Here is a 72,089-nt window from a genome sequence, read left to right as displayed (position 1 = left end):
TGAATCAAAAAACTTATAGTGCAACCAGTGCAATCTTATTTACAGACAACTGACTCTTTTGGGCTAGTGACTAGTGTAGTCTGATTCCCAAACTAATGACTCATATGAGCCGGTTCTTTTTAGTGAATCCCAAATATACAGCTCAACCAGTGTAGTCTGATTCAAAAACAAGTGACTCTTAAGAGCCAGTTAAGCAAAAAACATACAGTGTGGCCTAAATGGATGACTCTCACAAGAGTGTACTTTTAAATGAATCAAAATATATATATCGTGACTACCATACCCTGAATGAGGAACAAATTAATCTTATTTTTAGTGAATCAAAAATCATACAGCACGACTATAGTAAAGGAATGACTCAAGTTATGAGCCGGTTCTTTTTACTGAATCAGAAAACATATGGTGCAAACAGTGTAATCAGATTTACAGACAAGTGGCTGTTTTGAGCCAGTTCTTTTGAGCAAATAAAAAACCATACAGCATATCTAGTGTAGTGTGATTTCCAAAAAAAAAAAAGACTCTTATGAGCAGATTTTTTTTTTCATGAAAAACTCAAATGAATGAGTTACCAGTTTGAATCAGTCTAAGAAATCCTTCACTGAACTCATCAGTTACTCACACGTATCAAATGACTTTCTTTGTGAATAGCAAATTTTCATAAAACTCAAAATAAAAAGAACATTTGTCTCATACTTATGTCAACATATAGTTTTTGTAATAAATAAAACAACATTACAGAAGTCCTACGGTTTACTTTTCACATACTTTTTAAATTCCCCACCTAAATATTGATTTAAACATTAAGTAACAAAATTTTTAATCTATTAGCTGTTTTTAAACATTTAGTGTTTTTACTGTAAATACATTTTTCATTCATTTACACACTGACGAATCTAAACTTTTGTCTGGTAATCGACAGAACGCCGCAGATTCTGTCCATAAAAACAAACCAGATTATTCCCTATAACAGTATGACTCATTATATACTCATTCTATACTCATTTTAGCAGTACATCTGTTATTGAGTTGATATAAGTTGATCAAACCAGACAGTTGGTCATGAGGTATGATGGCTGTGTGTGTGTGTGTGTGTGTGTGTGTGTGTGTGTGTGTGTGTGTATGTGTGTGTGTGTGTGTGTGTGTGTGTGTTTTTGTTTTTCTCATGAATGAGGAATGTTTGTGAGGGAAGACAGTTCAGATCTAAATCCCCTGAGTTTAGACAGGACCCCAGACCAGACAGACTAACCCACTCACACACACACACACACACACACACACACACACACACACACACACACACACACACACACACACACACACACTCCCTCAGGACACACAGCATTCAAACCACCTGTGGTCACTGCTCCTTTCACCCTGCAGCCACCTTTTAATGAAGCCCCGCTGAGGTGCATTCTGGGAGAATTCAGAAGACACATACTCTGTGCCAGCCAATCACGAGCATATTAAAGCCAACGCTGTAATCTGATTGGATATAAATATGTAATCATATGAATGAATGGATGACTGAATGTATGTATCTCTTTCTGAAAAGAGAAAGTCAATGTATGTGTGGGTTTGTGTATTGTTATTGATGTGAAATGTATTTTACTCTTACTCTTAACATTAATAAGATTGTTAAATACTGTTGTTCATTGTAAGTTAATGCATTAATGGCACTAACGCATTTTTGTAAAATGGTATGACAATATTATAGTTAACTAATACTAAATTAAAACAATTTTTTTATTAAAACCATTAAGCATATTTAAAAAGTTCTTTATATAAATATATATATATTATATATATATATATATATATATATGTGTGTCTGTGAGTGTGTGTGTGTGTGTGTGTGTGTGTGTGTGTGCAACAATCTATCTATCTCTCTATCTCTCTCTCTGTCTAACTATCTATCTATCTAAGACCATCTGACCTTTTATTTTTTTACTAGCATAAAATAATAAATCAAAATTTCCACTGGCTGCCAAGGTATAGTTTTTAATTTTCTTTTAGTGTAAATTTAAATACTAAAATAACAAACTCAAACTGGAATAAAAAAATAAATAATCTAAGAGCTATATCTTACATAAAAATATATATATATATTTTTTTAAAAAAAAAATACTAATAAAAATGGGAAAAAAGTAGTAAAACTTAAAACTTAAAATGAAAAAAGAAAATATAAAAAATATAATATTATAGATATATTATTGATATATAATAGTATATCAATGATGCTAAATTATACTAAATCAAATGGCTGAAGAAGTGCATGTGATCCGAGATCAATTTCTGATTGACTTTATCTAAAACTATTTTAAACACTCTCTAATTCTTTTATAATTAGAGTATATACAGTGAAATTTGTGAAAAAAAAGGAGATGGTAAAAACAGTAGAAACTGGCTTTTGTGGGCTATATCGGTACAAAAAAATGGTCTCATTTTCTAAAAGAATAATTCTAAAATAATTATTTTTTTCTTTCTACCATTAAAAAACTATGTGGATGCCATCAGAGATTTCAGTCCTAAGAAACATCTGCATGAGAAATTATTTTGAGTTCATCAGCTATACACAGCTAGACTTCAACGACAGAAGAGTGCAAGAGAACGAAGAGGAGAGGGAATACAGCAAAATAAACCCTGCGCTGGAACGAAAACCGTCCCAGTTCTCATTCTGGAGTGGCAAAACTGCAGGAACGCTGACCGCCGTTCTTGTTTCACACAGCGACAAACTAGTGTTGACATCTATCGCTTTAAGAAAACAGGAAGAGAAATAAAAAAGACTTTAGCAGCAAAAACTAATAATTGCAAAGCAGCCAATTAAATGGAGAGAAGGAGATGAAACCGTCTTATTTCCCCTGGTGAAACGCGCTTCTGCGAGCACATGAAAAGAAAAGAGGAAAATATAATTCCAGAAGCTGACAGAACTCATTGTTCGTGGGGAATTTTAAATTCAAAAAAGTTAATAAAGCAGCGGAGGAAGATGAAGAGAATTTGCATTTCTCAGATTAACAGCCTGTACAGCAGCAAAGGAGATCCACGTCGCCCCGGGTCATCATTTAAGAAACCTTTGCATATTTTATTTAAAAGTGGGCTTGGGTTGGCGGGGTAATAAGACAGACAGATAATGATTGGAAGGTCGGCCCTGCAGGGCACGTGAGAACACACACACACACACACACACACAGAGGCGAGGAAAGTAGCAAATAGTTCTCCATAAGGAGGCTGCATCATAGATTACACTAATTATACACTGATCATTTATGAAACGTTTTCCAAAGGTTTTATTATTGTTATTGTTGTTTGTTGCTGTTATTGCATTCCTTATTGCGTGTGTGTGTGTGTGTGTGTGTGTGTGTGTGTATGTGTGTGTGTGTTTGTGTGTGTGGTGTTAATGTGTAGCTTGGAGGTTTCTCCATTGCTCATATCGCGTGTTGCTCGTCTTGTAATGAGAAGAAAAATAATCTCGCACTTGTAATCAGATTTTCGTTGTTTACGTGTTTGTTTGGAATGACCACAAATGTGTAATTAGAACAGCATTAATTTGTTTGTGCCGCAAATTATTAAAGCTGGAAGTTTTTGAAGCAATAAGTGCAAAAGAAAAAAGTGTTTACTGTGTTGTGTTAAAATGAGAAAAAAACTTGGACGGTTTAGAGGAAAAAGTGACCGAAAGAAATATGGAACTGCTGATCTTAAACAGTCTAAGTTGGTTTAAACTGGTCCTAATCAGTTGAGAAAAAGTGCACAAAATCCCACTAAAACCCATAAAACCCTCAATGCTGAAACCATCAAACTATCTTAGGTTGTTTTAAATCAGGTTGTGTGTCCTCGGTTAATCAATAAATGTTGTGTCTGTGTGTCTGTGTGCTATATTTTGACTAGCCCAACAAATCATCCATTAACAGGAAATTAAACACAACATTCTCATTACACCCATAGATTGAGCTGGAAATTGAATTTACTATCATTATTTACATTTATACATTAACACACAGCTGTATTTTAATTACATTTTACAAAGAAATTGTGAGCTATTCTTTCCTTCACATAAAAATGTAATTGTGTGTTTTTTAGCTTGTTGCTAAGCAGTTGTTAGGGTGTTGTTGGTGGCTGCTGGCGCGTTCCTTTTTGTTACTAAGGGATTCAGTGTGGTTGCTAGGGTGTTGTTGGTGGTTGCTAGGGAATTGCTTTTGTAGTTGCTAAGGTCCTCTGTGTGGCTATCTCATTGCTATGCAGTTGGTTGCTAGGGAGTTGCTTTGTTGTTGCTAAAGTGTTTGATCTATGTAGTCTTTAACTCACTGCTATGCAGTTGTTAGAGTGTTCTTGCAGTTACTTAGTAGTTACTTTGTAGTTGATAAGGAGTTCTAAGTGTTTTTTAGCTCATTACCATGCAGTTGCCAGGGTGTTGGCTTGTAGTTGCCAAGGTGTTTTGATATGTGTTATAATTTCCTATGCAAAACTCCATTTCCATGACGATAATGTTATTGGCTGTTGCTAAGTGGTGGCGTTGAAGTTGCTAAGGTGGTCTTTGTGGTTTTTGCTTGTTGCTATGAAGTTGCTTGATTGTTGTTGGTGGTTGCTAGGGTGTTCCTAGATAGTTGCTAAGGTGTTCTGTGTGGTATTTTGCTTGTTGCTATGCAGTTGCTTAATTGTTGTTGGTGGTTGCTAGGGAGTTTCTATATAGTTGCTAAGGTGTTCTGTGTGATTTTTAGCTTTGTTGCTTTGTAGTTGCTGATGTCTTCTGCAACGCTTCAAATTGCGCAAATTGAGTTTGCAAATTGAAAATATACCCAATGGAAACACATCAATTTTACAAAAACTCCCATATATTATAAAAAAGTTTTTGCACTCGCATGAGGTGGTTTTTCAGGCATTTTGAAAAATGAATATTTTGCAAAATGGAAACAGCTTTTTCACATTTACAGGTCACCTGACGTACGTAAAAGCCACATAATCATTCTTTAATGTACTATGACCTCAAAACAACACCTCATATGTGTCATTGTGTAGTCAATGCTTGTATAAGGAGCTTTCTTTGCTATTAATACATAACCCCTTATTTACACTGCACACTAGAGGTCTTCACGGGTCCACTTGGATCTGAACACCCGAGGTCCCACCCGAGAGGCATATCCTGAATGCATAGGCTACTTTCACTTTCGTGTTGAGGAACGCACATAGAAAAGGAGCATAGTAAGGAGTTTGTAACCTCGCACACAGAAATCATCTTATAGGAAAACCCACTCGCTTCATTATGCTGCATGTTCTAATTTCATTGGTTCTGTCTCGGGTCGGGTTTTTCTTTAAAAAAAATTAATTTATGCATGTCAGGGTTGGGTAAGAAGTGATTCGGGTCGATTCAGGTTGGGTACAGATTTTAGGACCCAAGAAGGCCTCTACTGCACATGTCTGCAGCGCATCTTGGAGCTGATATTGGCCACTCTACTCAATGCTTGTGTTTATACCAGCCACACCGCTGCACATGTCAGAAGTGCCCCCAGAAGCGGCTCTCCACACTGCTCTGCTAAAGATACATGCCTGCGTCTCCTTCGATTAAAAATAATGGCTAGTGCAGTGGCTGCGATATACATAAACATACCAACATCCGTCGTCAAGACTTATCCCGAGAGGAAAAAATATGTTTTAGTTTAAAGGAAACGCAGTCAGTTTTTTAGCAACATTTATAGAACATTGCAAAAGTTTTACGCAAATCTGTAATGGAAACCCAGTTTATGTGGCTTTTAACCCTGCTATGCAGGTACAAACATTTTTGGTGGTTGCCAAGGTGTTGCTAGGATATTCTGGGTAGATGCCTACTGTCAAAAAGGCCACACTTAATTCTATGTGATTTTTTATGGCATATAGATATGAATTCTGTCCCTTATTCAAGGTAAATCTATCAGACTTTTTGCCCATTTAATCATATGTAGAGTCATATGATATGATATACTCATATGAAGAGGGGTTTGTTTAAATCTGTAAACCCAACATATGAGAAACAGTAACTATTAGCACAAGAGTTTAAAATCTACCTCAGGTTGCAGGTTGAAATCTTTGCAGTGCCATACGAGGTGGCTAAAATATTGTGTTGTACATTACAGTTCTGAATTATTCCATTTGGCTTTGTAGAATCTAAAGCTCATACTCATCTCTCTCACACACACACACACACACACACACACACACACACACACTGTAGCCATCCTTGACCTTAACCAGGCCTGCAGGGTTCGGACGGAACATTACAACGTTTTATGAATTATTCATTGATTCACTCTGTCCTAGCTCTCTCTTTCTTTTTCTTTCTTTCTTGCTGTCTCCCACACTCTCTCTTTCTCACTCGCTCTGGGCTAGTAGAGTTTGAGTGTGTTTTGACCGGTGCTCTGATACGGTGATACTCGCACCCGCAGCAGGTAGTTTGTCCTCCTCTGTGTGCCACAATTCCCTTTAGACCTTGATTAGGGCTCTTAATAGCTGCTTTCATGACAAAAAAAAAATATAAATAAAGGTTAATTATAACTCTGCCACACTCCAGTTTGTGTTAGCGAGAGAATGGTTGTGTTGGAATAGCATATACTACACTTGCATCATGTACGTACGCATCAACACCCTATTAAAACTGACAAAATGTACCGCATACAGTAGAGCACACAGGGTAACATATCCTAGAAATGCAATGCACGCGAGTTGATTTTCAGGTGTGTCAGACGAAATATATAGCATACTATTTACTAAATAATAATGAAAAAGGGTTATTTTGCATATATATTTTCCTTAATTTAATATATATATATATATATTAAATTAAGGAAAATATATATGCAAAATAACCCTTTTTCATTATTATTTAGTAAATAGTATGCTAGTTTTCCATTTCAACAACATTTTTGAAGTAGCTGCTCAGCATCTTAGTTTTGAAGGAGACAGAGTTGTTAAAAAACTTACAATATTATAAAGTTTAAATATCAACCAAATGCCAGAAAAAAATACAAAATTATTACAGTCTCAAAACAGAATCATTATCAGAGAGCAGCATTGCATTATGGGAGATAATCAGCACTGACCAGAGGGCAGAACCGCCAATCCAAGGATTAAACTCTGCCAGAACCTGACCTTCCTCGCAGCTAAACACACACTTTAACACATGCAGACGGGCTGCACACACACACACACACATGCAGTTTGAATCACTGTCAGAATTTCCTCCTTTTTCACTCTTTTCCTTTATCTGTTCTCTTTCTCTCTCCTGTTTCTCTTACTTTACATATTTTGTGTTGTCTTTCTTCTCTTCTCGCTTAATTTAAAAGACAATATATTCTCATGAAATCTGCCAAAAAGATATCCAGGTCATAGTTCACCACAAAATCAAAAGAAAGAGTAGTTTGCATTGGGACGTTATATTAACAATTTAAGGGATATTCTTGATCATCGCTGATGTATACTCAATCCCATGCTGTTCCAAACCTACATGGATTTTAAGAAAACATTTATGAAAATGTCCACTAAATTGGATGAAGAACAGGGGCTGTCAAGATCCAAAAAATAAAAAAAGCCTAAGGAAAGTTACTAAAATGTAAGCTATTTTACAGAAAAGAGCAGCTCAGACATTTTCCTAAAATCTCCTTTTGCATTCTACGGAAGAAAGAAAGTCATAAAAATTGGGAAAGACATTGTGGGTGAGTAAATAATAACAGAATTTTCATTTTTGCTTGAATTATTCCCACTCCAATTTGCATTACCTAAATGCAAAAAATAAATCTTTCTCATTACTTCAATGAAAAAAAAAATGTATTTAAATTGCAAATTATTTATGCATCACGGTAATATTTGTAGTATTGCCTTTAATTTATGCTGATTTAAATATATAATTTAAAATATTGTTTTACTGTAATGAGAATCTAATGAGAATCCTCACTGAGAATAATAGGAATTCTAAACATTATAGCTCAAAAATAAAACATTCAGACACATTACAGAAATGAAAATTTAGGCAAAAAATGTCACATTGCCAAAACATTCATTTTTCCTTATGCAAATTTCTTGAGGGTGAAATGTGACCTGGACGTGTTTTCACCCATAAACATTTGTCTTTCATTTCACTGTGTCCTGCGTTCTCTTCAGATCTTACCAACAGCACCAACTTGACCAACAGAAACACATCCAAATGTGCCTAGGGCTGCGAGTCCTTCAGAAGATACACACACACACACACAGGAGGTGCTCTGACAGATGGATTCCTGCTGTCAGAGAGTAACGTGACCTTATGAAGGATTCAAGCATCATGTATCAGCAGTGGATGAATATTACATAAAGCATTTGGAAAGCTTTCTAGTTATGAATTTGAGGTTGTGTTCTTAAGCTTGTTTGTGGCCATGTGCTTGTCTATTTTTGTGTGTATGTGTTATTTTTTTGTATTCTATATGTGACTCTGTACTTGCATGCTGTGTGTGTGTGTGTGAGGCCAAGGCCTCCTAAACACAGCCATATTCTGCAGATAACCGGATTAGGAACGAGGCGTATAATAAGTCTGTGAATGTGGCCCCTGGCGCTGCTGTAATCCTCTGCTTTGATGTCTCTCGGCTCCATCAGGTGCGAGCGGGCTCTCGGGCCCCGGGCTGAAGCTCCGCTCCGCAGCTCAAAGTGCCTCATTAGTTTTGCCTGTTTACTAAACTTGGCCCCTTGTGATGGAAAATAGTCAGATGCACAGCCAAATCCTGTCAACGATGCACATTTCTCTCTTTTCAGAAAGCGGGAGGGGGGGGGAAGGAAGCCGGAGACATCTTGCAGTGTCCGAATTTACCTCAACACCACCATGGGTTCATTATCTGCTGCTTTCTGCGTCTTATATCAGCACTGGGTTAAATAATTACAGGATCATTTAAACAAACAAACAAAAAAATGGAAGAACTAGAAGAGCTTTAATACACAGGACTGCATTTTCATGATGATGTGTTGCATAAAGTGCATGCATTTTGAGCATCTTAGGGGTGTTTGAATGTGTTTTTTATTTGTATATACGTTTTTTTGTGTATTTTTTTCTGTACTTTATTTATATAGGTGTTAATTTGTGATAAATGGGCTGATTTTCCCAGTCCTCCCAATGGCAAAAAGTGTCCAAATTTTCCTGAATTCACCCTTTTATTTGCCTTTTTCAGACACTGATGTTCCTGATCAAAAATGACCGGCCTTTTAAAAATTGTTCGCAAATCTCGCATTATGCTATATTATCACCAAATATTAAATTAAATCTTTTTACCAACTTGTTTTCTTTCAATTAGCACAGGTTTTGTATTTCTTTTTGGAACTGATTGATAGGCCTCATTCATCTGAGCTTGTTTTTGAATGAAAAGGCATTATTTCTGGACCATTCTGGCTCAAAAACTGATGCGTATAAACTCAAAACAATAAGGTTTACAAACAATCAGTTCCAAAAATAGATTTTCAATTCCAAAAGTTATACATTCAACAATTTAACCCATGTGTTGCAAGCAAAACCCAAGACCTTGCTCTCTCCTTGAGCTACAGGAATCTGCTTATTTCTGAGCATATGCTTGTTTGTTGTTTGTATTATTATATTATTTGTGTAAAAGTGTGTGTTTTCGTGTATGTGTGTGTGCCTTTTGAGTGTGTATGTGTGCCTCACTCAGCTGCAGATTCTAATTAAAAATATCACAATAATTAAAGTCTTCAGCCTGACAAGCACAGACTGCGCTACGCCTTCAGACATTCCCAGCTAATTAGTTAATTAATCCAAACGCAAATTATAAGCAATAATTAGTCAGTCAAGCTTAACGTGAAGTCTGGTGACTCGTAGCGTTCCTTCACCTCCTTCTGTTCACTGTCTCTGCGTCTTCTCACACGGGCTCCTTCTTTTGGACGGATTCCTGCTCTGGTGAGGTAATTAATTTTCGGCTCTTAACGGATTTAACAGCAGAATTGACTGCGGCTCTCGTAACGCTCCGGATTCAGATCGGACTCTCACCCTGAGCGGAGCGAGACAATTACACATCACAAACAACAGAGAGCAGCGTGAAAGAGCTCTTATTAAGACATTAGACACACCTACTCCTATCCACACACTAGTCTGATCATACACACATTCGATGCTCCTCTTAGACGCACACTTGGTAGTGTTTGCTTGCTAAGGTAGGTTTTCATTATCATTATTACTCATACTTCGGGTTAGGGATTTGACAAACCCCTAATCTTCAGCATTAAACTTAAATTCATAACTTTTCAAAGTGATTAGATTACGATTTTGGGCTGATAGATGATCAAACGGGTGGGAAAAAAAACTGACAGATTTAAGTTACAGTAAAAGAGGGACCTATGTCCTAGCAACCACTAAAAACACCTTAGCAACGGCATAGCAACGCCCTGGCGACTGAATAGTAATCACAGTTGCCAAGTCCTGCGGTTTGGGTACTTTTACACAGTTTATGGTTTTGAAGAACTGGATTTCCAACGGAGGGGAAAACTGCGAAAAACTGCGAATGGGCTGGTTTTGTTTCGCAGGCCTGTCAACCCTGATAGAAATTTGCTAATACAAACAAACAAACAAAAACCCCTCAAAGTAACGTTACCTCAGCAACCGCATAGCAACGCCATGGCATGGATCCATCACCAGAGCAAAAAACGCCTCAAAAGTCATTGTTTAAAGAGGAAGATTACCATTTACTTACCTGAGAATCTTATTTTTTCCTTACGATATTTCATCAGTCGTGTCTTGTCTTCTATTTTCTGTCGTGTGTGTAGAATCGGAGCTAATCGTGAGTAATGAATCTTCGTCATGGGTTCGTCAAACGGGTTAGGAAACCGGTCTGAATCGGTTCGTGATTCATATGAATCATTTGGGCAGTTCACTCACGCAATGAATCGCTTGGAGCAGTTTCTCAATCAGTAAACGGATACTTTACAACTCAAAGAGCAAAAAGAAAGCTGAGTGAGTTGAATATTTAAACTACCTAATATCCACTAAAATCACTTTGTAACAAACCTGCAAAAGCGTCCTATTGTTTGCCAGTGATAAGAAGGTGCAACAGCTAACAGCTTGTTTTTTTTTGTTTGTTTTTTTTTTTTTTTTTTTTTTTTTTTTTTTTTTTTTTTTTGTTTGTTTTTTTTACTTTTGTAATAATAATACATGTTTATTGAGCAGCATATTAGAATGATTTCTGAAGGATCATGTGACACTGAAGACTGGAGTAATAATGCTGAAAATTCAGCTTTGACCACATGGATAGGCCTAAATGACATTTTAAAATGGATTCAAATAAAAACTGTTATTTTACATCGTAATAATATTTCACAAATAGGTCTATTATGTTTTTAGTGTATTTTTATCATATAAATGCGGTCTTAATAAGGGCATAAGAGACTTGAATAATGTAATAAACCCCAAACATAATTAAAACATTAGCACAAACCAGTCATAAGGGTAAATGTTTTGAAATTGAGGTTTATACATCATCTGAAAGCTGAATAAATAAGATTTCTATTGACATATGGTTTGTTTGGATATGACAATATTTGGCCGGGATACAACTATCTGAAAATCTGGAATCTGATGGTACAAGAAAATCAAAGTATTGAAAAAATCGTCTTTAAAGTTGTCCAAATGAAGTTCTTGCCAATGCAATTTTGACCCATACAATGTTTACATTTTTTGGCTATTGCTAAAAATATACCCAAGCGACTTAAGACTGGTTTTGTGCTCCAGGGTCACATATGTCATGCAACTTCCCAGCATTGATGTTGACAAGAGACCCTTTCTGTTATTACTTTGATATTTTATTTATTTTCGGGGCTCCAAAGATTGTAATTTATATTCTTTATTTTGCAGAAATATAATTTAATTACCATTGCATTTGATAAAATTTTATTTGATATCTAAATATAATTAGCTTGCTTTACAAGCCCCTTCTATGAGTCCTTAAAGGGTTAGTTCACACAAAAATGAAAATTTGCAAAGAAAACTGTCGAAGGATTTTGATATAAACCAAAAGGAGACTGGTTTAATGCTTTATTTTACGACTTGTGACTGCAATGATAGAGCTTGGAATAGCCAGGACGATTCTTAATACAACTCCGACTGGATTTGTCTGAAAGAAGAAAGTCATATACACCTACACTCTCAGAAAAAAAAGGTACAAAAGTTGTCACTGGGGCGGTACCTTTTTAAAAGGTACACTTTTGTACCTTTTAGGTACTAATATGTACACTTTAAGTACTTATATGTATCTTTAAGGTACCATTATGGACTCTTTAGGTACAAAAGTGTACCTTTCGAAAAGGTACCGCCCCAGTGACAGCTTTTGTACCTTTTTTTTTTTTTTCTGAGAGTGTAGGATGCTTCAAGGGTAAGTAAAACAGTCTAATTTTCATTTTTGGGTGAACTAACCCTTTAATCATGATGGTGAATTTCCCCAGTGGGACTGAGACTTTGACTAGAAATGTTTAAGCTTGTGTGTTTTATGATGGCTGATTGTTGTAAATGCAGGATCATATCAATCACTGTCTGACATGAGAAACTGAGTTTATGTGCTGGAGAGACGGAGAGGAAGTGAGAGAAAGAGGAAAATGAGGAAAGGATGGACTGAGAGAGAGAGAGAGAGATACATGCATGAACAAGCAAGCAAGCCATTCCCCGAGGGAGCATGACTGCAGCTGTCAATCAGAGTTCAGACAGAGACTGACAGAGAATGACCTGAATGTGCAAATCACATGCACACACACATAAAGAAAAGGGAAAAAAGACATCACACTCCAGTTAACTGGAGACTCGCATTCTGATACACACTAGGTCTGAATTGGATGAAAACTGTATTTTACACTCTATAAACCCTGCAAGAATGCTTAAAGTTTCACTCCACACTGATGTGATAATACTGCTCATCTCATATGATGGTCCTTTCATTGTTTTTAGCTTCCTAATTGAGACAAAGGCCAGAAATAACATGCTCTGATGTAATAATGTTACATCAAAGTAAATTCTTGATTGTTCTGTTTGGATTGACTTTGCTGTCTTTATGTTTTGGGTCCCACTCAGTATTTATTTTGTTATCATGTTCTTGTTATCAAATTCCACTGATCTGACCAATAGCAGATATTACTGAAACTCTATAACATTTTTCATGGAGGATGTTTGATACACTCAATATACTTTAAGCTCAAGCTGTAGCATAATGTTGATGACCACAAAAATGGCTTTCGACTTTTTCGTTTCTATTAAAAAATAGTTTTTATTACCTTACAATGGAAGTGATAATGGACCATTTTTTGGAGGATTTTAAAAGCAGAAATATAAAACATGATTTTATAAAAGCAGGTATTTTCATTCTTCTGTGAAAACATGTAAACAGTTGTAAAGTTGAATATAACTTCATGTAGAAAAGGTTAGTAATCTTATTTTATTTTTTTTGTGAATCAAAAAAGAGGTAAACAAGCTTATTAATTATTATTAATATAGCATACACATTTGTGCTTTAAAATATTTAAATTATAGACATTATAAAAAATGTTCATAAGATATATAATAAAAACATAAGTAACATTTAAAATAAAAATTGAAAAAAAAAAACCAAACGAGTTAAAATAAAATACGTTTCTATTCCCCGGGCGCCGCAGCATAAATGGCTGCCCACTGCTCCGGGTGTGTGTTCACGGTGTGTGTGTGTTCACTGCTGTGTGTGTGCACTTTGGGTGGGTTACACAAATTCTGAGTATGGGTCACCATACTTGACTGTATGTCACATCACTTTCACTTTTTTCACTAAAATTAATATGAACATCTATTGAGGCATTAACTAGCATCCCAGTGTTGATTACACACATCTTTGATCAGTTTCATTGAATAGGAAGCTGAATTTGTTGGCAGTCGAATGTTTCAATTGGAAATCAAAATTCTGTTCATTTAGCAGACGGTTTTATCCAAGGTGACTTAAAATAATTAACAGTACAAACTGATTTACACAATGATATAGCTCTGTTAAAACTAGAAAGTCTTTTTAATAGCTACAAATTGATTATGTGATGATTTATTTTTTTAAGTAGAAATTATTCTAAAAACCGAATATCACTGAAGAGGTAAAAAGACACAGCGCATCAACGAATTGCACGCGCAGGCTGTCACATGCGAGAGCGGTGCCAGTGTTGTTTATGCTGGGTGGCACTCTGCACTCTAGGGGTCCTTGTCACAGAGAGTTTAGGCGTCCGCAGCAGTGCCTGCTCTGACAGTATGACTGGTGGGCAGACACCAGGGCAGATGGGCCTTTCACAAGACATCCTCATCTCACACACACAGAGGGGGAGAGAGAGTTTCTCACAAACACTTACATACACACATACATGCTGTCCACACTGCTGAGCATCTTGTTCCATGAAGCAATGTCACAACCAATCAGTGTTCTGGACCGCCGTCGCCAAAGATATACATCTGCTGGACATCAGCACTGCTGAGAACCAAACACACACACACACACACACATTACAGTACATTTACAGTTCTACTTCCTCACTACCCATTAAAAATCACAATTCCAGTGACAATATTTTATTCACATGTTAAATACATAGATATTGAAATGAGCACTTTTCAAAAAGAAGTTTCTTCTGCTCAGCGAGGCTGCATTTATTTGATTAAAAATACAGTAAAAATAGCAATATTGTGAAATATTACAATTCAAAATAACTTTTATATTTGAATATATGTTAAAATGTAATTTATGCCTGTGGTGCAAAGTCTTCAGTGTCACATGATCCTTCAGAAATCATTACTGCTCTAGAAACATTTCTGATTATTATTATCTATGAAAACCATTGAGCTGCTTCATTTCTTGAAATTTTTTTTATTTGTTGAGTAGGAAGTTCAAAAGAAATATTAAAAAAAAACTTTTGATCAATTTAATGCATCCTTGCTGAACAAAAGTATGAAGTAATTTTTATATATATATATATATATATATATATATATATATATATATATATATATATATATATATATATATATAAACATCTATACATTATAAATGTTAATGCATTATAATGAGTAAATCCTTTTATTTATTTATTTATTTATTTTTAAAGATGTCCACAGATGTCCAGAAGGATTTTTGTCAGATTTAACTCATTTTGGGAGACAGTTTGGCTAAGTTTATTAGTAAACAATAAACTAACAGACTAATCCAAACTCAAAAAATGTATATGTCATTTGTATATATACATTTGTGTGTGGGTGTGTGTGTGTATATATATATATATATATATATATATATGTGTGTCAAATGGCCATTATATATATATATATATATATATGTATATATGTATATAATATATGTATATGTTTGTGTGTCAAATGGCCATTCTAGCTGCACATGTGCATTCACACATACAGCACATATTCAACCAGCCAGACTTCCAAACAGTGACTTGGTTTGTGTGTGTGTTCGTCCATGTGTAAATAACAGTAGCCAAGGGCATGGATTTAGTCAGCATACAAGGTCACAGCAGCAAAGCCAAAAGTAAGAGAGAGAGGTTTGCTCTTCTCATCAGAGTTTATAATTATAATTGTATGTTCAACAGACTGTTCCAGACAAAAACTATAAAGCTCATCATAAGCACAAGGATAATATTTTACTTATTCAAACAGTGGCCTATATTATATTGTGAGCGTTTTTATCAACCCCCACCACTACCACCCACAGAGGCCATTAAATCCTGAGCAGAAAGTGTGTGTGTGGGACATTATAGAGAGAGATCACCAATGCATTAGCTAGTTAGACCTGGAGGCACTCACACACAATACAATACAACACAACACACACACACACACACACACAGCAGTCTATGTTTCAGAGGATGGAGAAAGTCTGGTGGTGCACTGTGGGAAATGAAGTGAAGCAAACTCAGAGAGAGCGGTAACACAGGTGAGACATGAAAACACGCTGGTGCATTTTCTGCACACAAATGTTTCTCTTTTGGTTTCAAGATTAAGAGAATAATTCACCTGACACTGTAAAAGTTATCTTAATTTTACCAATAAAAGGCTGTAAAAATCCTACTGTAAAAAAAGTTAGTAAAAGTCTTTCTTGTATGACACATTTGATGGACTTTCATTGAAATGATTGTTTCTTATCACAATTATATTTTTTTATCACATTATATTTTTTTTTGTTTGTTTGTTTATTGCATTTTTAATTTAAAATCAATCTGGAAAACTTATTGCTACCAGTATTTTATGGTAAAGTTTTTTTTTTTTTTTTTTTTTTTTTAACCATAAATTTCACAGAATTTCAGTCTACCAACAGTAAATTCAGTAAACTTATTCAGTAAATTCATAATGTTTCATTATTGTGCTATTTTGCTCTGAATGAAAGCTTAAAGTGACCAAACAAATTGCAGAAGAGGGAAAATAAATATATAACACTATAAAAATAGTTCTTATGACTTATGCACTATACTGTCTTCCAAGTCTTCTGGAGTCATATGATAGTTATGCATGACAAGCAGACAGAAAAGTCATTATTCACTGATGATCTTGTAGTGTTTTGTCCTTTTGAAAGCTTGACAGCCCCTGGTGGCACATTTCTCTCTGTATTTTTGTATGGTATTATATTTGCTGTGTAATTTATGTGCTCTGTAATGCCTCAGTTTATCTTCAGGGATTAAATAAAGTACCATTCTATCTGATCATATATGCCTTCTTTGTATGGAAAAGAGCAGGAGTTGTTCCCAAACTAATCCTTTAAAATGTGATGCGGTAGATTGTTTCTGTGTGTTACTGAAGAATGGATTCATAACCTTGACCTGTTTTTCTCTTGTCTCAGCAGCAGCACCAGCAGCTGCTAACTCACAAACTTACACTTCAGTACACACACAGACCTGATTTACTGATTCACTGTACATTTAGTCAGTTCATCAGCACCCTTTATGGTCATTTAATTACTATTAAAGATGTTAGTATTGCAGAAGTTCATTTGAGAAATAAAATCAAGTGGATTTGTGTTTTTCTCTCAATTATTCTTTGTGCACAATATTTCAGAATAATTCAAAGGCCTATATTAGAAAGCCAATGCTATATGTGTTTCAGGATCCATAACTGCAAAAAAAAAGAAAAAAAGTACACATTAAAAGTTCTTTATTGGCATCAATGGTTCAATGAAGAATCTAGTACCTTTCTATTACACAAAAAGTTCCTTATAGTAGAAAAAGTTCTTTAGATTAAAATGTTCTTCACACTTAAAGAAAAAAATTGTTCTTTTCAGAACTGTTCACTAAAATGTTCTTTGAGAAACCAAAAATGGTTCTATGGCATTCACTGCGAAATCCCCCTTTTGGAACCTTTATTTTTAAAAGTATAGAATTTGGAATTTTGGTGGAATTAATTAATTTTTTCTAATAAATCCACAAAGTTATGACAATAAAGAGAGGAACAGTTGTTGACTTTGTGTGTATTTTTCAGTTGAGATGCTGAATAGGATGACAAGTGAAAGAAAGAGTCTGAGCAAGTTCGAGGTGAAAAAGACTGGAAGCTTGCTTTTGTGTGTGTGTGTTAGAGGAAACATCAAAGCCAAATATAATCAATCATTTACTCACACAAACCCAATGAGCCAAAACCACAAACACACATCAAATAAAACCAGTCCTGCCTTGGTAGGCATTATACCGTGTGTGTATTTATGAGTGTTTGCTACCTGGAAAGGAGCTGAAATCTTGTACATTTATAGCCTGTTCTCTCTTTCTGCTTAAAGACAAACTTCAATGCAAAACAAAGAAAAGCAAAGGCAAGTAACCCTTGAAGAATCTAAAATCAAATACATTACCTGGAGTGATCACCTCAGTGTGTTCATGTTCTTTGTTTTGAAACTCTCAGTGAACCTCAGTGTGGACGGAAGAGCTCCAGTGCAGAGCTAAAGGAGGTAAAAGCAGCGGTGAATGAGGAGGTCACGGCAGGTGTTTTGATTCAGTGAAGCATTAAACAGAACTGAAGTTATGCAAACATAGACTGTGCGCTACCACCAGTAATGACAGCATGCTCAGTTAATGAAAGATGGCAATGATTAACCATTCACTACTGTAAGAGTCCTTCATTTACATTTAATCATTTAGTAGATGCTGTTATCCAAAGCGACTTACAAATGAGGAAACTCACAAGCAATTTATCATACAGGAGCCACTGCAATAGTTTCAAAAGTAAATCAGAGCAGTGCAAAATCTAGAAAGTGCTGGCAAGGAGACAAAAAAATAATGTTATTGTTTTATTGTTATGGATATTATTATTAAGTGCTTGCAAATGAAGTATGTTTTCAACCATTTCTTAGGGTCTGTTTGTCTTTGGGCATTATTTACTAGCTAACGCTTTGACATTTTCTAAAAAAAATTATAAATACTTTTATAAATTTGTAGTTTAGTTAAGTTTATTTTAGCCTATATTGTATTATGCTATGAACATTTAAATTTAAATAAATTACTATTAAATTGTATTTTGGTTATGTTAACAATAAGCACTAACTTATATAAATAAACTAACTGTATTGATGATCAGAACAAATTTACTCACATTTATTTATTTATATATTTTACTTATTTTCTTTAATTTTGACACTTTAAGTATTTAAACGGCCAGGCCAAAGAAAAAGAGTTGGAAAGTGAATAGTAACTGAAAGAGGTTTTCAGTTTAAGCCTATATTTCTAGCTCATTTGTGTCGCATTAGACACTAAAGAGAAAATTTTAGCAAAAAGAAAGAACCTAAAAGCATAACATTGCTGTGTTGTATTAGCCTATTTAAATTGCTGTAAAATTATGTTTTGATAACTTAGACCAGAAATCAACCAAACTCCCTCTCGTTAAATAACTACGTTCTCCAGATCAACTGAAGCAAACGGAGAACAAAAAATGATTGACAGACAGATCACATTTATGATTGATTATTTCGGTGCTATCTGTCAGATAGCTGGGGCATGTGTTTGGTATTCCAAAAAAATCGCTTACACAACCTTTAAACTGTCTGATGAGACACTTCTGCATTTGATGTCCTTTCGTCCACGTACTGCGGACGCGTGTCATTGCTGTAGTAATCGCATATTTCCGTTTGTTTATCGGCGTGTTGTTTTGTCTTTTCCAAATAGTGACTGAAGTGAGGGGGTTATATTAAAATCGCCTCGATTTTTCCACGGGCTGTGTCACGCTCAACGGGCTTTGACAAGCTCGCGCGCTGCTTATTATTCATGACGATCTCGAGCTGTATGTTATATAGCCTATAATAATAATGCACACAGAGAAAGAGAGAGAAAAAACAGCTCAGGATCAAATAGGACAATTCTCCACGCCTGACACCAACCACCGCCGAGCGGTCGGATCCTGCCAGCCGCTCCCGCGATAATGAGCGGGATTTGTTAAACAGTAAATTAATGAATAATGAAATATCCAGGTTGATCAGTTAGGCTCGCGCTGCCTGCGGTCATCCCGCCTCGAGCAAGAATTACGCGCGCCTGGCGCGTGTCTGGATAAACCATTTTTACAGTCCATTGCGTGACAGCGAGCAGAGGGGTCCTGCGCTCAGACAAAGCTCTTCTCCGTCCTCTCATCCCCGAAAAAAATAAGATGATGGAAAAGAGACTTTGCACCACAAGGGTTTAAACCTTTAGTCTTAGTACGACTGTTCCACCTCAAACCATTCAGCTGAAAGTCAGACATGAAGCCGATAAAATGATTTTTATTATATATTTTAGCCTGTATGTCTTATTGTTTTAAAGCCTTTGTGTTTTACTCCTCCCTCATTTGATCATAAATTGAGAGAATAAAATGGATTTTTAATGACCGATAATTAAACTTTTAGCTAGGCCTATGTCCAGCTCCCAACAAATCATGGATGTTTGGTTACACCTTTGGATAAAAGAACTCAAAATGGTACCAGTTTGATAAAATCAGGGAGTTGGAGCTAATTAGCAGTAGGCCTAACAGCCCATAGGGCATTTTTGTTGGTGCACATTTTATATTTATGTTTGGAAAAAAATAAAAACTTGTCTACTTATTTTAGATATTTATGATTTTTTAAAGAAAAAAAAAACAGTCAATAATTATCGAGTAGGCCTATAAAAGCATACGATATTATTGGTTTGGTCTTATGGGTTTTTGTTGTGTCGTTTTTTCTTCTTTTAGAGGTAATGAGAACCGAGTTGGAGGGAAGGATGAAAGATCTCGGCTTGTGTTGTTTCAGGTCCCGTGGGTGAGAGCGAGGCTAGTCTTTTTTTCCTGCTGAAGAGAAATCTCTGAATCTCGTAGAGATCCACGTCGCTCGCGGACATGAGGGTGCTGCACCTGGGTCACAATACTTCACGCATGACGAGTCACGCGACGGAACCCGCGGGCCACGCGCTCCTCCGCATTAAATACACCAGCGCGAGCTGATGCGCGCGGGGACTCGCGGGGGTCTGACCTGCGGCCGGGATATGAGCTCACTTTACTGCCGCGACCGCGAACACACGCCTTCAAGGGATTGTTTTCGATCAATTTTGGCATTTTTTTGCTTGCCTTAAAACCAGACAGGAAGATGCGGAATCACAATTCTCATTTCCGTTTTTCATTTCCGAGTTTTGTTGATTTCCGTTCTGCTGATTGCATTGTAAGTCAGTGTGATAATGAAAACATTAGAGATGTTTATACAGGCTAACACTGATACTATTCAGAACAATGTTAGATAGGCAATGACAGATTTTTACATTTTGACATTAGCTGAAATCCTGCTAATAAACGGCGCTTTAATGCCTTGATGGTCTATAAGTCTATATTGTTGTAATATATTTTTAATACTAAGTCCATTGACGTATTTGACTGAAGTTGATTTATTTTTTCATATTATTTATTGCCTCTTTTGGTTCTGTTACAGCTGGATTAACGTTAAAAAGAAATAGGCTATCAAAGGAACAAGATAGTCGTATCTTTCTTTATAAATAGAAATGTTATTTAGGGTAAAAGCATGTATTTGGAGTTTATATATAAATGTATTTTCTAAAGCCAGTAATTATTATTGATTATTCAAAAACTAATTATATTAGACTACTATTGTCTATTTTTTCCCTTAAGTTAAAGAGGTTATCTTTAGCAATTCCAATGTTGATGCCGCCTATCATACTTCTGTCAAAAAATGAACTTTTAATGCAAATGAAATAATTACATGGACTAATGGTAGTATATGATTACGTAAAGATTTTACTTATCTGTTAATTAATTTTAGGTATTCGGAATTTAGGCATTTATTAATCAAAACTGCTTCTTGAAACGTTTTTGAAATGTTTCGTGCGTAGACCACGTTAATATGACACAGCAACAACTACAATAAAACACACGATTTATTCTTATTTCGAGGTAAATGAAAATCACCAGACAAGAACCAACTTCTAGCCTTCACCACACAACACTGTATCTATGAAACAAAAAATACAGGATGCTATCTAAAACAAGCGTTCACCCACGCAAAGAGACAGTCACAGATAGACGACCCAGTCTATTCCTATTTACAAACGCCCATTAAATTAAGCATAAATAAATATGTACAAACATAAATAAAAGAAGCTTCCTCACACAGTTAACAAAATATTAACTTTGACAGACAGGCTATAATCCAGCTTGCGGAACTGAAAGAAGGGCGCACTCAGGAGCGCGCAAAGGCTGCGCGTGGCCGTGTTCCAGCACACGCGGGCACCTCAGTTCTATGCAGCCTATAAGAAAGCGCACAAATCCGGTACCCTTTTTATGTGTTTTTTTTTTTTTCTAGGTCAAAGCAAGCTTCCTTTCAGCTGATGTAGGGTTGTAAAACAAATAAACCATTAGGTCATAAAATGTGTTTCTTTGTTGATTTAGCTCTGTGTAAATGTTAGCATATATTTAAAAAAAAATGCATAAACAACAGATTAATTATCAGTGAAATAGTTGATTCGATTGGTCAGCTAAGATGATTGACATGTCAAAAGTATAACTCAACTGAAAATGTCCTCACATTTTCACAACCAAATGGCCAAGACAGCACAAGCAATAGCAGTTTCAAATACAAAGAAATACAACCAAAAATACAAAATCCCCGTTCATTTAGTAGACAAGCTCTTCTGAATATTGCCAGAGGTGTTTTAAAGAATGTATTAAATCTCAGTGCTTTAAATCTTGGCTTGTAATCTTTATATGAATAATCAGACTGAGAACTTAATTTCTAATGAATTGCTGTTTATGTAAAGTATATGTATATTTTATGGATTGTCAGATGGTGAATCTTTTATAAATCATACTGGATGTAACATCTGTGATGGACTGTAATGTAAGCATGATGCTTGTTGCAGCACAAATAGTTGCACATTTACAGCCTCTTTTTGGCAAACACTCAATTTCATTGTACCGCGTGTATTACTAAATGCAATAAAATCTCTTTCAGTCTCTTTCAAATCTATGTGCAGCCAATTTTTTACTTGACAGCCACTTTTATGGACAGAAGATTGTTTTACTGTAGGTGTAGTTGGCGAAAGTTGTGTGGAATGTACTTAACATTGCAGAACTGTGCACTTATATTTTAATAAGTATAATTAAATAGTAGTTAAAAATGTCTCCACTAGTATCCCAAGCAAACCTGTCCTCCTGTGTGCTGGCCATTACACTGATGAACACTCAAATGTTAGGTATTAGATTCATGAGCATGTGTAAAGGACAGCCTGCATCTAACATCATGTAAAATTTCATACTTTGATACACAAAAACACACTCACAAACACTCCTCGAATATTTTCACACTCGCGCACGAATGAGATGAAGATGGTGAACGTGTCACAGCAGACTCGTGTCCTCCAGTCTCTTTTTTCGTATCGTTCCTTTCATTTTCCCGTGATCTGTTGTCCACTCGCCACCTTCAACCCAGAATGTAAAACGCAATGTCATAAAACTAGAGTTTATAGAATCTCTGAACATCTCCAATGACTCGACCTTCTTGATATCATATTTCCACAGTTCATTTCCTGTGTTTTTCCTCTTTCTCTCCAGCTCCTTTGGAGCCGTCTGCAGGTGTGTGTCGGTTGGGGGTGGGGTTGTTCAGGAACATCTTGTCGAGGCCTTTAAGGGCTTCAGTCAGGTAATTCTGCAAAGCCGTGAGGGCGGCGCAGATGGCTGGAGAACCAAAACCGTGTGTGATGAAGCTGAAGTGTGACAGGCAGCTCTGGATTCCTGGCTCCAGGATGGGCGTAGGCCGAGAGTTTCCTAATGGAGTGCGATCTTGAGCCAACAGGTCCATGAACTCCTTACACAATTGCCTGAGAAGAGAGACAGAGATGAAGCCCAGAATTTTCCATTATCAATCCAAAAATTACAAAATTGTTCTTTACTGGCATTGATGGTTCCACAAAGAAATGTTTAAATCCATGGATCCTTTCCACTGCACAAAATGCTCTACACGCTAAGAAAAAATGGTTCTTTAAAGAACTGTTCACCAAAAAGCTCTTTGGGGAACCAAAATGGTTGATATTTGGTTAGCTTCCATAATCACACATCAATCCACAATTTCTAATTAATAACAACAAACTTGCCAGAAGTGGCAGCCATGGCTAACAATGTGGGCCTACAGATATTAAAGCAAATGTGTGTAAACGTTTTTAAAATCATTCTGATGGTACTGCGACTTTTAATGGGGTGAATGGCTTCTTCTTCTGTTCCAAACATTTATTCTAGTAGCAGGCAAGTTTTGTTGACCAGCTGCAAAATTCCATGAATGGCGCGGATTGCTTTATGGCAACAACAAATGCGTGCGTACACTGTAAAAAATTATTGTGATTTTAACAGTAAAAGACTGTAAAATGCTACAGTAAAAACCTGTTAATTGGTTATCAGTAGCTTTTCATACCATAAACGGTCAATAACTGTAATTACATTTAATTAAAAATTATGGTTTTTGGAAGTGAAAAAGAAAAAGTCATTGTATAATTTACAGTGAAAAAACGTAAATTGACACTCCCAGAATATTCTGCATGACAGTTCATATTTTGTATTTTTTTTTTTATTGAAAAATAATACAAAATAATACTTTTATCTTACATCTAATTAAATGAATTTTTACTGCAGTTCTGTATCATGTGTTACCACAATGGTGTTTAGTGTTTGTGTGAATGACACTGTGCACCTTCTCTCTCTCTCTCTCTCTCTCTCTCTCTCTCACTCTCTCTCTCTCTCTCTCTCTCTCTCTCTCTCTCTCTCTATATATATATATTAGTATTTCCCTTCTCAGCTTGTGGAAGAGCTGTTTGTGATGAGCTTGGATTTATCATGTGACTTTCTCAACACCACCTGTTTTTGGTGATTATCAGTGTTACAATGGTTCAAAACAGATGTTAGTACTTCGATATGCTCGTTTATTAACATTACATCAGTTAATAAAATACGTTTTTTTTATTGTGAATTTAAGTTTGTAAAACCTAAAATGTTGCTACCATATTTTTAATGGTGAAGTTCTGGCAACCACAGCTGCTGGGATTTTACCGTAAATTTCACAGATGTTTTTTTTACAGTGTACAGCTATGCACTGTAATTACGACAGTTATATATGGCTCCAAAGGCACAAAACTACATACAGTTGCTTTAAAGTCCGTGTGAACCAGAAGTTGCTGCCGACTTTATTTTAGTGTAGTGACTTATTTCCAACTGAAATGGAATACTGAACAGAGGGCGGGGCTTTATTTTTGTGCTCCTCCTCTCATCTTTCACTCACAGCAATCAAATGGTTGGAGGGGTGTGGTTAAGGATTCTCTGCCCAAGCCATGGCCCAAGCGGTCAAACTGACATCATCAGAGAATTAATGGCATTCCAGAGCAGAAGCAAATGATCAGATTTTGATTAAAGATTACCAAAACAAACTATTTTTTTCAGTGGATTAACTTGCATGGATTAATTGTTTACATTAAGACTAGCAATGTGCGCTAACAAAATAAATATTGTAAATTTTTATTTCATGCAGACTTTAAATGAATTAGTGGTTAACCAGCAGGCACAGGATGTCAATATAATGTTGGGTTGAGAATATAATTTCGGTTAAGAATGAAAATCGAGTTGACGTCAGTATTTGACACCAATTTGATGTTGACTTAACATTGGATTTTGCTTGCACAACCTAAAAACAACAGATATCAACATCAGCTAATGTCGGTACTGGACATTATATTATCATTGACATTAGACATTGAATTGACATTGAATTTTGGTCACTTGACGTTGCAACCGAGATTTAACTAAATATAAACCTCTTATGATTTTGTGTGCCTGCTGGGTAATTTGAAGTTAAATGTATATTCCTAACATTCAGGAACAAAAATTACTTATGTCTCACAATTAATAGTAATGTAAAAGTTAATGCTCTTTTCAACAATGTAATTTTGCGCTAAATTTAATCCATGCTGACTGATAAAATTGTTTGTATACTGTTTATTTTTTCTGTATGTATTGTGGATATTGTTGTGTTTATTGCTGCTGGTCTCAAGCTGAGTGTTTGCACAAGGTGAATGGAGGAACTATATTTTATTACTTATTCTGTAGGAAAACAACTTCGACTTAACATGCCAATAAATGCACAACATTCTGCTAATGGGACAGTGTGGGGTCTAGACATGCTCTGCCTACAGCAAGACTAGTCAGTTGGGTTTTAGGATCAATCCCACTAACTGTGTCCTATCCAATTTCTTTACCATCTACACAACTGTGATCCAATCAGAGAATGTCATGACATTTTTTCATGGCACATCAAGCATGACAAATTCTTCATTCAAATTTATCAGAACATATATCAGAAGGGACGTGCTTGATCTTCTGTATCAGTTAAAGAAACGCGACCTGCTCGCTCATGGATAACAGCATACATTTTTCAAGAAATGAATTTAAGTCATAAGTTGAATTAAACAATCAAATGGAAAAGATATCAACCATGATTCCATTAAAAAAGCCTTTCTGCCTCCAAAAGAAGCTGAAAAGAACTGTCATCTTACTGCCATGGATATTCCTACTTATTTCTTTGTATATAAATCTACATATTCTTTTAACTGAGTGTGAAATATTGATTATAAAGGAGAACTCATACATAATATCAAAGCCACTACATAGCAACTCTGAAAACCCTCATCCATAAAATACAAACACTGTGACTTCAGCATTTGGACATTTATGATGAAATTGATCAAATGAAAAAAATATTAAATAAAAACTTTGGATATGTTAGGCTCACAGAGATCAAACAGTAAAACAATTACAAAATATTACAAAATCCTTAGGTCATATCAGACCCATGTTGGCCGATCTCAATATCTCACATAATGGTGATGTGATTGCTTGATGCTTATAATTATTTTGAGTAATAGAAAACACTTAGATAACAGGTGCTCAGACAGGTTCAAGCTTTGTGGTGTCCCTGAGAATCATGGGTAAAAGGCATCCCCCAATCACACTGCGAGCAAATGGTCACCAAATATATTTTTAAAAAAGGTTGACATCTACTTTAAATGAAACTCTCCAGTGTTCACTGTCCATAAATGTGAAGAAAAGAGAGAACTTGAAATCCTCAGAGCAAAGCCTGCATATTTCTGCTTCTGAGAGCAAAGCTCATCAATTAGAATAAAGCCATCAGTTTAACTTTCAGTCTACTGGGAGAGTGTCTTTATCTGTCATTACTGGGGAATATTCTGTTCTCAGCATATTTCACTTGCTGAAAGAGGCAGTGCTCTCAATATTCATGCTTTTCTTGCTTTGGGGAATCATATAGAAAAATACAGGCAGATATTTTAGCCATGTGCCCAGATGGCCTAATACTAATGTCCTCTCAACATCTGACCTCCATGCTTCTCTGAAACTGCCTACTTGAGTATACAGTAAACATCCAATAATGATATGATCAGCAATGTAATTCATATAATTATGATGCCTGAAACTTGTAAAGTTAATTTAAAAGCAATTAAGTTGATCATTTTCCAAATGAAGAAAAAAAAAATCGTTGGCCTTATTTATACAGTATTAAATTCTTGTCTTTTTAAGAGCATGCATCCAGAACTACTTGTGTCGTGTTTACAATAACAATGCTTTGAGGTGCAATGTAATCTCAAATAAGAATCTGAGCAAACGATCACACTTCTATCTTTAAAAGGTCATTTGTGACAAACAGTTCAAATGCCTCCAACTGGCAGCGTTGCAGAGCCCTGCTGCGGCATCTGCAGTTGTCTGGACTTGTCAGATTTTGACCCACATTCGCTTTCGCGTCTCAGAACCACAAACAGTCTTGTTGTCCAGTCGGGAGAGCGCAGCGCGCCTCTGTCTCATTCCAGAGCGACAGAACGCGAGTGCCCGAGGCGCGTGCAGGGGCGGGGGCGCGGGCTGACTGACGGGACTTTGACAGACAGACTGTGAAAGGAGAGGCGAGGGAGCAGGGAGGAGGGATGACCTTAGGCAAAACTTCAAGGGGAAAGCTGGCACTTTAAGACTTGAAACATTTCACTTAAATATAATGAGTTTCTAGCTCGGTGCCAGGCTGAGATGGATAAGAGACACGTTTCTCTGCTGGACCTGAACTGGCTCATTAGAAACCAGCTAAACGTGTCAAAACGCACCAGGCACTAAGCGGACAGCTATCAAAATGACAATCCGTGATGGATTCAACATTCACCTCGAAATGTGGCTACACATTTGTTCAGATGAGGGTGGTTATAGCCTACCAGCTTCCAAAGAAAGCAACGAATGCATAACATATGCACATAACATATGCACAGTTAAACAATACACTGTGACACATTATGTAGTCTACGTACTTTGTGGCGAGAAGCATGTTCTTTCGCGAGTGGAGTTCGTTTGGATCTGTGTGCTGTCTGTTTAGATATTCAGACACGGCCTTTGTGGGAAATTCCGTTTCACAAATGTAGCCAAAGTCCCGAGCCAAATGAACAGCTTCTCCTGGAAATGAAAAATAAACACAATATGGTGAAATGGAATTACTCCACATCTTTGCTTAAAATATTTTTATAGCCTACTAAATTACAGCTGAACTGGAGGGAGAGACAGCCTATTAAGCGAATGAAAGATTGCGGTGCAGAAACAATCAGACAGTCACAACAATAATTATATGAAATTAGCTGTACTGGCTAAAATGTCGTTTTACTGCTTCTGCATCTGTTAACTATTCCCACCGCCTGAGGAAAATAAATCAGATTAGAGAAACTCCCAAGGCAATAAAATTTAATTTAGCAATTTAACATGTTCGTGGTTCGTTCGTAAATTCAAATTTCATTTTAGGCTTAAATTGTAAAATTATTCGAGATCCACGATTAAACTGAAACTAAGTGCGTTAAAAAAATATCGGGCATGTTTTCCATTATCGGCCATTGTTTTCTTCATTTGAAGGGCCTGAATTCCCAAACACGGTGGAAAAAACAATCTCAATGAGAAACAAGAATCAGATGTCCTGTTTTACCTTCTACTAGAGACGTCAGTAAAGTGACATTCGCTGCTTTGCGTCTCCCCGCGGGCAAATTCAAGCCGATTTTCTCCAGCTTTTCCCTCAGTGATCTGCCGCCATTTTTCGACTTCGCTCTGAGGATAGCAAAGGCATAATTAGAGACGTGTTTTATGAAGGATCAAAATCAGACATGTCTAGATAGGAGTGATTTAAAAATCTCTCTCTCTCTCAAAAAACAAACAAACATTTTGTTCAGCGTCCAACGCTGCCTATTCAACGTCTCGTCAGTAACTGCAGATGTGGTCATAACCCAGGTGTTTGGAGTTCAAATTGAATATAAGATTTTTGTCTTTGATCCATTGACCTCTGCTCAGCGAATAATGTGGATTTTGGCTGATTTATCGATGCTCTCACCTCCGTAGAACCCCGCCAAGCAGAGAGGCGTTCAGGCACTCTGGCGGAGAGAGGCGCCGCTGGACCTCGCCGACCGTCACTTTATATTTGGATGTGGAGCTAAGAAGCGACAGGCGGCCGGGAACCGAGCAGAAGACCTCATTGACGTTCACGGTGATCCCGCCGATTAGACCGTCTTTGTTCATCATCAGAGAAGCGACGCTCTTGTGTGGAACTGGAACTGTGCGAGAGAAACAGACAGAAAACTGAGCTACGTCGTTTAATAGAGACCTAGACTCACTGGAATATGAACACTACTTGCTTCTCAAAATCACTCTATAGCGAGAGGTGTTATTATTTTAAGATAATGTCTAAGAATAGTTACAGACAGCCTAGGCTTGTGGGAATATTATGCAATGTGAAATCTTGGCACATAAAAGCGCCGTGAGCTCGAGCCCTCGGGTGGCCCGGGTCACCCCGCACGCGCCCGGAGCTGCCAGCGCGTGCTTCTGCTTTCTTACGTTAATTCCTCGTACAGCAGAAAGAAAGCCAGAATTGTCCACAAATGCAAACATTGTGGAAAGCCTGTCGTATTATTTTTTTTATATAAAATGTATTATGCTGTTTTATCTAAACATGTTACCAACCAACAACAACGGCGTTAAAAAAATAAAGACCAATGCATGGTTTGGTTTGTGCTGTAATGTTTTGCAGTTTCCAACGTGATTGAAATGCTAGCAATAGCTACACTTGTAAATGTTGCAAGGCACTGAGATTTAGTCCTTGCGTTTATTCAATTCAGTTACACTTGTTCAGTTCAGTTCCACAGTGACATTTCAACACTATTTACTGCGCTCATTTATTATATTATCGATTGGCGATGGACACGTGCTAATAACACTAACCATTTATTTTTCAAATCACCCCTCCCCTCCACACACAAACTCACAAGCTGACCGTCAAACTACGTCTACTAACTTAAGCGCTAATGGGGTAACGAGCGCTCGAGCCCGCGGAGATCTCTACAGGGGATAATAGAGAAAACGAGCTCTAAACGAGCTCACGAGAACCGGGCTCAGAAAACCATCCATCACAGCGGCCACTTAAAGGCCGTCTCTTCTGGGAGGCCAGTGTTCCGTTAACTAAATTACCTGCAAACGTCCCTCATAACGGACAAATATTAACACGAGCCCAGGGAGTTTTGCTTGAGCTCTTACTGACTGCAGGAGGGCCTTATCTTGGAGTAAATATGTCAAAACCTCCGTGGAGAAATTATAACAACAAAGTGGTGCTCAAATGTCGATTTTAAACAGTCATGTTCCCAAAGAAAATAGATAGGCATGCATAAATCTGGAATTTGCGCTACCATTGTAATGAATAAAAAAACAAGAGACAGCTGATAAAAACTTAAGTCTATAATATACTATATAGATTGGTCGATTATTAGCTATAATGACACTAAATTCTTTGTAGTGACGCAAATAACAGTTCGATTATATCGGTGATGATATGATTCTAAAAATAGCTATTCATTGGCTTCCAATTCCACTTGCTTTGGCTGGGCGTCCAAGGTTAAAAAAAAAAATAGGCAGGTGACATCATTTAAATACCAGATGTGGTTCAGCGCATGCGTGAAAAAGGTGTGTCAAGGTGTATTCTCCTGAAATTACTTTTTGCCCTAAATCCATAGAACGGTAATTCCTTTTATCAGCATTTTTTTTTCAAAACCCAGTGATCGTTGAAAAATATGAAATTATCAAATAATTAAATACAACAATGGCATTTTCTAATTTACCTTTTTTAATGACAGACTGATCCAGGATGTTCATCCCGTTGTTTGCGTCCTCCATAGCCTAAAAAGGCAGCATAATGAGAAAACATTTAACTTTTGAACAAACGCTTCAGCAATTATAAAAAATCAGATAACTTCAGAACAATGACCTTCTGTTTAGTAATGAAAATACCAGCAGATTCATCCGGGGACATTGACAAAAACCAATCAATCAATAAAACTAATTTTTAGTCCAGGATGTTTTTTTTTTTTGTTTTTTTTTTTTTATCCAAATAGTGAACACTAGCAATTGAAAATGTATTTTTAATTAAGTTTAGTACTCATATCATTGTTTTCACTAACAATTCGTCCAAAAATACAAATTTCCATGTAAGTTTTCTGAATGAATTTTTAATGGTATTGTCTAGTCAGGAAACGTAAACTAATCTGCATTGAATTAAAAAAAAAAAAAAAATTTATTTTTTATTTAGAAATGAAGACAAACCCAATGTCAGTTAGGCTATCTTTTATAATCGTTTTAGAGAGGCAGACAATCATTGTCCAGTCAGCTGAACGCATAAACATGTCAACTGACGAAAATTAGATATGATGTGTGCAGAGATATATTAATCAAAAACCAGATGGTTAGAAATGTGAACCGAGCATTGCTTAACAGATTTAAGGTCGGTGAAGTTTACATTTTTAGCCACTGCAACAATAATTTTAATTTAGTTTTCCGCAACAGAGGCCTAACGTTAGCTATTGCTTTTAAATACGTACAAATATAGTTTCAAAACCCAAAATGTGATTTCAACCACAACAGAATATTGTTTCCGATAACAAGCAAGCCTTATTATATATAGCTCTACTACTATTAGCTTACTTAATACTAAAGATAGTTTGAATTCAGTTAACTGATAAATATTCATTTGATAAAAATGTTTGTAACTTGTTTCAGAAAATGTCAACAGGTCAGAAAACACCCTGAAAATATACAGAATTATGTCACAGAGAGCTACTGCAATTATTTAGAATACAAGATAAAAATAATCTTAACGTTTGTTAAATATTACACTAAAAATGTTGGGTTGTTTTACCCCAATGTTGGGTCAAATATAGACTAACCAAACTGTTTTTACATTAAAATTTTAACCCAAAAGTTGGGTTAATCCATATTTGACCCAAAGTTGTGTTGAAACAAACCAGTATTTTTTAAAATAGACATTCTAATGATTTAACCTACACGTCTTTGTGCAATTTCTATCCCGACAAAAGAGGTAACCGTGCAAGCCAAAAAACTATAACCAACCTGCACATCCTCCATGCCGTGCGCCAGGCCATGAAGGGACAGACCATCTCCCATCCCCGCCTCGAGCCCGTGATGCGTGGAGTGGAGCAGCACGTCCGGTCGGCGCATGGTGGAGTAGTCCCGCCGGGGGTCCAGACCCGAGAGCTGCGGTAAAGAGGCTCGAGGCTGCGGCAGTAAAGCTCCGCTCTCCGTGCCCATGTCCTGCCTCTGCCGGGAGCCCCACGGGTGCTGCTGGGACTGGTGAAGAGCGTTCAGAGAGTACGGGTCACTGACGTGTGAGTACGGGTCCTGACTCTGGTGATACGGCAGCGGCTGGTACGGCGGCGGAAAGTACGGCGGCTGGAAGTCCGAGGAAGGTGTGTGAGAGAGCGGCGGAGCGCTGGAGTACGGACCCTGAGAGACCGAACCCAGCTGGGACAGTCTGGAACTGTGGCTCGGTACCCCGTCATGGCGGTCTTCAAACGAGAAAAGCATATAAATCCGATTACAAACAAACCATTTGTTTAAATGTTCGAATTTTTAAAAACAAATAAACTTTTTGGATGTTTTGAATGGCTCCTGGAACGAATCCAACGACATCGAAAGAATATTAAATAGAAGCTTATAGGCTAGCCCTATATCGGCGCCCGCGGTGATCCGAGAAAGTAGAAAAGCTTTCAAAATATTTGCACTTTCGGACTGATTCATGTGTAGTAACTTAACAAAACAATTCTAAAACGAGGCATAAACGCAGGTTTTAAATGACTACCCTTACGAAAATTAACCATGGTTTTACCACAAATAAAGCCAACAACGATGGTTTACTAATTAAACAATGGTAACCACAAAGAAACCACGGTTTTGCCACACTAACCATAGTTTAAAGATAGTATTTGTTGTAAAACTGTGGTTAGCTATACAAATAGTAATTAATACGCCCCCCAAAAAAACTATGGTTAGGCAACCACACTTTAACTACAATAAAACCATGGTTAATTTTCGTAAGGGTAAGCTCGTAACATAATAAGCAATGCCATCTTCTTACCACGCAGCTACAAGAAAGTGTTTTTCTTGGTGTTTCAGACTCACCGTGGAGGAATACGTGTGCACTAACATCTGGACGAAAAACAGCGAGCCCGTTCAGAGCAGAAGGACACGCGACAACGCGACACACGCTCGCCTGAAGAAAAACGCGTTCCTTTCTCAACTCCTCATGACCGCACGGAGCAAAAACTTGATTTTTTTTTCTTTCAGCTCAAATGGCTTCTCCTACACAGCCCTGTTCCTCCAGATCTCGGTTCCGTTCTTCCCGATCCGGTGCTCTGATCCAGAGTGCGGTGCTCCGTCCGTTCGACTCGCTACACCTCCTCAGAATAATTGTTATTCATGACTCCTCTAATATTGCGGGAATACTTAAAGCAGCGGGGAGCAGCGGAGCGTGAAGGCGCTGCTGCTGTAAGTGACGTTCATTCAGGAGGAGGAAACACTCGTGCTCTGTTTTATTCCCCTCACTGTTTGAGGTCCGGCATGCACGGGTCTGGACCTCTTTCTTTTGCTATTGTTGTCTTTTATGTTATTGTTGTGTGTGCACAGTCCATTTATCTCCAGCCAGAACAAACGAATCTCCGGAATCAGCTGCTTTGAGCAGGCAGATGGACAGAGGCCTCATTCACAAGCACTATACTTTAATATGCATTATAACCACTTAATCATACTCACCTTATAGCTATTCAGACTCACAATAGCAAAACTGGATTTCACCATATAGGGAAGGCTACTAATGTTAGATAGGCTACTTCATTATGGCTAAACTATAAAAAGAAGCTCTACTTCTACAGCCAATATATCTGATATTTATTTGGAGCTTATGTACCACAACTATGCCCTTCCTATTCCAAATTCACCATAGGTTCACATGCATAGGTGTATTTAACCAGGCCCAGGTCTCTGATAAACAAAAATATGAACTTTAACACTCATCGTGGTTTAAACCTTCCCTAATAAATGTCTGAAACAAGATGAAGGTTTAAAAATAAGCATAATCAGTTTTTTTATTATTATTATTATTTTCTGCACCGGGTGACAGTTTAGAGTCCTCCACTAATGGTGCCCCATTAAACAGCTCGTATAATGGTCGATTTCACGGACTGGGGTCGAAGTGTTTAATTACACGCGTGACGGTGACTGTGAGAGAAAAGCCATGTGTGACTCTCCGGGTCGGCATCCCGCGAGGCTTTTCCAAAAACCACCATGAGTCTCTCCCACGAGCTCGAGCTCATTCAGGGGAATCCACGGGACTCCCACGCGTGACACTGCGTCCTCTCCTTCTGTAGATGCGATTCTCTTATTAATAAATCGATGGCAGGCTCTCAAGAAAATAATGCGAGAAGTTTTTCAGTGCATATAAACATTGACATTTTCTTTTTTACCCCCTTCTTTTTATATGCTCTTTTAGACTTTTTTTTAAATATCACCTTACATAAATACAAACAATATTAACGTGTAAAAAATGCCTCTTTTTTGACAAAGCAATTACATATTTTTTTTTCAAATTCCAAAATTTGTAAAGTTATAGCCTAATACTAAAAACTCTTGTGTAAACAAAGTAAAAATAGCTACTTTTAAAGGAAATAAAGTAACATGCTAAAATCACTACATTGTTAATACAAAAATAACAGAAGCAATTGGGTAAAAAATGAATTAGTGTGAATAGGCCTATGACAAAATTCTTCTAAATCAAACGTTTATCATTTGGTATTTTTTTCCTTCATTATTTAAATAACCAGAATAAACCTCCTATATCAACAAGAGACAAAACATATTAGAAAAAAATAAATAAAAACACGACCAAATGCAAGGTAATTTTTTGTCGTTATATAAATCATACAGTGAAAAAACAGATGCGGATGCAGTTTGTCTTCTCGTTACCTCGTATATATCTTCATACTTGACATTTTCCACCAGTTTCCACAGCATGTTCGCGCGCTGATCCCTGTATAACGAGTGCATTCATGTGAAGAGTGAAGATCTCAACTCTCTCTCCCTCTCTCTCTCTCTCTCTCTCACTCACTCACCGAAAACGTAAAGCTCATAGAAACATTCCCGATTCCCCTTTACGGTGTTTGTCTGCGTGTGTGCTGTAACGGCGTTGATACAATGAACGTCTAATGCTCGGTGTGTTGACTTTGAGCTGTATGTAAAGCTGCTGCGGGGGTTTTCGCTGAGACTCCAGCTCCATCATCAACTGCAGATGAAGTGAACGTCTAACAAACGAGGTCTGCCATTTTACACGACTGAGTCAACGTGTGAGCACGGAATTTAGAGTAAACAGAATACAAGTATTAAACCAAAACCACATAACGTAAAATAATCAATAGCTTTGTTATATGATGTCAAAAGTCATTCTTGCAAAGTCAGTAAATAGTTGGAAAGGCGATGATAGGTGCAACTGTTAATTCACGAGAGGGTTTTGTTTGCTACAAATCTGTCATTGCTGTAAGCAAACATTACCTCGAAGACCCTTGCAAGAAAGCGAGGTCAGATAGTCCACCGCTGCCTCTTAAACCCGACCTTTACAGTTGTAGCGATGAGAGACAGTCCAGTGCGCCCCCTGCTGGTCAGTCAAACATATACTTAAACACTAAAAAGAGAACAGAAAGCTCGTTTCAGGTTGACTGGAAATAGAATAACAAAACGTTTCAGCTTGTTTTGAGACGAGGTCAACCAGTAGGCTACTTACTTCATGTTACCTGACATCCTCAAGAACCGCGGTGCTCAGTCCAGCTCCTGCAGAGTTCAGCCCCAGCCCTGCTCTAACACACCTGTCTGTAACTGACCCTTCGCTAAGCCCCGCCCCTTGGTGACTACTGCTGTCTCAGAGAAGCGGAAAAGAAATTCCAAAGAAACAAACTGTTTTCGAATTTAAATTATTTTATTCAATTTAATGTAATTCATTTCAGTGCTATAATTATTAAGTAATAAATTTAACACAAGCACTTAAAATTTAATTTATAATCTCACATCTTAAAACTGGAGACTAGTACATTTAAATAGATACTAACATACTAAGTTGTTGCAGTATGACAGACACATGCAGCCAGTGATCCAGTGTTTCTGTTTCTGTCACTGCAGTGACCTGAATCAAAATGAAAACAAACAAACAAACATGAATTTACCTTAAAGCAAATAAAGGATATTTTTTAAACTTATTTTGAAGATGTATTTGGGATTGGGACCTGACACATAGATTAAAACGCAAGTTTATCAATAATTTAGCTACACAAAATTGCGTTTAAAACTGTGCAAAAACACAAATCCTCCAAAGACTGACATTAGGCAACAGAAAAAAAGCCTACCTAGAAATGGTGGACAAAAAGTCCCTAAACTAAAAGTCATTGCAAAAAAATAAAATAAAAATACAATTAAATAAATAAATGGAAACAATAAACTGGCTGATGTTAAATTATAAGCAGGGGATAATTATTACAGTTTTTACTGCAGCAAATATATATTTCTTGAGCCTACGTTTATTTCAATATCAGTTTGAAGACAAAAATCTTTAAAAAGGCTACTGAACATTATTATTGCTCAGGAAAAATAGGCTACAGGTCAATGAGAACAAGTAGTTCTGTTGTGACAACATGCCCCAGTTTCAGACACGTATAGTGGGGAAAAGTTGTCACAAAGGGAGCCTGCCATTAAACATGTAAACAATAAAACAATTATGAACGCTAACAAACAAACAATCTATCTATCTGTCTGTCTCATCCATCTCTTTCTCTATAGTAATTAATTGTCATTAATAAATCAAATAAAATGTAAATATAAAACATAAAATTAAGGCAGAATAATTATTTAAATTAAATTTAAATGATTTTATTCAATTTAATGTAATTAATTTCAGTGCTATAATTATTAGTTAAGTAAGAAATTCAACACTAGCACTTACAATTTAACTTATAATCTCACATCTTAAAACTGGAGACTACTAGATACTATAATACTAAGTTGTTGCAGTATGACAGACACGTGCTGCCAGTGATCCAGTGTTTCTGTTCATGTAGAGTAGTAACAATATCCCCTTCCTGCACAAGAGGTCACTAGGTCACTAGAAATACAGTTTTCCAGTTTTGTTACTGAAATATGATTTGCATTGTCAACATTTTGCTACATGTCCTAATATTTTCCAGAATGATTTAAATCAACTAAATGTGTACTGTGGGACATTTTTGTTTGAGACTAACTGAGCTCACTGATCATGACCCAGTTTCATGCCAGTTTCTCAGATCTGTTTCATTGGCCATTATGATACTGCCTGACGTATGGAGGAGTGAAAATAATCTGTGATTAATGTTTCAGCAGCCCCGCTGCCATAGAGAAAGTGCCAGAGCCACACACACACACTCTGGGCATGTCTAGAGGCCATGACAGATGTCCAAACAGTTTGAGAGAAAGTAGGCTCATTCTGCACAGACTTTGATTAGAATTCAACATTATCACACATTAAAATACTCACAGAACACAAAAAACACACAGAGATTCTCATGCATACACACATGCATGTGTGCACAAACACATTCCTGGCATTGCAAAAACGTTTTGCCACATTTTCAAATCATAAATGCTTAGAATATTAAAAAAAGAAGAAAGAAAATAATTATAACATTTTATATTTTTATAGGTGTGCACATTTTTTTTTTTACTAAAATTAAAATGTGCATCATAAAAAAATGTGAAAACTTATATGCGCACTACATTTATTATATAATTTTAACGTTTGTGTGTGCATGTGTGTGTGAGCTCAACCATTGGCTGCCATTACACAAGCTGGCCACAGGATGGCGCGCGAGTAACGTGATAAATATCAATTTAGTTCATGTCGAAGACTTTCAGAAGAGGGAAGAAGTCTTCAGCTATGATAAACCAAGTCCAGATGCTTAATAATAACAATGTTTACAAACACGTTTCCCACTGGACCTTCAAAGTACCCAGTAAAATCTGAGTAACCTAAACCAAAAAAAAAGTCCTTACTTCACTGTTCATGAAGTAGAGTTTATTATTATTATTATTATTACTTTAATGTGAATAGCTTTGCTAATTATCATTGTTTAAATGCAGTGAAAGAACGATGGTATGGTTACTAGATAGGGAGCTAAGTAAATGTGCTTGGACTCATTTTGGTACACTAATTCAAAAGCAATATTACAGCCTATAGATTAATATTAACATCTAGTGTAACCTATGCGTGTAAGAATATATTTAGACCTTCGTTTTATCTGAATAAAGTTGTTGTGTCTATTATTTATGATAATTTAACTCAGACCCGCTGGGTTGATCGGTTGAGAAATATGTTTGTTTACATAGAATAAGTGTCAATTGTTTGGTTGTGAGTAGCCTGGTTTCTCTGTATTTTCCTCATGAGGACATTTCATTTGCATTTTACTTTTTAAACTTGCAGTTAATTACTCACCGCGTAAACTAGGTCGAGTCCACGTCGTAGCGTATTAAATGAAAGCGTAACTTTATGTATTGAACGTCACACATGCATTAAAACTGACCAAACTGATAAAACACACTCGTGATCAATAAATGCGCTAATTATGCGTCAAGGCTGTTTGGGTTTTCCTAAGATGGTGTTATTGGGATAAGCTATTTAGGCTACGTTCGTTAACGTTGACTAGTCGCTGATTATTGAAAGTACTGAGATCAGACAGCGTTTTCCTCTGAAATTTTTTTTTTAATATGAATGCGAATCGCTTTTATCTTGTGCAAAGCTTCGCATCGATCTGTCAGCCGGTTATTGACTTTGTAAAGCCTTCCGGTGCAACATCGTGTTGGTCTTTCTGTGCAGTTAATGATCTTTTCTGCTTGGGTGCTTATTTATTCTACATCAACCATTTTTTTTCGTAATGTATTCAATAATAGTCCAAACAATCAAGTTTAGCTGCATTGTGCTTGTTTTTAGAATTAATAAAATGCAATAATTGTATAAATAAAGCTGCTTCTGCTCTCTTTTCGGTGTCATTTTCTCTCAGTATTTCCTCAGTGTTTTGTTGAATGAGTTCAATGGGTATTTTCATTCTTTGTGAATGAAATAAGTGCGTAAATGAGTGAGGTGAAGCACATACTTTCCTGCAGCATTTATTTACTAATCTATTAAACCTAAACCAGCTAATGAAGGTCTTCAGGCTCATTGAAAAGCTGCTCTAGGAAGGTAGACTACTCTAGATCTCCTGAAGTAGGGTGATGAAAAGTCAGAGAGGCAGGTCAGCCAAAGACTTGTCTGGGTAAAAACCACTTCTTTAACATGTAGGACAGACCCAGGTGAGTGAGATTTGTTTGGCTGCAGTAGGTTGTTAGGTGGAAGTATGTCTGATTAATCAATAAGGAGTGGTCTGTGTCGAATCCATTTCAAATGCACATAAAGATTTGTATTCAAGAAGCACAAGAATTCAAGTCCAGTCAGGTTAGTTAATATAAGACTTTGAGCAATATGCTTTATTGAACACCAGTAGTTTGCATGTAGGGTTATTTCATATATGTAGTTCAAAGCCTACAAGAAAAGATTGAATTTATATATTTATATATAACTTTTTTACAAATGCAGTCAAGAGTTCGTGTTCTGGAACAACAGTGGGCAATGTCAGTTTCAGATGGTGTACAAAGTTTAACATGCACAATATACAGTATCTAACAGGGAAAGTTACCTGTAATCATTTACAGTCTCAAACTGACCTCAAATTAGGTCTTGCCAGGAATGGAATGTGAGTCTTTTAATAAAAGATATTGCATTTTTAAAATCATTATTTAAACTAATTACATACAGACAAACTTTAAGCAAAATAACTTCTTCGATAACTTAGAAAATAATGAAAATGGTTCGCGTTCGTCGGGCAGTGAGAATGACGTGACTGGTTTGTACATACAGACAGACTCTCGTACAGGGAAAGCTGAGGTCATAGGAAGTTATGCCAGTTATATAAATAAAACGCATATGGAATAAAAACCCTGTAACCCCGCCCCCAGTAGCCACGCCCTGAACGAGGCCCGCCCATCAGTGGGAAAGCGGCCACTCCTGTGTCAGAGTCATTCCGTTTTCTCGATTTTACCGTCTTTCGTCTGTGGCTCGGTGGTTTTGCGCAGTGTTTTGTCCGAGTTGGAGTTGATCTGGTTGGTGTCCGGCGTTCCTGTGCTTTTATTGGCTGAGTGTTTCTCCAGGTAATTAAGCATTTCGCTGAGAATCGTTTGAAAGGTGCTAAGAGCCGCACAAATCGCCGGCGTACCGAATCCATGCGTGATCAGACTAAAAAAGATAATAAAAATGGTGATTAATAACAATACTTGCATAGCATATTCACCTTATTAATAACTTGAATGTGCAAGACTTTTTTTCAGTTTTCAGTTTTGCTGCTTGATATTGCAAACTTATCATATTATTTTAGTTTATAATTGTAATTATAAATGCAAATAGTTTTACAATTTACTGCACTTTTGTTACCTGTATCTGCTCATGAATCTGAAGTCTTATGGTTTTTTTTGCATAAGGTGGATGGATGTTTGCTCTATTTTCACATGCAGGGTTTCGGCTTTATACCTGAAGTGTGTTAGATGTCTCTGAATGTCCAAGTCCAGAATAGGTGTTGGTCTAGAGGAACCGAGCGGAGATCGATCCTGACTTAACAAATCCTGAAATTCCTTACAGATCTGCCTGCAGAGACACACAACCAATTCGAACAGTTACAAGGACACGTCTCCAAAATGCAAACCAAAGCAGCATTCCTCATAATTAATGCATAGAGAAGATTTAATGAGATCTTAGTTTTCATATGTTACACGCATGCAAACACGTATCCTTTTCTCCAGTCCTCAATAATAAAACCTCATTCTCTAAGGTGCATCTGATTTTAAGATAAGTTCTTATGTAGACATGCACTAGATCATGCAAATTTGATGCATATGAAGGTTTCATTTAGAAATGTATTATTTCAAGTTCAAATGTCTATCCAATTAAGTGGTATGCATAAACACATCTGGCTAAATGTAGTAAAGAACTGCTGTCTTACTTGGTGGCCAGCACCATTTTCTTGCGCGCGTTCTGTTCCTTTGGTTCCGTATGCTGGCGGGCGAGATGCTCCCCGACCGCTTTGGTGGGAAACTCTGTCTCACAGGTATAACCAAAGTCCCGAGCCAGATGGAGCGCTTCCCCTACACACACAGAGGAGGAAGATGAGGGATGAATGGAGCAGGGAAATGAGTTCAATCTCTAAATGCTGCCTAAAAAATTGCATAGATGTTGCATCAATCTGTCTCACACCATTCTAATTCTTAAACTCTTCCCTTGAGTAATAGAGATTTTGTCTGTAGACTAAAAATATTTCAGACTTTTTCTTTTATGCCAGAATAAATTTGTTTCAATCTTAATAAGAGCTCATCCACAACAAATATATAGAAACTAAACCAGATGCATCAATATCGACCTGTTGAATTGCAAAAATGCATTCAACAGGTCCTAAAAACTAGATATTAGATAAAATAGAACGAAAATATAAACAAGTTGCTCACATTTTGCATCATATTCTATCTCTGCTTCCTTTAAACAACTTCAACAAACCAAATTCATTAAACAAGTCATTGTACAATCATCCAGGATCAAATCAAGACCGTATTCAATGTCAGAAACAAAAGTACGCATATGAAAACAACCATGAACTTGATAAACAAGAGTCTGTATTATTTTAAAAAAGCACAAATGACTCCATACCTTCCACTAAAGAGGTCAACAGCGTGACGTTCGCCGCTTTCCTGCGGCCTGCTGGGAGATTAAGTCCCAACCGGTCCAGTTTCTCCCTGAGGCACCGACCGCCGTTCTTCGACTTGGCCCTGACCCACACAGATGGAGAAAGTCCATCAGCAACACACTTACATGCAACTGACATGTCACATTTCATATCCACTGTAGAGCCTTTGCTGCCGTCTTTTTTCCCCAAAAATGCTTTTAAATTATTAAACCTAAACTAACTAAAATGAGTCCTTACATTTTTTTTCAAAGGTGCAATTTAAAAAATATTTAGGACTAAGCATCACAATGCTTGTTTTGCCCATGCATCGGCTTCATTCATGCTATAATGTATATAAAGAGTAATCAAATATTTATTCAACAACCAATATTAAATTTTTCCTTTATACAGACTAAATTTCTGAATGTTTCTCTGTCGATTCTTTTGTTTTTGCAGGCGTTAATGAACCTGAGCTTTACCAGCATGTGTTGTCCTGTGATTAAAATGAGTGTGTGAGTGAATGTGTGTGTGTTTCTCCTCTCTTCTTGTCACTGTCCTCATTTCTGCTCTCCAGTCTGTGTCCCTCATCAATAATGGAACCTCAGCTTCACTGTTCTCATTCCCTCTCCATCTCTCTCTCTCACACATCCAGCCACATTCTCTTCTTTATCTCTGGATTAAGTGTCCAGGACTCCATGTCCCGTTTCATTTATCTCTTTCTGTCTTGCGTTTTGTTTTGCCAATGTACTAAATTTAAAAATGTAATTTATTTATATTAATACTCATATTTCAATGCCTTGAGAAATTATTTCGGTTTACTAAGTGTAAAACTGTGCTTCTCTTAGAAGTGGTTTTCTAAAGCCTTATTTGGTTCAGAACTGCATGTTTCCAGGTGCATTTCAAAATTTCAAACATGTGCATGAGTTTCATGTGTCTAAAGTTCATCTCTTACCTTCTTAAAATCCCACCGAGTAGTGAGGCATTGAGACACTCTGGAGGAGACAGACGACGTTTGACTTCAGCGATGGTGACTTTGTACTTTGAGGTAGAGCTGAGTAGAGAAAGTCTTCCTGGTACAGAGCAGAACAGGTCTGTAGGGTTCACTACACACGTGCCACCTGCATGTGCACAACAACAAACCACAACACGTCAAACCTTTGGAAATGACCGGCAACGGTGTTTGCATGTTCTGTTGGGGGCCGCAAATGAGAAAATCATCCATATGCAAGCTTTGGTAACTGAATAAAACTGCAAAGAAATCAGTTTAATATGATGCAAAATCATTCATAATGCTTTTTTATTCTGCAACTATTTTTAAAACCATGCATGCATTGAAGCTGCGCAGTTGTATATGAGTGGTCGACAACACACAACATGTCCGCGAGCTTGAAATGTATATGAATCTACAAACAAGCTTATGTATTGTAGGTAGTTTAAATTTTAAAACATTTTTTGCTTTCTATAATTCATTTCAATTGATCATGTGGTGTGACAAACGAGTGCAAATATTCCATGTAGTGCATACAACTTATTAAAAATGGCACTAAAATTTAAATAATTTTAAGTAGCTGTTTGATGTCAACCACCTGTGTGAATAATTCTGTTTTGTACATTAGTTTTTTGCACATCTAACTGCATATTAAATAGTATGCGTTTATTAATTAAGCACTGTATATGTCAGATCCATACCACACCTAGATCCATTGTAATGATCACAAGTTCAGATCGAGCTGCAATCAATGGCTCAGCTACCTTATTTAGCCAGGTGTGTGTATTTGTGTTTGAGTGTGTGAACGTGTGTGTTTCCTGAAGGAGTTTTCTGGCTAGCGGGCCTCTAACCTGCTCCTCATCAGTCACCCTAAAGCGCTCTGACAAACCCAAGATCTCTGCTAGCATGCAAGTTCACTTCACATTAATTCCACCCAAAATGTTTTGATTCAAAGTAGTTTGTATTTTATGTTGCCAAGGGCAATTGAAAAAGAGCTATTGCCGGTAGTCTGGTCGCGCGCGCCGGGCCCAGAGGCGATAGCGGGTATTTAAGCGCGAGGGAGAGTAGCCCGAGGCAGCGCGCGAGCGATCACAAAGCGAATCAAGCGCTTTTTGCGAGTTTGCCACGAAAATTAAAGAAAAAAAGACATAGGCCAAATGTCATTCTGTTTCTATTTCAACTGTAGCGGTGGTGTGTGTTTACGGCGCGCGCCTCACGCTCATCACCAAAAACACACACATAGGCGCGCGCGCCCGGCACAGCGAGACAACGGTGCGGTGTGCGCGTGCGCGCGCGTGTAAAGGCGGGGTGAAGCTTGATAAAATTCCTGAAAGCTAAGAGAGGGATAATCATGATTAAAACACAGACGACATTTCTAAGTAGGATCCTCGTTTCTTGACTGATTTCTTTTGAAAAAGGTTATCTGAATATTCAACGAAGCCAAAGCTACAGTCAGTGTGAACAACATTAATATGATCTCCACTGAATTTGGAGCCGCGCGGCATTAACATATCAAAGCGTGCGCCCGAGGCGCGAGAAGCTATCGATACCGGAGCGCGAGGTAAAGCAATGATTATTGGTTGTGATGGTTGGAGCGGCGGAGCTCGCGGCTAAATCCTGCACACCATTAACTGGAAGTGATGGCGAGCCCAACACCTAGACAGAGTTTATTAAAAATTAAGCGCCCGAGACACAGCTCGCTTTATGGCAAACTCCACACGTGCGTCGATCCGCTGCTGCTTTGAAGAGACAGACAAAGATGCGACTGATATTAAGAAAATATTAAGAAACGCGGAACACGATTCGATTCATCCGCGCAAGACTCGCGGTTTTACAAAATACTGAAATTCTTCTGAGATTATCTTGAACGACTCTCAGTGGAGAATGACCTAGAGAAACGTAGGCTATGTTTTATCGGGGTTTGAACTTCTGAAAAATATATAGTCCCCAATTATGCAGTCTCTGAATAAGTAATCCATTTTCTCTGAATTGCGACGTCAGATAGTAAACATGCTTTGAGACAAAAGATAACATTAATTTCAACACATTTTAAAAGAAATATGAACGTCTAGGACAACATAAATAAGCATTTTGAAAATCCGAGATTTGCCTTTTCAGATACGTTAAAATGAATTTGCACCTTTTTACTTGAGGGAAAAAAATGTTGCATCAAATATGTAAATACAATATGTATTTAATGAAGCTAATTTCATTGAATTTTTTTTTCTCCAAACGATAGGCTACTGAAATGTTTATTATTTCTTTGTTGCATTTATTTTTTTATGTCTCTTTCAGCAACAGTAATAATTTAACAGTCTAACAATGAAAGCATTAGGCCTGCTGATTGACATTCACATTAATGCACATTAATTAAGGAAAGACACAAATTTTAAAATATTCCAAAGAAATTATTTCCCTATAATTTTTATTAAAATATTACTGTTAGTTTTCGGTTTTAAAACAATATTTTTGGATTCATAAATTAATAAAACCAACGCTGATTTATAGTATCTTTAAATGACAAAGGCTAAAATGCTTATGCTAAAATATAAAACTTTGTGCTTGTCACTGGAAAGCAGTACGTGTAGGCTATTAAATATACCCCCCCCCCCCAAAAAAATAGTCTCCTGTAATTCTACAGTAAGAATTCAAATCATAGTGAAAATATAATTAGAAATAAATAAAAAATAAAAACACCTTATAAAATAAATTAAATGAGTGTGTTTCTGTTGCTCTCTGTTTATAATATGGGTGTGTTGTGACCTTACCTCTCCGAATCACTCCACCTTGTCCATTTAACACGAGTCCGCACTGCGCGTCTACAGATCCCTAGACACATATACAAACATATATGAACTTCATTATCAATAATAAACTAATCTTATATATGGTGATGATCAGTATTTAGGTTTTGACGAGGCATGTGACATATTAAACAGACCACGTGGTTACAGGTAGCTAAGGTGCAAGGGTAACGGAACCTGTTACATTATGATGTCAAACCAACAGATTATTTTGCTTTCTCTTATCAGTGATGTCATCAGCCAAAGGAACACTGGATGGCATCAAAAGAAAAGAGTTAATCCGTCTCACGAGACACGACCAGTCTGGAGGCCAAGTCAGACACACAGTCTAAAAAAAATAAAACATTCACCCGCTCACATCCATACTGGCGTGCTCTTATAAACCTTTAACAAACTCATGCTCTATTTTTCCCCCCGCAGTTAAAGTGATTATAAAATCAATATACAAACCCTTCGGATCAGGCATAAATTACGCGTGTGCGTGTTAAAGGTGCGGCAGCTTCTATTGTTCCGCGTGCCAAATCTGTTTAGCGGCTCAAAGATGCGCTTGTGCGCACGAGACTGACCGCATCTGTTCCGCGGCCTTCACCGAGTGCACGATTTCATTCAGCACCAAAGAAAGGTCCAAAACCTTTTCACGAGACGTATGTGTTGCTTTCTGTGTTTTTGTGTCCGTTCTCATGTGGCCCTTTTTGTGTGTGTGTGTGCGTGCATGTGCAGAATGTTCCTGAACACGCGACAGCAATAATAAAATGAGACTTCACGATTTTTATTTTCTTTTTTTGTAGAAAACAAAACACGTCTAAACTTTGTAATATTGTTATCAGTTTTTCTGAAGCTATTAATTCAAAAGTGTACAATATGATAAAAAATCATATGATAAATAATATACTACAAAATTGCATCTCTGCTAAAATAGCTTAAAACAGTTTACGAATGTTTTCTGACGAATTATGCTATTGCAAAATATACAAAATATGAATAATAGAAGACGACTATATTGGTTATGTTATTTTTTCATATTATTTAAACAGGCCCTGTAAAACATAATTAACACTTATTTATTTTTTATTATTAGTCAAAGCAATACAAATGTTTACATTTACTACATTTTTTATATTATTAGTTATCCTGTTGGTACTGTATTTATCTAATCTTTATAAGAAATCATTTCTATTAATTCTATAAATTGGATTACGTCGATGTTATCATTTAAATACTCTATAATAATTTTATTTCAGTAATAAATAATGTAATCTGCTAGCTAAAAAATGTTCTCTTAAAAGCAGTACATTTTATCTACTTAATTTCACTGTCGCACTGAAAGATTAAAAGGATTGTATAATTATTTTGATTTCTAACATATTTTTGACTCACCGGTTAAACTTGAGCTGTTTCAGATGTCTGTGCATAAATAACCAGTTGATTGACATTAAGTCCTAAATTGGATAAACTACGGTGCTCTACTGCGGAGGATTTGCCTTTTGTTCGCACTTTTTCAAGCCCTTAATCCGCCTTTTAACGGAGGAAAAAGAAACAGCGCCTTTACAGCAGCGAGGCCCGACATACGCGCAGCCGAATTCAGACTTCTCAATATTCACTATATTAAATATGTAAAATCCACCAGCTAAATCAACTGAAAAAACTGTGCTTCCCAGCGTTTCGAAATATAGGTTAAAAAAGTCTTATTTCACATGTTGGGAAATAACGCATTTCGAAATATAGAAATGTGTTATTTTCCCCCGCGTGTTTCACTTTATTTTAATTAGTTATTTTGAAATTCTAATGCATTTTCGTTATTAAATTAATTTGGTGTGCGAAAAGAAGCAATCGCTCGGCCTCGATTTTTCTCTTTCAGTCTCTCCTGACGTCTAAGGTTTTTTTTGTCGAAGCCCTCGGGCAATCATTTCTTCTGTTCGGGCAGTGAAAGTGACTATGCAGCATCCCCGAAGACGTCAACTTCTCTGCAGCCTGCGCGCGTGTGAGACGGTGGTGACACGTTGAGTGTGTGTATTTTGTGCTTGAACGGTAGAAATACCGGTGAGGTGTACCTGTAGGTCATCGGCCCCCGGTGGCGGCAGCCCCAGACCCGCCCCGGGCAGCAGTCTTTGCTCGGGGTGCATGCCGTACTGAGAGCCGTGGCTCATGATTGACAGGTCATGCCTGCGGTACGCGTCCAGACAGCCCAGTTCCCGCCGCTGCTCGTCCAGGCACGAGGACTTGAGCGCGCGGGCGTTGTGAAGGTTGATGAAGTCCGCCGGCTCGCCGTGATGGAGCTGCTGGTAATACTGCTGCGAGTGATGGAGAGAGTTTAACGAGTACGCATCCGGGTTCACGGCCGGGTGGCTGTGCTGGAACTCGTAGTGGAAGGACTGGTGGTGTAAGGGCGTGTACTGGTGGTTCGTGGGAAAATACGGGGAGGCAAAATCGGTTCCGGTAGCTGGGTATGTAAGCGGAGACGATGAAGAGTAAGCGACAGACGAGTTGGCCACAGATTCCAAGCATCCGAGTTGCATCAAACGGTAGCTGTTTGATCCGTCGTGACGTATCTGTGCGGGGAAAAAAAGGGAAAAATATGAGGGATGTCATTTACACGCGCTCGCAGCGATCCGCGCGCATTTCTCACGCGGCGGAAACTCAAACCTTCCCCAAACACACAAACACACACAGCAGCTCAAAGTGTCTTTAGAAAAGTACCTGACGGCGATGTCATCTCTCCGTGCCTGGGAGGGAGTGCGTGAAACACACTGCAAACTGCTCCACGAGCTCACAGCGTTTTTTTTCCCTCCCTCACTTGTCTATCATTTGCCGCGGAGTGTTATTATTTGACTGTATTTTTATTACTACATCCGTGCAAACGCTATTAAAAGCTGTTTTGTGCCAGCAGTCTACGGCCGTTTCACCTCAGGTAAGCACAAGACGAGAGTCTTGCCTAGTAATAATTATTATGACATATAGGCTATAAAAAGAACGAGCAAACGGTTCCAATCACGACAGAGACTTTTACATGAACTCTAGAGAGACATATTCCTCACGAAAAAAAATAAAAAATAAAATAAAAAACTAATAGTAAAAGCCATTTTCACTAGAAACTAACACATGGTATTTCTCCTCGCCTTGCAGTAAACTCCCCTCAGAAGTCTTAACTTCATTCCGCTGTGCTAAGTGATCGTAATTTCCCTCCATGCCATGCTACGCTAAATGAAATGAAATTATACGATTTTTGTGAGGTGATAAGAAATGAATTTAAATACCTCCGCGTCGTGCACCAGTCCCGGAAATGTGGCTGACATTCTCGCGATCCAATAACCCGATTTCCTCGCGCTGTTGGACGAATAAGAAAACAATCCCCAAAATAGCGCGTGAAAATGAAATTCACCTCGCGCGGTCGGTAAAAGCGGCTGAAATGCCTCCCCTCTGCACAAAGCGCTCCCTGGCTCGGATTTTGTACTTGCTGGGTATTTCTCCGGCTGATGTCGTAGGTCCCTTGGTAATATAGAAGTTTTGAAAATTAAGCATCAGCATTGAGGAAAGGGAGGACAATAGAGAGAGCAGCCTCATCCCTGGAGACACGGAATAAATATTGTATCTTCGCCTAATAAGGAACCAAGTGCGCTTTCAACATTTTTGATGATTTTTGTGGACATTTCTTTAAGGTCGTTTGTGCTTTCTTTAGCAGGGCCAGTTTTATTTGTCTCTGTTTTCCTCGCGGCTTTACCATTTACCTGCTTTTTGGATTTTTTTCAGCAGCACGTAAGTTTAACTCGGTGTATTGTGTTACTGTAATTTGGATTGCACGATTAAACGTTTTGTTTTATTTCACTGCTTCACAGTGTGGTCTTAATCTGTTTTTATCAAATATTTTAATTTAACTGAATGAGAGACACTTGCATGGAAGCAGAATTAATTGCAGATATGCTATAACGAATATTTCCCTTTTCACGTTTTCTTATTTATCATCACACAATGCATTTTTAAATAATTTTAATCGAACAATTCGTTTGGAAATAATGTTGCACAAAAACATTAAACAGCAGAAGAATATTAAATCTACGAAATATTTAAAGACTGTTTTAATACCACGGAATGCAAATAGCCTATTTATACCACTTTATCGTCCGCTATATATACAATAATTCGACCACTTTATTATTTAATTCATTTAGTAGCCTGTTTTAGATACTTTAATATAGTAGAGAGTTTAGTAATGGCTTTTAACCAAATCAGTGATGCACGGTCAGTTTTGATTCAGTTTAATTATCTTGCAGCCAATCCAATCAACATTTATTGTTTCTGTTCTGTTCACCGCTAACCGAACCGGGACAGTGACGGTCTGACCCACGCTGGAAGTGTTTTGTGCACGTTTAGGATGATGAGTGGGGCGCGCGTGGGGGGGTCATCGCTCAAATCAGCCTGTCGGTCAAATTTACGCTTTAAGAGCCACACAGGTGCATGAAAAGACTTGGACACCCGTTTTACCAATAGCATGTTTTATATATATATATATATATATATACATATATATATATATATATATATATAGGCTATATATATATATATATATATTAATAGCTATATATATATTGTTCCTAGGAAAATAAAACCTCTAATGACGTTTAACATTTTCTGTTCATGTGCAGATGTGTGTGTTTAAGTCAGTCCCAGTCATTGGCCTGGATGTCTCCTCCCTCCCCAGCAGCAAAATGCTCGAGTCCTTAGGTTTTTGCTTCTTGGAGAGCTTTGGCAGTTTTTAAGTGTTTAAAAAGCTGATGCTCCCCTTATTTAACCTAAATTACCGCCATCACCGCGGGCTCGCGCCCTCGTGCATGAGAAGGGCGGACGGAGACGCCTCGAGCACCCGGTGTCTCGCGTAAAGGGAGGATCCTCTCACAAACATACACATATACTACTGACGTATTCCGCTTCATAAATGTTTTACGCGCAAAACTACGTGAGAGAAGGGAAGCCTCATTTTATTTTCACTTAATGGGCGAGCTAAAACGACTGATGTTATTTTAAGTAGACATTATTGAGCAGGCCTACATCATTGGCTCTTTCTCTCTCTGTTTTTCTGGCAAACTAAACAGAAAGGAAAGAAACGGAAATATATGATCCTTGAAGAACCATCACCGGGATGCATTCAGATTAACACTGCACAATGTAGCCTAAGATAATAAAATCTAAGCGAATATAGCCAAATATTCTTGTGTAGTCTGCGAGAGCTCGCGGGATTGAGCGAAGCACCAGTTGCACGGTAGACGGTCTTAATAGGGCTTAACGCGCAAAGCAGCGGATGCACATATGCACGCTATACCGGTCAGGGCTCGAGTCCATCTGTTCGGTCTAGATGCTCCTCGAGATGGTTCCACCGCGTAAATCCGCCACCAATCCATGGAACATTACAAATAAAAATAACAGATGCAAAATGAAACTTTCGAGGAGGTGTCCATCCCAGTGTAGATTGACCCAGAGTTGACTGTAATTGATTTAACATTGGATTAAAAGCGTCGCAAACTGTGACTGGCAGCTGGCTGCCACCAGATCATAAGAAATGTCATTTGGAGCAGCAACAATCATAAACTAAGGCAAATATGCTGGTGACTCCTAAAACCTGAATTAATTTGGAACCATATCAACATACAAGATCGAAATGTTTTGGCCGACACTCAAACGTTTAAAGAAAGTTACAACAGGCTAACCAATACAGTTTGAAAGATGTGTAAACATGGTAAATTTATCCAACTGTAGAGTTAGTCATTTTGCAATTTAACGATGGCTGATTTATGAGCAGTTCAGCATGGAAGCTGTTATTATCAGAAACTAATCCTTCAAACATTATTTTTAACCACATTTGTTAATAACCACCACTGGTGATTAAAAACAAACTTTCTTGAAAAAAAATCGACGCTCTTAAAAAGTTTGCTCGAGCGTTGCTCTTTTTTTCTAAACAAAGTTTGATACCAGTTATCAAACCTCTAAAATTTTGACTGCTATAAATATAGAGTGAATCTAAAATAGCCTATATAGGACAGTGATAGAGAAAATAAAAACGTTTTAATTCAACTTAAGTTCAAACACTTTACACTGAGAATATTGTTTGTTTTACATTGTGTAGTAGTCTATTTGACAAGTGGCCATATGAAGTTCATCTAGTTGAGGATGTGAGTGAAGGTCAATATGGTGTCGGCGTCCGTTGAGTAACGGCTCTCTACACTGTTAAACACGAAATAAGGTGTTTACGAGATAATTATAATTACAAAGCATGCAGTTCTCATCGATGTGACCTACATTTACCACACACACACACACACACACACACACACACACACACACACACACACACACACACACACACACACGTAGTTTTATATGCTAATAGATTTGGAGGGGGAGGGGCGCAGCGTCAGTTTCAGCGCGTGGTGTTTGGCGTATTTAATGAAGTGCACTAAATTAATTTTCTCTGTTGGGAAAATTTTTGGTTAATTTCATTAGATGTTTAAAAGGGTAAATTGATACATATATAACAAATTTCACAGTTAATGCCATTAAAAGTTGTAAAAAGACAATATGATTAGATATTTTCCTCAAAAAAAAAGAAAAAAAAAGATAAAAACAACATGATGTTCGGTCCTTTTCGTTACCTTCCAAAGGACAATCAATAAATGGTTGGTGAAAGACTCCAATCACAGAAACTGTTGATCAAAAACGTACGAAAGTATTTAAACTTACACTGAACAGTTTCTCTCCCTTCTCCTACCAAAAAATCAGTGTCAAAAAATCAGCCACATGTAATATCTTGACAAAATGACCAACTGCAAATTCATTTCGCCCAGTAAACAAACACCACTGACCGCCAGTATATTATTTTTCCTTGAGTGAACTAAGCTGAATCTTAAAAATTAATTTAAATCTATACACGTGCCAGATGCGCGCAAAATGAGCGTTAATTAAAAGAACAATCTGCCAAAATAACGGTAGAGCGCGGACACACGCATGCGCGCACACACACAAACTAAAACTCACAAAACCGTAATGAAGGCCTCACAATTGTTTTCACAGGCTAATATAAAATTTATAAAAAATAATAATGAGAAAAATTCACATAGCTAATGTAGGCTACATAAAGTTCGTTAAAAATTGGCCTACTAATATTCAGTTAGGCTACAGAAAAGACCTGTCTAGAAGCATTATTTTTAATTGAACTTGGAATTTCTGACAAATTAAAGGAATAAACTGTACATAGGCCTACAGCATCTGCTGGTTGACACGGTCTTTAACTTCTGTCATCGTTTGTTTCCGTTTAATTTCTTCATTAGTTCCGAGTCAAAACTTCTGGATGCAATGCTCAGTGGGTTTATAGCAATGTAAAGCTTTAACATCATTCCAGCACTGTACAGTAACCACAATAGTGCTGAGATAATTTTAAATTTAAAAGCACTTACTAATGTGCTAAAATGGGATTAATCTCAAAAAAAAAAAAAAAAAAAAAAAAACTCAACCTGTAGAGGGCAGTTTGTGGAGTTCACCATCAAAAGTCATATTTAACTCCATTTTGGGCATGAAAATGGATCAATACTCCATTATGTTCACCAGAGGCAGCTCTACACAGTGAGGAAAACACCCTTATAATAAATTAACAGCCTCCTTTCATGTTCTGTGTGCTTTTTTTAGTGACTGAATATGTAGTTTGATTTTTAATCCAGCCCAGTTTAATCCAATTTCACCTAATCTAGATTATCTGTCATTACTAGCCTACTCATCCATTTTAGCAGAGGCTATTCAACAAGCTTATTCAACAAGATGACAAAAATGATCAATTAAAAAGTTAGTTGTTGTTTAGTTGGATAGCTAAATTTATAATCCATCCTACAGTTATCATTGGAGTTACTTAGTTACCCATGTCTTGACTGACAGCTCTCATGTTGCCATGTTGAGAGGAATCGGGAGTAAGTGCACAGGCGTTGTGTGTGAACGTCATGTTACTGTAGTTCTAGACTAAACATGAACATGTATTTACTCATCTCACCTGCACAAAAACAGATTCAGTATTACTCAAAATGAATAAAAACAGTCCAAGGCAAACTCAGAATATTATACAAACCTGCAATAATTAAATATGTTAAATAAGACAAATATAAATTATGTATTAATCCCATTTTATGAACCAATGTCTTCGACCTTCGATGATCCAACTTAACCATACTAAGAAAAAATTACACATTTGGGTTTCATTTTTGTTATTGCTGAATAGCGTTGAACTTTCTTCTGCTGCATCATATTCTTCATGCAATTTGTTTGAGCTGCGCCCTCTACTGTACAGACATTAATTAAAATTTCATTAAGCCTGAGGCATATTCTCATTTCATTTTTGTTGTGAAAAGGGCTTTTACATTTGTAAAATATTTTTTTAATATACAAAGAACAAACAAGCAGGCCCTGCCCAGATTTAAAAAGTAACTCAAAAGTAACATAACACATTAGTTTCCATAAAAAGTAATTATTTACCTTTTTTAGGGAGTAAAGCAATATTGTAATGCATTACGCCTTTCAAAAGTACATTTCCTCAACACTGTTCACTACTAATCATGATAGCACAGCCAAAATGCTCATGTGTCTATCAGTATGACCATTAACATAAATGAACTTGTTAAGGTCAAAGATCTCCTCTCTACTACATTCTATGTGTTTAGCTTCTATCTGTCTCGAAACCGCTGAGATCTGATTCAATGGCAACACCATTTTTATTGCAATCCAATTAGAACAGATAAAATTTTCATGTGGTGTTGCACATTCATATGTCAATGACGTTTTATTTGAGAGTAAATAGCATGCTACCTTAAATAAATAGGCTAAGTTAACTTGGTGACTACTGCAGCCTGCCCTCTCGAGCACACATTATTTAGTGCAAATCCATCAGTATTCATTCACAAAACAGTGTGAGTCTACAAAAACATGTTGGAACACAACAAGATGTTGGTTCTTTGAATGCATGTAAATGCACAGTGTGTGTGTGTGTGTGTGTGTGTGTGTGTGTGTGTGTGTGTGTGTGTGTGTGTGTGTGTGTGTGTGTGTGTGTGTGTGTGTTAGAGTGAGTGTCAGAGACCCTGAGGCCTGTACCAGAGGGCGGGATTAGATGTTAACTTCGTTCAGCACAAAATGGATTCCGATATCAGATAGAGCAGGGCAAGAGGTGTATCTCTTTCTCTCTTGCTCACACACAAACAATCTCCTTCTCACTCACACACTCGCTCTATCTCTCTCCCACTCTCTTATACATCCCGACTTCTGCTCTTTGATCGTGTAATTCCTTTGTAATCTGTTAAACGAGGTCGTTTTGTTTATGGATATGAGCTTAATCAGAAGGCAAAACAAGAGAAAATCACTTATACGACTGCACAAAAATACTCAGAGAAGGAGACAGGCTCGGAAATCATAAATATTGGTAACTGTGGCATCTTCTAGGCAGGAAAGCTCTAATCAGAGAGAGTTAGATGGTCAAAGGCTTAAACAAAAGTTTTACTCAAAATGATTTGGGTTTTGAACAATCTCCCGAAGTTTATTTGCGATTGGCACTGAGCAACAATCACTTGAAACATTTGTAAAATCCTTCCTGAAACACGTGGACACACGGTCAGGAATGGAAAGAAAGATGCAACAAAAAAGGCAGATAAACAGACTGACGGTCGGCCAAGGAACGTTCTGAACATACTAAGCAGTTCTGACGAAAGAGAGGAAAGAGAAGTGATGCTATTGACTTCCTGGAGCTGAAGTAAATGAGGTTCAGCAGCAGTTCTGAGAAACGCCGGCTTGAATAAAACCTTCACTAGAAAAAAAAAAAAAAAGAAAAAAAAAAAGAAAAACGCAGCTGCCCAGAGAGGATGGAAAATTTGAGCCGCAGTAGCCTCAGCTCACTAATGGTCCAGTGCGGAAATTACACATTTACTTCATTTTACAGTTATTCATTTATCCAAAACAAGCAAAAGTGATTAATCCAAGGAAGAAATAGTAATGTTTAGCTTAAAATGTGGTGCTTAACCTCATTAAGTAAGAAGACTGTATGTGTGTCCTGACAAATGTTCTATAAAACTCAAACTAATGCAGGAAAACATCTCAGATACAAAACTATCACTAAGCCCCATCACATGGACACACCCACCCGTTTGATTGACTGACAAAGAGTTCGTCCAATCAGAGCGTCCGTTTTATCGGCATGAGGAGCACTGCACAGCTGGAGCAACAGCACCAGGGAAGACGTGCTCAGAAATTAATCGTGCTTTTGATCTATCAGTCATAATGAGAACAACACTCGTTTCAAAACACACACTCCGAGCTGCGCACATACTCAAAAATACACCAAATACACTACCTGCACTCCCAAAAACACACACACACTAAGAACCTGTTCAAAGGAAAGCAAAGAAATAAACAAAGGAGAGAAGGCAACCCCTCCTCTCCTCCGGGAATTTTACTATTCTGCACTTCTCGGCTTCTCTCATCCCTCTCTTCCCACAATCCTTTGTGCTCGGAATAAAGCTGCTGATTATGAAGCCCAGAGCACTGAGACTCTGCTCACCTGTCAATCAAATGGTAACCTACACACACACAAGCACACACTCAATGTCAGACACTCTGTAATACACCCCGTCTCGTATAGACATTATGACATTAACACCATATCTCCAACACACGTGATATCAGACAGCTGAAAAGGCTTTAAATGACAACGTCCATCTTCAATATATATATATATATATATATATATATATATATATATATATATATATATATATATATATATATATATATTTGCAGTTCTCATTACTGCCGCAAGAAATGAACCAACATGCTCTTGGTTTAGTTTTACAGCTAACTTTGATTTTACTTTTTAGGTTTCACTTTATATTATTGTGTCAACTACAATATGAAACTGCATCATTACAAGCAGAATAATTAAAGGAACTCTGTAATTAAGCATGTGAATGTGTCTTGTAATATTCTTTGTAAACTGCAGAATTGCAATTTTTATATTTAAAATAACATCATCTTATTGCATGATTCTAAAGGGTCTGATCAGTATTATAGATAGTGCTGTATACTATGTAAATGCATTGTAACATCAACTAATTTATGGAGGGATTAAAAGCAGAAATGTGATATAATAATTTCATAACTGCACTTACATTATTATTATTATTATTTATTTATTTATTATTATTATAATTTTTTTGTTAAAATGTGTGCATTATTTGAGTTGTTTTACAGTTGTTTTAGGGTTTATGGTGTTGTCCTGAGTTGTAAAGTTCTCGAAATTCAAAATAGTAAAGTTCAGGAAGTTGTTTATTCGCCACTAAAATAAATAACACTCATATTGTTTACATCTTGCGGCTTTAGTATTGAAAAAGTGAGTATGTTAGCATTTATGGAGAGCCAGTCTTTTCCCTTTCTATTTTAAGAGCTTTTTTTAATAGAAAATGAGAGACAAGTAGCCAACATAACTAGATAAATGTTTTTGTTGTAGAATCTTCTCACCACCAGGAGTCTACCCCACTATGACGACTTCCTATTCTGAGAACCCTGGAAAAAGAGACTGTAATTTTTGTTTTTATTAAATAACCAAATTGTAAAGAATAACAAAAAAGCATTAATTTTACCAAAACAGAAAAAAAATACATAAAAAGACTTCTTCAAATAAATGCTGTTCTTTTGAACTTTCTATTCATTAAAGAATTCTGAAAAAATGTATCACAGTTTCCATAGAAACAATGCAACTGTTTTAAACATATACAAAAACAAAAAAAAAATACTAGCAACTAATGGTGTAGACAGCTGTTTCTTCTCATGAAAATCATGTAACAATGACACTTACGACTGGAGCAATGATGCTGAAAATTCAGCTTTGATCACAGTAATAAATTATGTCTTAAATTATATTCAAACAGTATCTAAATAGTAATATTGTGAAATAATATTTCAAAATATTACTATTTTTATCAAATAAATGCAGCCTTGGTGAGCAGAACAGTCTTCTTTTAAAAGCTTATGGATAATCTTTTCAAATGAGTAAAAAGTTCACATTGAGTTGTTTGGCATGTGTTGCAGGATCATCTGTCACTGATAAGCTTATCCCCAAAACCATATTCAGGAAAAGAACGCAAGACTTTCTGTCCTTTGTTAAAGAACACAGTAATAACCTGAGTGACAGGTCAGTGTGCAGTTCACCCAGTGCTGTGTGCTTCACACACAAACACACACACACACTCCTGGAGGAGAGACTTTACAAGAGGTGTATGGTTAACTCATGCGGCCTGCTATGAGGTTTCCATAGAAACGGCTCTGTCCTGCGGCCTAGGTAATCCACAGGAGCTGTGTGTGAGAGTGTGTGCTACAGTGCAGATGGGTAAATGTCGAGAGGAGAGGGACCCTGACCTGCCAAGAGAGCTGAATTAGTATTCACACAGTATGTGAACCCTACTGTGCTCCCTACCTCTCACTCTCTCTATCTCTATCACACACACACATATATTTGGCATACACTTTCATATGTTTGATGATGTGGAAACACTAATAGACTTCAGAGTGCTGGACCAGGAGAGATCAATACTGCTCTTCTGCAACCAAACATTTAATTCCAGCAAATTTGAAATCTCATTTCTGTACCACAGAGATAAACATTGATAAATAAAGACATTTGCACCTACCTTGCATTGTTCTCTATCAAATGATACAGTAAAAATCTCTTGAGTTTACTTGATTTGGCTGCTTTAGAATGAAAGCTGAATGAATGAATGAAAACAGTGAGAAAATGTCAAATATACATGAATCAGCATTTGCAACCAATTTTACTTATTACATTTACAAGTAAAACTGAATTTTCAATGAGGAAAAATGTTGGGAAGGACTTGATTTTATGTATTTGGGACTGTTTGGATGATGAAAAGTCAGTGTTCCCTTTCTTTGATGCCACTGCTGGTTATTCTAACATGGAGACGTGTTATTATGAAAAATTTTGGCCTCTATAATGTAGTTTTTTGTGTGGGTTTTGAGAAATTAAGCAACATGTGTCATCACATTTAAAGCAACATAAAACAACAAGATTCTGCTATTATATATAATATTATTTACCAAACATATTTTTCTCACTCTTGTGATGTTCCAAACTATCCATATGACATTTCTTTCTTCTGTTGAACAAAAAAGGATGAAATATGAAAAACTGTGCTGGTCAATCTTTTCCATGCACTTGCATTAAATGGCAACTTTAGCGAAAAAAGGATGCAAAATCAGCATAAAAGTGCAGTCTGAATAATATATCACACATTCTAATTTTGATATTGGAATATATTGCAAGAGTCATATGGATCACTTTTATGGTACTTATAAATCAGCATATAAGAATGATTTCTGAAGGATCACGTGACACTGGAGTAATGATGCTGAAAATTCAGCTTTGCATCACAGGAATACATTACATTTTTAAATATATTCAAACTTGACACTTTAAACTGTAAAAATAATTTACAATATTACTGTATTATTTACTGTATTTTTTACCAAAGAAATGCAATCTTAAACATAAGAGACTTCTTTAAAATATATTTTTTTAAACAAAACCAGTCTTAAAGGGTTAGTTCAGCCAAAAACGAAAATTATGTCATTAATGACTCACCCTCATGTCGTTCCAAACCCGTGAGACCTCCGTTCATCTTCAGAACACAGTTTAAGATATTTTAGATTTAGTCCGAGAGCTTTCTGTCCCTCCATTAAAAATGTATGTACGGTATACTGTCCACGTCCAGAAAGGTAATAAAAACATCATCAAAGTAGTCCATGTGACATCAGAGGGTCCATTAGAAATTGTTGAAGCATCGAAAATACATTTTGCTCCAAAAATAACAAAAATTACAACTTTATTCATCATTTTCTTCTCTTCCGGGTCTGTTGTGAGCGCGTTCACAACACTGCAGTGATGGCGCTGACGTACGACGCTGCTGACGTGTTTTCTTTGTTATTGGGCGCACCAGAGAACACGTCAGCAGCGTCGTACGTCAACAGTCACAGCAGTTGCGTTCACAACAGACCCGGAAGAGAAGAAAATAATAAAGTCGTAATTTTTGTTATTTTTGGAGCAAAATGTATTTTCGATGCTTCAATAAATTCTAACGGACCCTCTGATGTCACATGGACTACTTTGATGATGTTTTTATTACATTTCTGGACATGGACAGTATACCGTACATACATTCTCAATGGAGGGTCAGAAAGCTCTCGGACTAAATCTAAAATATCTTAAACTGTGTTCTGAAGATGAACGGAGGTCTTACGGGTTTGGAACGACATGAGGGTGAGTCATTAATGACATAATTTTCGTTTTTGGCTGAACTAACCCTTTAAGTCGCTTGGGTATATTTGTAGCAATAGCCAAAAATACATTGTATGGGTCAAAAATTATAGATTTTTCTTTTATGCCAAAAAATTTATATTAAGTAAATACCATGTTCCATGAAGATATTTTGTAAATACCCTACCGTAAATATATTAAAACTTAATTTTTGATTGGTAATATGTATTGCTAAAAAATTTAAAGGCAATATTCTCAATATTTAAATTTTTTGATTCCAGATTTTCAAATAGTTGTATCTATCCTAGCAAATCATACATCAATGGAAAGCTTATTTATTCAGCTTTCGGATGATATATAAATCTCAATTTCGAAAAATGTACACTTGTGACTGGTTCTGTGGTCCAGGGTCACAAATAGAAGCTAATCAGCAAAGCCACCAAAAAAAAAACGCCCTCTTATTACGATGCAAAAGGAGATTCACTTTCTCCCCCATGAGCTAATGCTAAGCCCATGCTAAACGCTAGCCCTTTACTGCCCTGCCCCGACACACCCTGATGCCCTTCTGCCCGCCTGCGCTTTGACGGACAGCTGTGGAGTTCTGGACCAACTCCAGCCAGCGGGATTACTCATGCAAGTAATCTCCCATGATGCCCTGCGGCCAAGCTAGGGTGTGCTGCGCCTCTGCTCCTTATTAATATGCATGAGAATGCTAATGAGCAGGAAGCACACAGGTGAGCTCGCTCAAAGAAGCCAGTCACAACACAGGAGCCCATATTCTAATTACACGCCACAGACCTTCCCACTCGACACAGAGACAATATCACATTCTCACACGCACAGCGTGAAAACTCTCAGCCTCTCGATGTGAGCCAGATAACCCCTAAACACCCAACTGTCTGACGAGACGCACGTCTGGCTTTTGCAGAAACACTCTGCAAACTCATTCCTGAAATGCAGTGTCATAGGTGTTAGCAAGACGTTTCAAATCAAAACCTGGTTTTATATAAAGGTTACAGGCAAAAGCCACGAGCAAATTCCCTGAAGCCTCTATCAGTCAATCTGAGTTTAAACACACACACAGTCTCACACTCTCAGTGAATACTATGACAACATTACTGCAGTAACAACCTGACAAGGTGATATGAAGAACTCCTAAGCTTAAGAAACGTAAAATACTACTATTATCAATTCTGATCAGATAATCATGGTACATAATACCAGTGTGGGGGGAGTTTTTTTTTTTTTTTTTTTTTTAAAGAAATTCATTTTCATTTTATAAAAAATGCAACTGCACATTTTCCAGTTGATGAAACCTTTTGAGTCTCTAATACTAAAGAATGCTAATTTCTTGGAAATACATAACAACCCTAAAAATAAAATTACCCCAAATGTCCTCCCAACTTGTCAAACAGTTATCTGAACAAAGAATTTCATACTGTTGAAATTTTAAGGCTTTGTGAGTTCCCAGTATGCATTGCAGCGTGAATAAATTATGCAGTTACTGTTATAGGATTATTGTTTTGCTATTTGCTGACTTCATTTAAACTTGTTTGTTGTCATTTTGTCATTATTGTTAGTAATTTGTTGTACTGTGATGCAAAGAGCTCTTTAACGTTTGTTGATTGCCACCGTTCTTGAGGCTTGTGTGTCTAGTTTTGAGGACTAGAAATTGTTCAGCCAATTATATCCATTTTCTGGATATCTTAATCTTGTAAGTTGTTTTACAAGCAAAGACAATGTTGTCTACATATTAGACTAATTTATTTATTCAGGTTTGTCATTCATAAATAAACATAAAATCAATAATGTGGTGATTTTTTACACATTCTTTTTTCTTTTAGGAAACAGGAAAAAAATTAATTACCTCAACGACAAGATTTTTTCTATTAGCAAAATAAGACAATCAGCATTGCATGAACAAACAAATTTACATTGGCTAAACAAAGTATCTTTACTGAGAAGAACTAAAAAACTATTGTTGAGAGAACTCGAAAGTCAAGTTTTACATTTTCTCAACTATTTATTTTGTACAGTGTGCAATAAACTGGTCAAAGGTGAAGGTAAAGACATTTATAATGTTATAAAAGATTTCTATTTCAAATAATTTATACTTTCAAATCATCCGAGATTCCCGGGGGGATATAACTGTTTTACTATATTTTTGGTCAAATAAATGCAGCCTTAGTGACCACAAGAGACTTACTACTTATTACTGCTATTGTCACTAATGTAAAACCATAATACATTTTTATGGGTTCTGCTTTCAGCAGTGTAAAATGCATTTAATTAGTTGACAGTGGTGCCTAATAACAAGTTTGTTTTAAGGTAGTAACACTGTCTGTAGTGATTTATATGACATTTGCAAGAGCTGTCTTTTTCCTACAAATGAGCTGTAGAGTTTATTCTAAACAGCATTTCTGGTCAGTGTTGACAGGTATTAAAATGTGTTTTACCTGTTTTGGGACTTAAATGAACATATAAACAAGTTTAAGCTTTAAATACCTGCTTTAAGGGCAGAAATGATTAAAGCAGTGGTTCTCAACCAGGTGGCCAAGGCCTCAGCAAACTTGTGGGGCCACAGGATGACTTCAAATTGATTATGTAACAGATTAAAAACTTAATTTAATAGCCTAAAAACTGTTAGAAAAGCTGTTTTAAAAATCTTTAAAACAAGTAAAGTTGCCATAATTACAAAAGAAATACCTGAGTATGTAATATCTTTGATTGCTGTGTTGGACAATAAGGGGGTTGAGATCCACTGGATTAAAGTCAACATGACATTCACAACACAACACAATTCAACAAATAAAAGAACAGGGCGAAATATGGCATTTTGTAAAAGAGAGAGTCTGAATGAGAGTTTATAAGTTTCTTTCCAGGAATCAGGCTATATTTATTGTTTGCCTCAACACAGAGATGGTGACCAGGACGTGGACGCCGAAGTTCAAGTTCTGCATGTACCCTAATGGTAATAGTTCAATATCAAATCTACCTTTATTTGCTATTTACTACAGTAAAATCAATGTATCACTAATAAACTACTGTAACCACTATGGAAAGACTTCAGAAAGACCCGTAACATTTGCCTAAAAACTATCAAACACACTTAGAAGAACCATTTTTGGTTCCACAAAGAACCATTCAGTCAAAGGTTCTTTAAAGGACGATTTTTTTCTTACCTTTTAATAATCTGAAGAACCTTATTTCACCAAAAAGAACCTTTTGTGAACAGAAAGGTTCTTCAGAGGCTAAAGGTTCTTTATGGAACCATTTAGACAAAAAGGTTCTTCTATGGCATTGCAAAGCACCTTTATTTTTTAAGAGTGAACAGCTGTGTGGTCTAGGTAACGTCAGCTGAAGAGGGAAATGTGTTCAAATAAAGTTATTATAACATGCACTTATAAATCATTCACAAAAAGACTGAACTTATTAAAAAGTAAACAGGGACTGACCAGAGGCTGATTTCCTTTCTTTCTTTTTTGAATGGATGGCTTCACTACACTGAATAAACAGCTTTTTTATCATTTAGTGAATCGACAGCCTATCGGCTAATCTTCAACAAGTTTTACACTAAACAATACTTTTGGATTAAACTATTTTTTAGAGTTTACAATGGGGAAAGAGAAGTCACTAACATTTTGCAACAGGTGGGATTCAACTTATGGCACTTCTCTTTCATTCACTTGTGGCTAGAAGGGATACAGCTAACAAAAAATTCAGTTTATTTATTTTTCGTGCACCTACCCCAACCCTAAACCTACTCCTTACAATAATGCAAAAACAGTACGCTAGATTGATGTGCACATGCCAAGTAGTTTTATCTGTATCCCTTCTAGCTTTAACCCATTAATTCCTATGGTATTAGGTTATTGTCATAATCATAAACATACTGGTTTTTTAGATTAAAAAGTTTTACCGTTTACTGCACTTGTTATTCTTCTGGTTGTTTAGGGGCTAATGAAGTCTCGCACACATTCACAGAAAAGAGCTTACTTCCGTGTTGCAAAATAAGTTAGCCCCGCATTTGATCCTTGCCAGAATCCTGTTTCTCACCGTTACGAAAGACTCTCCGAATCAGCCGCACCTGCAGGATAAAACTCACTCTGTCATCTAACCAGCTCCAGGTCAAACACAGTAACACAATGTCTTTCTTAACAAGTCTGAAATGAGTTTATGAGCAGTGACGTGTCGTCCCCTTCTTCCAGCACAAGAGCACAGTCACACTTCAAACACACACTTGTTGTATTATTGCATGGTAAACAGCAGCAGCAGAAAGCTACACACTCGGTGTACTAGAGAGAGAATCACATTAAACAGAACGCTTGACACTGCAGACACCTCGCATTACTCCTGCTGCGTGCGTGCACGATACCCTTCATGATGCCTGACAGCTCTGAACTCCTTCCCATAATGCATTGTGCGGAGAGACACTCTAATTGATGACACAGGTGAGACTGTGCGAGGTGATCGAAAGTGTCGTCGCGGGTGAGATAACGTGTGTGTGCGTGTTTGATGTTGATTACATACGGAGGAAGAAATGAAATCTTCAGTCAGTTCTCTCCGGATTTAAGGAGATATCAAGAGGCAGAGAAGGAGAAAGAGGGAACGGGGTGGAAGACAAGGTGATGCAATCGTTTAAAGAGGAGGAGTTCTCCTCATTCCTCTCGTTATCAAACGATCCCTGAGATTTTATTCTGTTCTGAGGAGATCCGTCTGTGCGGTTTTGGGAATGTCTTCATCTAAATAAACCAAAAGGTTTTGCTTGCACTTTAATATAGTATAACAAATGCAAGACGAGACACATCCGGCCTACAGAGACACACGCAAACTGAAAAGGTGTTTTAGTACATAAATGCAAAAAATGTGGAGGTGTGATGTGGCCTGTCGTGTTCTTTAGTTGTGTGTTGTTGTGTGTTTTGTGGGAGGGTGTGAGGTTCATGATATTCTGGAGTTAAAATATTGTTCCCTTCTGATTTTAGAGATTTAAAATGAGAGACGAGATTAGAGAAGAAAACAATGAAATCAGAGGAGATGATAATAAAATAGAAGAAACAAAAAAATGAGAGAAAAGAAAGTAGTAAGAAAGGATGAAAGGGAAAAAAGGGTGAAATGGGAAGAGGCAGGAAAAGAAGAAATAAGCATAGAAGGAAAGAATATAAGAGACAAGACAAAAATGAGAATGAGATTAGAAAAGGTAAGTTGACAAAAAAGAAATAAGAGATTAAAATAGGAGGAGAAGAGAAAGGAGACAAGACAAATGGGAAGAAACAAGAACAGAGAAGATAGCAGAGACAAAGTGAGAAGAGATGAAAGGAAAAATGATGGGAGGCAAGAAGAGGGAGGAAGAGAAGACATTAGCTGAGAAGAGACAAGACAAGATGAAAAAAGAAGAGAAGAGGATTTAAATGAGAGGAAAGGAGTGATGAAAGAAAATGAAACAAGAAGACAAAGGAACAGATGAAATGAAAAGAGATGAGAAGAAATTAGAAGAAACAAGAAAATGATGAGACAAAGTGAGAAGAAATGATATGAAAGAGACAAGAAGAGCAGGGGTGAGAAAAGAATTCAAAATGAGCAGAAAAAAGAAGAAAATGAAACAAAACGAGAAGAAACCGGACAAGAAGAGACAAGGGAAAAAATATAGAAGAGTTGAGAAAAGATGAGCTAAAACAGAAGCTAAATAAGGGATGGAATAAGAATAAAATAAGAGAAGAGATAATGAATGTGAAAGAAAAATAAGAAAGAAATAAGAAGGGATAAAAAGATAAGCTGAAAATGACAGATGACACAAAATGTGAAGAAACCAAAGAAATTATGAAATGAGAATGGGAGAGACGAAATGAGGAGAAGACGCAAAATGAGAAGAGATGAGACAACATGAGAAGAGAAAAATTTAAAAAGAAAAATTTAAGAAAGTACATATGAAAGAAGAGATTAACTGAAGATAAAAGATAAAAGAGATGACAATGTTGAGACAAAATGAGAAGAAAATAAGAGAAGAGAAGAGAAGAGAAGAGAAGAGAAGAGAAGAGAAGAGAAGAGAAGAGAAGAGAAGAGAAGAGAATGTGAGGAGAGGGGGATGAAGGGAAGAGGAGAGGAAGGTTTCATGTAAAAGAGGGAGACTGAAGCTCCCATGAGACTCTCTCCATTAATTGTGAAGAGAAGGTGCCCTCAGGCCAACACAGGGGAACAGAATCACTCACTCACACACACACACACACACACACACACACACACACACACACACACACACACACACACACACACACACACACACACACACACACACACACACACACATTATATACTACACTCACAGCTACACATAACACTATACACAACAATTCTAATACTCTACAAACACAGACGCATCACATATAAGATATAACAATAACATCAGGAATCATAGTGCAATGTGTGTGTGTGTGTGTGTATTTAGCTCTTTGGGCACACAGTTATCCCAAGAAGTGACAACTCATCCCTAGAAAACTGACAAAACCTCCCTAATCAACGAAAAAAATCTAAAGTTTATTATGACTTTATAGCCATAATTAGCTTTATAAATAAATAAATAAATAAATAAATAATTAATTAAATAAATAAATAAATATATATATATATATATATATATATAGATATATATATATATATATATATATATATATATAGTATATATTACATTTACATTACATTTAGTCGTTTAGCAGACGCTTTTATCCAAAGCGACTTACAAATGAGGACAATGGAAGCAATCAAAAACAACAAAAAGAGCAATGATATATAAGTGCTATAACAAGTCTCAGTTAACCTAAACCACAGTATACGTAGCAAGGGCTTTATAAATAATATAAAAATAAAAGAAAACAGATAGAATAGAAAAAGAATAGAGCAAGCTACTGATAGAGGTCTTTTTTATAATTGTATAATAAATGAAAAGAAAAATAGATAGGATACAAAAGATTAGAAAGGTAGTTTACATTTTTTTTTTTTTTTTTTTTCAAATGATAGAATTAGAATACAGAGTGAAAAAAGTTAGAGGGTCAAATAAAGATGGAAGAGATGTGTTTTAAGCCGATTCTTGAAGATGGCTAAGGACTCAGCTGCTCGGATTGAGCTGGGCAGGTCATTCCACCAGGAGGGAACATTTCATTTAAAAGTCCGTAAAAGTGACTTTGTGCTTCTTTGGGATGGCACAATCAAGCGATGTTCACTTGCAGAATGCAAGCTTCTAGAGGGCACATAAGTCTGAAGTAATGAATTTAGGTAAAGGGGTGCAGAGCCAGTGGTGGTTTTGTATGCAAACATCAATACCTTGAATTTTATGCGAGCAGCTATTGGTATTATATATATATATATATACACACATATATATATATATATATACACATATTGGGGAAAAAGCCAATGTTTTCATTCAAATATCTGAATGAACTTGTGCTCTGATATGAGAGTCTGTGAGTGACACTGGGATTGTTGACTGAGCTGTGAAACAATCAGTCCACTAGAGGGAGCACTGGGAATACAGTATGACTGACCCTCTCACACATACACACACTCAGCTTGGGCCTATTAGACACTTCAAGAATTTCTTCATCATATTCTAGACAGACATGTCCACAAAACCTCTGACAAATTACCCAGAAAACACATCTCATACTAAAGGAGTGTTCTGCATTCAATACGAGTTTACTTACACAGACTCATTTCTACTCATCTCTCATTTCGAAAAACAAAGAGGCCGATTGTGTTCATCTCATTCTGTCAATGGAAATGCAAGTGTTTATATTCTTATATCATCCCTCCACTATTCCAACTTCATTCCATTAAGTAATTAAATAGTCCAATTTAGAGGTCACATCTTGGGTTGGATTCCTCTATCTCAGACAGAAAGCTAAATGTGTTGATCTCAGTCCAAAATTATATGAACATGAGATCTTGAGAAAGAAACTGCACTGTTATAATTAACCCAGAATGTCAATTTAAACAAACATGGTAAACAATCCTGACTCCTGGATATATTTTCAAATTAAATCTCAGACAGATTCAAAGTACCATTAAACAGCAGAGGAACGATCAACGGGCCTAAACAACCAGCTCAGATCTGTAAAGATGAAAAATAGATGCCATGTACAACACAAAAAGATGCTGCTGATTTCATGATTTCATGCCTCATCATGAACAGAGACACTACAGGACTTTCTATTTACGAACAGAATATTCTGGGTTAAATCCAACAAAAAAGGGCCTCCCCAGATTTCCAATACATCTGCTTAAGTTTTATTATATTTTTGTTTTATTTACAAACTCAAACTAAGAGACAAGTCAAAATTATTGTCTGTGGTAACCAACATCAGGACAAAGATTATATTTATTGTACACTGCCTTGAAATATTCTTTTTTAAATTATTTTAATTTTAAGATCAAGAATCAAGGGTAACAGGTTTGTTCTGACAAACTCAAATACAGTGAAAAAATATTAAAATGCTAAAACTAATCATATAATTGTGATAAATTAGGACAGCAAAATATTCTAACTTATAAACTAACCTATTAATCTGCAGGAGAAATCAATTACCATCTCTTGTTGATGATGTTAATAGTCATGCATCCAATCAAATGTTACAGTATTTTGGTGCAAACTGTCCTGTATCTTATTAATTTCTTTAATACTAATATAATATTTAAACCCATGTTTGTTTTGTTTATTTTGCTGGTAAATTAATATTATGCTGTTGCATGAATTATACATTTCATGTTGCTAGTTTTACATATTATTGGGTGATGTTAATGCATTTCGATATTTCATTTTAAGCACAATTTTGTTTACTTTTTGTACGCTAAACAATTTAGTGTTCAGTCGCCACTTAATTTGTAAAATCTTCAACTAAACCCTGTTTGTAAGCTTTTACTAAGTTTCAATGCAAATAGTAGGCTTATACTATGGTACTTTGTTATAAACAATGTATAATTAAACAATTTCAGATTATATACCTTGGTATTTGCATGGTTCTCTAGTGTTTAAAAACTACCGCACAGTACACCTCCGAAAATACAGCTAGGCTACTTTTTGTTAGTGCTGTATAAGTGCTGCTGCTTTCCCAGATATCAGTGTGAATTCAGTCCTGGGGAAAGAGAGTGTGTTTGACTCAAGGTTTCACCATGACATACTGAGGAAGAGGAGGACATTGAGAGGAAGATAACAGGAAACACACACACACACACACAGACAGCTGTACCCCGATGGAGCTGCTCTCTCCTGTTTCTCTCTCCGTCCGATCTCTCCATCCTGACAGGAGAGGCTTCAGGCATCTGCTGAGCTTCAGGCCACACACACACACCACACACACGGTGATGTCTAACCACATTACACACTCATAACAACAAATTCACGCTGTACTCTGCTGTCAAGCGTGAGCATGATGAATTCAGCGTTGTGATTGTGTGACTGTAAGCGTTTCTGCAAACCACACAATTCACTGATGACAGTATGTATGTGTGTGTGTGTGTGTGTGTGTGTGGCCTGACAGGGGTCTGAAGTTTTGCCGTGCTCCCAGGGATGGCGAGTGTAAAGTGGGTTGCCGGGGGCGACGGCGATATGAAAGGTGGCTAATGAAGCACTTAGCATTTGAAGGCTAGTAGCGGACCGCGCCCGAGTTACGTCAGTTCTGATTGGCCGACGGGAGGGCTAACGCGAGCTGAGTGGTCTTTTGTTGCTCGGCGACGAGCCCTGAGGCGACGCCCCAACCCTGACCCCTCCCCCCCATCAGTGCGGATGTGATGTGACAAGTTTAGAGGGAGGAGAGAGCCGCTCTTTTCTTTCTGTCTGTACAGCCGGAGAGGTCGCGTGTGTGTTTATCAGATCTGCTCTGAATGAATGAGAATAAGAGAATATCTGTCTCTCTACCTCTCCTCGTCTGTCTCACCTCATGTTTCTTTCGCTTGCTCTTTGCCAGCACCTGTCTCCCTGCATTTCACTTCTCCCATGCTTCCTCTCGTTCTCTCCTAATATAACCGTTTTAAACAGACAACGCCAGCTCCTCTTATACCGAACCGATGCAAACACGCTCATCCGGATAATGAGGACTAACCATAGGCTTGCATTGTTATTAATGCAGGGGCTAGCTGTCACGTGTGGGTTTCCGAGGGTGGGTTTACTGTTGAAAGTCAGTTTCTGTATAGACTGAAAACCCTTTTCACCGTTTTGCTCAAGAACAACATACAGTTCTTTTAACATGCTAAAATTACTATTAATAGTAAAAAGATCAATGAAAAGCAAAACTATTAAAAGGAAATACATTTATACATGCAAAATATATGGAAAAAAAGACAAAAGAAGTGAAAAGCCTACTTTTTATTCAGGAAGGAGGCATTAAATTGATCAAAAGTGACAGTAAAGATATTTATAATGTTACAAAACATTTCTATTTTAAATAAATGCTGGTGTTTTGAACTTTCTATCCATCTAAGAATCCTTGTTTCCACAAAAAAAAAATATTAAGAAGAAAAAATAATTTTCCACAACAATCATAATAATAAAAAAATGTTTCTTGAGCAGCAAATCAACATATTAGAATGATTTCTGAAGGATCATGTGACACTGAAGACTGGAGTAATGATGCTGAAAATTCAGCTTTGCATCCCATTACTTTATTATATTTTTAAAAATATTCAAATAGAAAACAGTTTTTTAAAATTGTAGTATTTCACAATGTTACTGTTTTTACAGAACTTTTTTTTTATTAAATAAATGCAGCCTTGAGACGTCTTTCAGAAACATCTTACCAACCCAAACTTGAACGGCAGTTGACTTTAGTCTGAATAAGTCAGTGCGGTTTTACTGTTTATTTGTTAGTGTCTCATAAAGCCAATTATAATGACAACTGACTGACTCTAGGCAAACCATACCCTACGCAAAAAAATGCAAAATGCTATTATTTAAAAATTTTGCCTTTAAGGCTAGTTTTGTGAGATTTAATGTAGCTAAATAAGCCCATACTTACATAAACTCACATTTTATGTCCAGTTGCATGCATTGTTTTTTCAGACAGGAAATGACAGTGAAGCCCAGTGCAGGTCCTTCACTGTGTGTCAGGGTAGAGAAGTGGAAAATTAAAGCCATTGACAGAAGGAGTAATGAACCACGAAAAAACGAGTTTGATGGACAAACAACAGTAAAAATAAAGAGAATGGCCCGTTCCTCCTGTGTGAGGCACTTATTTATCTGAAGACTTTCTGTTTTATTGTTATTGAGCTGAAAAAGGGAGCATTCACAGTGTCTTAAGACATTGCAGACTAGCAAAGAGCAATCAGTTTCTGCACACACACACATACACGGAGAGAGTTGTGTTGTTTTTTAGGTTACGTCCTTTACTTTCTCTGACTTTTATGTTTATTTGTTTCTCTTGTACTCGTGTTTTATTGAGTTTGTTATCGTTGTGTCTTTATTTCCACGACAGAGCAGAGCGCCGTCCCAGCAGAGTCAACTTCATTTCAACGTCACAGTGAATTTGTGTGAATGTGTGTCTGAACCACTCTGATGTCTGTTTCCATTTGAAATCAGTTTCACTCTCATTTCACTTTAGGTCTGAGATTTTGAACGTCCCGGGGTTTAAAAAAAAAAAACATTTTATTGATCAAGAGCCCGCCTGAGCCTTGATTTCAGTCTAATTTGTAGTCTAATTGGTCAGCTACACATTTCACGCGTCGCACAAACACACACATGCTGAAGAGGCACTTTTGTGAAGTTTGCAGCTCCTCCCGTTTGTTTAGATTTGTGGATATTGATGTCGTCAGCCAGTTCTGTTTATACTTAAGGGCATAAATCATCAGTGCTTTCATCTTTATGATTACAAAAAATTACAGACATTGAGAAGAGAGCAAGAGGATGAGAGAAGTGATAAATTAAACATAAAGATCTCTCCTCATCTATAAATCTATACATCTGCATTAGAATGGACAGTGACAGGAGTCAGCGTAAGGAAAAGTCGATCTGTTGGCAAAACAAACACATTCTTTGACTTAAATGACCTTCGAACACTAGCCGTTATAGTCACAAAAATTACTAAATATGATCAACTACAACTACAGTGATCTTAGCATGTTTAAAGATTATCTTAATCACTATAGAAAAGTAAATAATAATAAAAAAGGTCTATATTAGTTGTCTTTAACTTATATTTAACCCTCATGTTGTGTTTTGGGCATTTTGACCCGGAGAGGATTTAATTTTTCCTAAAAATTCTAAGACACTGAACTTTTTAAATCTGCACACACAGGGTCT

At 36.9% G+C, this 72,089-nt stretch overlaps 2 protein-coding genes and 1 long non-coding RNA gene across 6 annotated transcripts; all 3 read right to left on the bottom strand.

The window, feature by feature from the left end:
* Window positions 1-21,327: 21,327 nt before the first annotated feature.
* Window positions 21,328-35,158, bottom strand: LOC109113723 (transcription factor AP-2-beta). Of its 3 annotated transcripts, XM_042746756.1 has the most exons (8): window positions 34,975-35,158; window positions 34,829-34,892; window positions 31,922-32,377; window positions 30,637-30,694; window positions 28,863-29,082; window positions 28,464-28,582; window positions 27,805-27,946; window positions 21,328-23,283 (listed from the first exon to the last, which is right to left on the bottom strand). In XM_042746756.1, the coding sequence occupies exons 2-8, from the start codon at window positions 34,874-34,876 to the stop codon at window positions 22,986-22,988; spliced, it is 1,341 nt and encodes a 446-aa protein (XP_042602690.1). In that variant the 5' UTR covers window positions 34,877-34,892; window positions 34,975-35,158; the 3' UTR covers window positions 21,328-22,985. The 3 variants fall into 3 exon arrangements, with proteins under 3 accessions (XP_042602690.1, XP_042602689.1, XP_042602691.1); XM_042746755.1 differs by lacking the exon at window positions 34,975-35,158 and having other exon boundaries at window positions 34,829-34,966; XM_042746757.1 differs by lacking the exons at window positions 34,829-34,892; window positions 34,975-35,158 and adding an exon at window positions 32,990-33,701.
* Window positions 35,159-35,409: 251 nt separating this feature from the next.
* LOC122141021 lies at window positions 35,410-38,665 on the bottom strand. Its single transcript, XR_006157484.1, has 3 exons — window positions 38,370-38,665; window positions 35,640-36,035; window positions 35,410-35,540 (listed from the first exon to the last, which is right to left on the bottom strand). It is a non-coding gene; the product is annotated as an uncharacterized LOC122141021 (long non-coding RNA).
* Window positions 38,666-39,391: 726 nt separating this feature from the next.
* tfap2d (transcription factor AP-2 delta (activating enhancer binding protein 2 delta)) lies at window positions 39,392-49,039 on the bottom strand. Of its 2 annotated transcripts, none has more exons than XM_042747029.1 (8): window positions 48,723-49,039; window positions 47,520-48,017; window positions 45,433-45,493; window positions 42,629-42,794; window positions 41,661-41,779; window positions 40,963-41,104; window positions 40,494-40,607; window positions 39,392-40,202 (listed from the first exon to the last, which is right to left on the bottom strand). In XM_042747029.1, the coding sequence occupies exons 1-8, from the start codon at window positions 48,759-48,761 to the stop codon at window positions 39,986-39,988; spliced, it is 1,356 nt and encodes a 451-aa protein (XP_042602963.1). In that variant the 5' UTR covers window positions 48,762-49,039; the 3' UTR covers window positions 39,392-39,985. The 2 variants fall into 2 exon arrangements, with proteins under 2 accessions (XP_042602963.1, XP_042602964.1); XM_042747030.1 differs by lacking the exon at window positions 48,723-49,039 and adding an exon at window positions 48,166-48,668.
* Between the last annotated feature and the right edge of the window lie 23,050 nt (window positions 49,040-72,089).

The sequence above is a fragment of the Cyprinus carpio genome, chromosome B20 (assembly GCF_018340385.1).
Source record: "Cyprinus carpio isolate SPL01 chromosome B20, ASM1834038v1, whole genome shotgun sequence".
NCBI classification, from domain to species: domain Eukaryota; kingdom Metazoa; phylum Chordata; class Actinopteri; order Cypriniformes; family Cyprinidae; genus Cyprinus; species Cyprinus carpio.
This window is presented reverse-complemented; position numbering and strand designations above follow the sequence as displayed.

Bases quoted from the DNA above. Each gene is read 5' to 3' on its own strand.
- LOC109113723 (XM_042746755.1), bottom strand. From the start codon at position 34,909: ATGCACTCGTTATACAGGGATCAGCGCGCGAACATGCTGTGGAAACTG. The intron at 32,378-34,828 runs GTAACGAGAAGA...TTCTCGTTTGAA, and splicing joins AGTATGAAGATATATACGAG to GACCGCCATGACGGGGTACC. The intron at 28,583-28,862 runs GTGAGAGCATCG...TGCTATCCTCAG, and splicing joins CTTGGCGGGGTTCTACGGAG to AGCGAAGTCGAAAAATGGCG.
- tfap2d (XM_042747029.1), bottom strand. From the start codon at position 48,761: ATGTCAGCCACATTTCCGGGACTGGTGCACGACGCGGAG. The intron at 42,795-45,432 runs GTAAGGTCACAA...GTGCACATGCAG, and splicing joins AGGTGGAGTGATTCGGAGAG to GTGGCACGTGTGTAGTGAAC. The intron at 41,105-41,660 runs GTATGGAGTCAT...CTGTGTGTGTAG, and splicing joins GTTGACCTCTTTAGTGGAAG to GGGAAGCGCTCCATCTGGCT.